Consider the following 72,089-nt stretch of genomic DNA (forward strand, 5'->3'; position numbering starts at 1 on the left):
GGACCCCATGTGCAGCTCCATCCCATAACCCCAGGATGACCCCAGCTGAAATCAAGAGTTGGGCACTCAACTTTTTTGGGGTGCCCCCAAAAACAAATTTTTAGAAAAGGAATACTCCCACAACCTATAGCATACAAGTACTATGTGGACTGATGGCATACAAGTAGAATTATCATCAAATGATTTTTTTTTCCCTCATGATAGGTTATCAGCACCCTAAAATCTCTTCCCCAGATTCTTTCCTACCTCCTTTGGGTCTTTGTTCCAATAGTACCCCTCCTAGGACTTCCCTATATGAAAGAGCACCCACCTCATCCTCACTTTCTGGTCCCTTTATTTTTTCTTCCTAGCACTCACCCTACTCCACATCATAGTGGACATTTGTTCACCCAGCTCCTCCGGTAGAATTTAAGGACACTTAATTTTCTTCTCTTTTCACTTCTATTCACCCCACAATGCCTGGCACACAGTGGGCACCTAGATGTTTTCTCAGTGGATTCTTAAAAACTAAACCAAAGATCATGGGGTTCCTGGCTGGCTGCTGGTAGAGTATGTGACTCTTTATCTTGGGGTTGTAAGTTCCAGCCCCATGTTGCGTGCAAAGATTACTTAAAAATAAAATCTTAAAAAAAAAAAAAAAAAAAAAAACTAAACCAAAGATTGTAACTATGTGTGGTGACGGATGTTAAGTAAACTTAACATAGTAATCATTTCACAATATACACATGTATCAAATCATTATGTTGTACACCTAAAACTAATAGAATGTTACATGTCAATTAAAACTCAATCATAAACAATAAACCAAAAAAATGCAAAAATTAAAGCAGGAAAATTGGAATTAAGGACCTGTGGAAATCAGATGGATTTTGATTTGAGATGAGAAAAGAAAGCCAAGGAGGTGGTGTTGGAGCATTGGCTAATGTTTTAAACATTCTAAAACTTTTCACTAGATGAGAATTAGGGCTGCCAAAGACTAAGCAGAGGAATTATTTGCTAACGAAAAGTAATGCCATATTTCTCTATATTGCCTTCCTTTCAGCTTCTAAGACTGACGAGATAGATGCAAGGGATACTTCATGGAATGAAAAATCTTGCAAATCCCAGTACCATATAATCTCTTTTATTTGTATGGCATCTTTTTCTTGATGCAATGATCATCTATATACATTTGGACTTGCTCAGGAAGCAATACACTGAAATGTTTGATGTTAAAAAAACATTTAGCTTAATTTCTGATTACCATGTAATACAAAATACTAGTGACTAATGTGTCTGATTTCACTAATAGATTAGCAAAAGCTTTCTTTTCCACATTCTCCTTCAACATTATTTAATGCTTAATCCAACACATATACAAACTCTGAATTTTGTAGTGGGTAGATTATGAGGAGTTGAAAATTATGAGATTAAGAAGTAGCTAAATGGAGAAGGGAATACATTCCCAAGTTCCAGACCAGTTGTCCCAGTTTCAATCTGGATAACAATGTAACTGGGACCAAAATCAAGAAGAACAGTGAGCACCACAGGTTTCTAACTTAAAAAATATATGTTTACTTATGAGAGTCTCTGGTAACAGTAAAATGCTCGATTTACTTTTATTAAAAATGGCTAACATTTTAAATCAAATCAGCTAAGTGCAACTATAAAATTATCAATACATTTCTTTTTATCTATTCCTAATGTAAAATACAGTGATGCTGTATTTAAGAGAAAAAATATGACTCAAACTCATTTATAAATGAATAAGTTAATAGGCTTCAACTAACCTGATGGTTTCATAGAACAAATGGCAGAAAGGAATAAGAGAATTTTGAAGATATCCATTTCCAAGGTATAAACTAAATTTATTCCTTCTATTCTAAGTACACTATCGTGACCATTTCTAAAGAATAATTTATTTCACATGTTCACAATGTAAATACTAAATATCTTTATGAATTATTTCATCTTACTTTTCAACAGACATTTCTAGATATGCATTGTAATCTTATCATGTGAAAAAAAATTCAGTGTTTTTCAAAAAGAGATCTTTGACGTACATTTTATAATACACCAGAACAACTGCTGCTCTCCAGCATTTGAAAGCCTCCTGAAAGATTTGAAGTGGCTGCTCTTAACACACAGGGAGAAACTGGATCTACCTTAAACCTTATATGTGTTCAGGGAAGTTCAATTCTCTAGCCCTGTTTCTGAGAAATGAGCTTTTTCAAATCCAGTCAAGTCAGGTTCAGGCAGTGGTTTGCTTCCTATTGATAGGCTAAACTTTTTTCCTTTCTCTTCACAATCTTAATAGCTCTAAACACATTAATCTTATTTATTGCTGAGCAATGTCCCTACCATCTGCTCTTGCTAGTATTCCATCTAAAAATACAATTCTTTTTTTAATATATTCAGCCCCAGTAATTTGTGTTCTGAATATTTTATTACAAAGCAAGTACATGGGGGGGGGGGGGTGTTAGAATAAACTTGATCATCTAAATAATTATTTATATGTGGTTTATAAACAAAATCACCAACTGAAGTCTGAAAAGCAATTCTACAAATATTTTGAATTTCTGCTCTGATATTCAGCTGCCAAAATTCCAACTGATATTCAGTACTGAATGTTTTTAACAAGCAGTACTTTCAGACTGTTCAAAATGTTTTTGTATTTTAGCTCCAGATGGAGTATTGGTCCGGTTGGGTGAGTGACTGATATAACCCAGAGTGATCATTTCTTATTAAATTAGAAAATGCATATTATTTATTTTGGGTTTGAAAATCAGACAAATAATTTCTATCATGAAATGCCATGGGAAGCCTTGAAATGATTCCATAATTATACATCCAATCTTATAAATTTTTACTTGCATGTTATGTAAGATTTCAATTACATACACAGATGAGCTGATGGGATTCAAAAGCAAAAAAGAAAAAAAAAGTTCCCCCTTATAATTCTTTCTTAGCTACCTAGTTTTTAGATAAGAATAAAAGTGTTCTTTTACCCTGTATTAACCAATTAGTTGTTTGTGAGAACATTATTTTTTATAAATTAAGATGTTCACCCATACTAAATTACAGTAATTCAAAATCTCAACAGTTACAAGGCAGGGAATTGAAATGTTCTTGTTAGAAATACATGATTATGCAAGATGCCCCCCTTTCTCCCAACTTTTCCTAAATACTACCTTTTCTCCTTTCATAGGTCATACACACTAGCATTATCAGCAAAAATAACATTGTATCTTTCACTAATATACCTTTTCTCTCCTTGTCAAATATCAATTTGCTTTAGAGGTTTAATAAAATTAAAGTATGAACAAAACGAAAACTGTAATTTTCTGTTCATTCCCCCAGCCTTCTCTAGAAATCTCCCCAAATCGTATTTTAATTGTGCTTCCATAATACATTCCTGTGATTCATCAGCAGTAACCCATATCAGCTTACTGTTATTACCAGTCTCCCAAATGCATCTCATTCAAATCTTTAAGATCTTTTACTATACGACTATGGTAAACACATCCACTAATATTAATCTCCTTACATCCCTTTACACTTTTCCTTTACACAATAATCCTTCCTTTTCAAAGACAAATCTGTCACAACGGTTTGAATGCTTTTGACACTATGTTCAACATTCTTAGGTATTTTATATTCAAATAAATCCTGAACTATGTTTAGTTATGATTTCTTCTTTACTAAAAATGAAACAATTAAAAAAGTTAAGAGTGTAATGATTTCAGATTACCCATATAAATTTTCTTCACCAAACTTTTAAGAGATTAGCTAAATTGCTAACATTAACACTCATAAAAACAGATACACAGCTGACTACTCCAAATGTGATCGAAACATATATGATATCTTAGTGGAAAAAATCACATTAAAAAAATAAACACTTCAGGCAGCTGGGTGGCTCAGTCAGTTAAGTGTCCAACTTCGGCTTAACTAAGTTAAGGTCATGATCTCGGCGGTTTGTGAGTTCGAGCCCTGCGTCGGGCTCTGTGCTGACTGGAGCCTGGAGCCTGCTTTGGGTTCTGTGTCTCCCTCGCTCTCTGTCCCTAACCAGCTCATGCTCTCTCTCTCTCTCTCTCTTCTCAAAAATAAACATTAAAAAAAAAAAAAAAATCTTGGGAACTTCTGCAGCATTGTCTCCCAAACTCAAAGGAATAAAATTCCACAGTAACTTAGAAACAACATAATTCTTAACAATATTAACACAATTTTAAGATGTTCATTGAAAGGCTAAACAAAAGGGGATCATACAGGACTAATTTTTAAAAATGTTTTAATGCACGTATGCAGTGCTATGAACCTCAATCAGTTTTCTAATATTGTGCTTAGGACAGTAAAATTTACATGTTGGGTCTATTAAAAGCAAATATTTTTCTAATAACTTTCATTCCTGTACTTCATCCATTTGCAAGAGGAAAACTCCAGGTCTCATCTCGGCCTGCTTTGTAATCTCTTACTGAACACTTTTGTTATTTGGGGCCACTAAGTAACAAAACTGCAGGCTCAGAGAGGATATTTCCAGGACCACTACTAAACTGATCAAGGTCATGGGTTGTCTATTCATGGAGACCCACAATGATACCCATTTACAGTTCTCATTATCCTCCAAAAAGAAGGAACTCTCTTTCAAATGTTTATACTTGGCTTCCTTGTAGGAAGAGCCTAGTTTATGTGCAACCAAACATAAAATAGTTACATTGCTGATCTTGTCATTCAATTTTGCAATCCACTGTTTAAAAAATTAATCTAAAAATGTCACTCCCAGATTTAAAAAGCTGTATTTATCTCAAAAATCAAGATTAAACTTTAGCTCCTTTTAATTTTCCAATAGATAATGCTTATAAAAACAAGATCTTGTATAAAGTAGAATGAACAAATGAGTCAGTCACAAGTTAAAATTAAACAACACTTTTCAAAGCAAAACCTAAAAAATAATAATTAGGGAGTTTCCAACATGTTACACTCACACTTTTTCTTTGTCAGAATACAATATGCCTTTATACACTGTACTTGTACATCTCTTTCTTGGTGGTTGGGGATGTTGATTCAGAGATTTTGTCTTAATTCCTCAATTCTGTGCATATTCAGTTCAACACATATAACAATAATTTTGACTGCAATTGTTTTGGTAAAAAAAGTTATTTGCAATTCTCACCAACCAATGGGAGCTGTGTGACTTTATGAGTTACTAAAGAAAAGATTTAATATATAAACACAAAGATTAGCCATCTTTTTCCTAGATTGGGAATGTAAACAGAAGTTCACCACAGTTGTCTGTTAAGAGTTATTTATTAATTGTTCCACAATAGTACTAAAGTTCATACCAAACCAAAGTACCTAAAGAAGTCTGAACTGAGAGAATGACAAAATACGAACAGTTTTTCAAAGATCTCCTTTACCTTTCTAGTTACTTAAATTCCCCAGGACCCTTATCAATATTGGAGTAAATTTTATATTCCCTATTTTCCTTCAAACCTATTCCTTTCCTTCTCCTATTCTAACATATTCCTTACCTCCCTTAACACACAACCTCTGCTCATTATTCTTTTACTCCCTACAAACACAGGAAACAAAATTTTCCCTTTGGAGTATAAGATCCAAATCATTACATTTTTCTCCAGCTGTTTATCTACATTTCCCAAGAGATACTTATCTCAACATGTAACAACATACTTCTCAAGACTTATCTTGCACAGTATATTTCAACCTAGCTAGTCACACTCAGGCTATATGAAGCAGAGTTTTCATGTTAAGAACTCAGTGTTATTCTTTAGGCAAAAAGACGTGGGGTGGCTGTGGGCTTTCATTTTTATCAATATACTTGCTTATGAGGGAAGCTACTCCTGTGCAACTGAAGCAGCACAATGGTTGACTGTAGTTATTATACACTGTTAACACATTTCTTTGTTGATTGAAAATACTGAACAATTGTCACGTTTAGCGTCTCTATGGTACTTATTATCAGATGGGAAACTGTGCAGAGAATTATATTCCACTAATTATCTGACCAGCTTTATCATAAAACTTTATGGCCTTATGTAACCTAAATGTGGTTCCATAAATGCTAACTAATTGCAGATAAAGAAACTTTTAAGTATGCCTAATATCTGACGCTTAATTTAGGTAATGACTATTTATAACACAAAATTTCAATATTTAGGCATTCTTCTAAGGCAGAGATTTTTTTTTAAGCTTATTTATTTTTTTAGTAATCTCTACACCCAATGTGGGGCTCGAACTCACGACCCCAAGATAAAGAGTTGCGTATTCTTGCCACTGAGCCTGCTAGGCACCCCAAGGCAGGGAATCTTTAAGGTCCACAGGTTAAGAATTTTTTATTGGAGTTTGTTCATTTTGAGGACGGGGGTGGTTATTGTGAACATACAAGTTGGCTTGTAAACTTTCATGTGCAAATATATTTCTGGTAACGAATGGGGGTGGGGAGATATCAATTCTCTCAACAGCTGCCCAGAGTTTGAGACACTAAAAATGTTACATATAGTTCTCCCTAGAGCAAAGGTTCATGAAAATCTTACAGTAGAATCTACTTACGTTGGTCACTCACATGCAGTCAATACTTTTTTAAAAAGCGAAACAGGTAAAAAGGAGAAATAATTTTAGAATTGTATGCCCTCTGTATGGTTTAAACTCACTATAATTTCAGAGGATTTATTTTCAAGTTTTTTGATCAAGGATAAGACAATAGAACTCCTAATGCTGTCTTTATGTTAATGTTCATTTTAAGTAATCAATGACTAAGGACATAAATAACAAGTGGAACTAACACATTTTCCCTCAAAATCTGCCAGGAACTCATTATCCTCTCATAGATGGTATGAGTATCATAGCACCAACAAAGGAATCTTGCATCACATTTTAAAAATTAAAACCTGTCATTATGGATCACAGAAAACATGAAGACCATAAAACTCAAAAAATCGTTAAGTCTTCAGATGTAGTTTACTCTAAAAACATAACTTTGAAGTTCAGAAGTTAATTTTCATTTGAAGAAAGTTCTTTAGTTTAACAAGACCTACGAATTTGTAAGCTAAGGACTGTGTATGTCCTATTGCTCAAACTGTCACCCAGTTCAGGCTTAAATGCTACTAATTACAAGAAACTACAAAATGCCAGATACCAGGAATGAACAGAAAGTTTTGCCTTTCTCACCTGATTAATGTAATACAGAAAACTAAATGTGAGGCAGAAATATTTGTATCACTGTTTGCAATTTTTTAGAAATATTAAAAATTTTAAGTACAGGGCCACCTGACTGACCCGGTCGTTAGAGCATGTGACTCTTGATCTACGGGTCGTGAGTTCGAACCCCACACTGGCGGTAGAGCCTACTAATAAAGAAAAAAGATTAAGCACAGATCTTTTTCCACGTATTTCTGTTCTCATTATTGAATTACCACACAAATTACTGACTAGCAACTGCTAAATTATGGTAAATTATGGTACATTCATCCTGAATGTACAGCAACACAACAGTTTTCTACTTCATACCCTAACATCTTGAAAGTAAAAACCTTAATTTTAAAATGACCATATTCAAATATGGCCCTTCCACAAACAGAAGAAAACGGCGGGGGGGGGGGGGGGGAGGGGGGGGAGGTGGGTAAAAAAAAAAAAAAAAAAAAAAAAAAAAAAAAGTTAAGGTTAACCTAGAATGGAGAAGTCCGTCATCTGTGCAGAAAAATTAAGAATTGGATTTGAATGCAGAATCAGGGAGATTCTGTTTAGCAGTCTTGTTCGAGAAAATACCAAAGCTAGGAAATGACTTTGGCAAAGAAAACTAATTTACTTTTCCCAATCATATGGGCCCAGCAGATTATTTCTCTAGAGACAAACCCATGTTTATGTCTAATATAATTTATCATTTCCCTGTAATAGTATCATATACCCAAAAAAAGCAAAGCTTCAAAGATCTATTCTATCCTTTAATATTTTTACTCCTTAATTCAACATTTGTAGCTACTGAATTTCAAAGCACAATTTTCTCATGATTTTACATAGCCACCCACAATTTTTTCTCCATCTTTAAAAGGTACTTACTTTCAAATATCTCTTCTGCATCTTCAATATTTAAATGTCTTACCTCTTTCCTTCTGATATCTATACTTTCAACTTTTTAAAACATTATTAGACTATGACTAATAGTTTTGCTACTAAAAATGCTCAAGGCCCTTTTTGTGTCCTACTGTTATTACAACCTTTTTGAGGCAAAAAAGATGCATCTAAAACCAAAAGATATTGGAATCTGATTTTAAGTGAGGCCTCAATAGTCTCTCTGATGTAATACTTAGGATACGTAACCCAATTTCAACAAAGCATGTTCTAATTTACATATTAACTTTCTACCCTTCCATATAGTGCACCTCAAACACAAAATGCTCAACCAGTTTTCAAATAAAATAAACCTAGAAACATGAAATACTTAAGTTAAAAAAAAAACAATAGAAATACAAGTCTCTAAACTGCAAGTTATACCACTGATGTGAATATTTTAGAAAATGTAGTTCATGAAAAAAACTGAAAAATGTTACTGGATATTAAGTGATATCTCCTTTCTTCAATTTTGTGATTAACAGGTCTTTTATTGGTAGTAAACTAGAGCAAACAATCAGAATAATACATATGCAGTATTCAGTACACACAATAAAAGTTAAAGAAATTCAAAACCTGTATAAAACAAACACTGGAGAAAAATCATACAGCTTAAGAGATACAGTGGTAAAGGTCCTCTCCATCCTTTGATTACAGCTTGTACTCTGTACCCAATAGAACTTACCGCACTTACCAAAATAAGAAATACAGACGTTTTAGTATTGATGTATTTAAGAGGATTAAACACATTTTCTAAGAATCTTGCAATGACAAATAGGTGACCCTTTAGCTGGTAAGCAGACTTAAGGGAGGAAAGTGGGGAAAGGAAATTAACTAATATTTTGTAACCATTTTTAATAATTTCTTATTTTCCAAACACTGCTTTCATAACAGAAGTGTTTTACACTTGCACAATATTAATTACTTTATTATACATGGAAGCCTGTGGTAGGCTGATTACACAATAAGACTGCAAACAACCAGTGGTACTTTTCTGACGTCAGAAGAGTACATAAGACTGAAACATCACCAAAAGTACATAAAAAACTCATCAGCATAAACATCAAAGTACATTAAAAAATATAATCAGGAAAAAAATACAATTGCTAAAAAGTGGTTTAGAGCAAAGCCACTGTCTTATCAGTAGCTTCAAATGGCAATTAGCGTTCATAGCAAGTTTTGATGACTTTACAAGACCCCTGTACAATACTGACTAATGCACCCTTTTAAAATGTACATTAAAGGCTGCAATTTCACAAAGAGGTTCTGATGTCACTACTAAATGCAGACACTTATTCCTCACATTAGCTAGGTCACCAGTTGGAATTACAACCTTATTAACAGTATCTGTAGCTCAGACTAGGTGGGGCTTTATTATACATGGAAATCTCTATGGTTGTTTTTTTTTTTTTTTTAAAAGATGGGGGGTTGTTTATCCTATTATTTAGTATTTGAATGCCACAAAGGCATATAAAATGCCTAATGAGTTACCTAATGGAATGTAAATCATTCTAAAATTGAAACTGTCCAGAGAGAAGAGGGAACAAGGCAGGCTCAGAACTTTAAGAAAGAGGGTAAGTCAAGAAAAGAACAAAAAAACAGAAGTGTGGGTGACACGTAATAACACAGACAAGAAAACGATGCTTTAAGCCATGTATAATAAATAATGCATACCCCAAATTTCAAAAAATTATGTAATTCCAACTTGGGTTCTAATACTGGATCCAACCAACCACTTGGGTGTCAACACTGTGCCAGATATCATAACTCCTAATGGAACTACAGCCCTGTTACAGTTGGGATAAGGAGAGGGTGCTATTTTTTCTTCTTCTTTTATTAAAGCTATCATTCCAGGCTTTGATCAAAGATCCAAGAATATTTGTTCTACCAGGCTGGAATGAATGGTTTGGAAGTTCAGAGTACATTTAAAAGCTGCAACAAAACATAGGTAGCCAACATCTCAGAATTTTGGATCAGCCTAGATGGAGACAGCAATTTGAAATGTTTTCGATCCCTTACTTAAAATGATGAAATGTATATCAGCCCAGATAGAGCAATTTGAAATGTTTTCGATCCCTTACTTAAATGATAAAATGTATTATCATACTATCTGTAAATTGGATATTCCATTACAGTGATAACGTACAGAATCCCCATGCGTTATTACACTTTCCTGAGAGTAAAGCAATTAGAATAACCTTAATCCTAGCAACAAAGTTTTTTTTTTTTTTGTGGGTTTTTTTTGTCTTTTTTGTAGGTTTTTTTTTGTTTTTGTTTTTGTTTTTTTTTTTTTGCTTTTTTTGTTTTTTTTTTTTTTGTATTTTTGTGGGTTTTTTGCATTTAAAACTTTTGGGCTATTCCCTGACAATCTATACATGTAAATTTGATTGCTAAACATTGTCACTTTGAATGTCAAACTATTTTTAATCTATTGATTTTGATTAAAAATCATAATACAAACAGAGCTAAAATCACACTAACAAAATAAACTAAATATGAAAAGTTGCATTGAAAGGGCATTACATTATTCTTAATAGGATCGTGTAGAAACATTCCAATGGCAGTGTTCTCAAAATAAAACAAAATTACATTAGACCTCCAGCCTGGTCACTTTGGGGACCTTACCTGTAACTTTGGCTGGTGGGTGTCTTTACTCTCGTACTACATGGCTCACTTACATCAGACATCATATTTGTATACCCTGAGAAATCTGACACTGAAGTCCTTACTCTATGGTCCACTTCTCCATTAGAGTTAGTGATGAAGGTCATTGGCACCCTGCTGCCCGACTTAAACTGAGAACCAAACGCTTGTGCAAAGTTCTCAATCTGGTACGTTGTTCTAGGCTCTATGTCTTTCTGAGGATCTATCTGGCTAGCTAACTCCTGAGATGGAATCTGAAAGCTTGTTGAGGACTCTAAATTTTTCTGTTGTTCCTTCTGGCTAGTCAATTTCTGAGATGAGGACTGGAAGGCTGATGAAGTCTCTAAATTCTTCTGAGAATCTATCAGATCATCCAGCTCCTGGGAAGGTGTCAACTGCTGATGTGTAGCATCCAAAGCAGATAAATAAAGACCTGGTTGAGATCCAAACAACATCCCAAAAGGAGGCTTTGGCAATGAAGATGGCAACACTGAGGTAACAGATTGGCCGAAACCACACTCCAAAGGAGATGTAGTGTATATTTGTTTTTCTGGAAATAAAGTGTGGTTGTGGAGAGGTGAAGACAAACTGACAAACTGGAAACCGTGTCCAAGAGTAAAACCTGCATTAGTGGATTTTTCAAAAGCCTGTTGGAGGTATTTGGAGTATTCTTGCAACATGCTTGCCTTATCACTTGAAGATGTTTGGGTGCCTGGGCTCAAATTTTCTTCTTGAACCAACTCTGAGTGTTCTCCTGAGGTGTGTAAATCCACTCGTGGTTCCGTTATGTTGAAAGGATCCTCTTTCTGGCTTTCTGATTTGTTGGAGTATTGATCCAAAATACTTTGTAAAACCTCATCAGGAATTCCAGACTTGTCATGACAAGACTTAATTTCAGCATTTAGAGCTGAGGAGTCAATAAGGGACAATGGAGTCTCATTGTCCAAAACACTGACACCTGCAGACTGAATGACGGACTGTTGGGAGACCATGTGTCCTACATTTATAGAAAAGGCACTGTTGCTGCTGGCAGTTGGTAAATATCTTCTTTTCTTTGAAAACTGCATGGCATCATCATAATTACTACTTATTTGACCTTGTTTACCACTGGTACTTTGGAGAAGACTAATAGTCTCCACACTATTATTCGAAACTATGCCAAGTGAGCCACCTGGTTTCCCAGACAAGGACTTCTGTCCAATGATGTCTGGTAATGGTGACACAAAATTAAGGTAGCTTTTCTCTGTATTCTTTCTGCTTCCTTTCTTAAAGATCAGTTTTGGCACCCTTTTCTGCAGTTCATCAATACCAGTGCCAATTATGCCTCCACTGGAAGACACAGTAGGCATTTCTACTGAGTAACTCTGCATGTTTATATTATTTGAAATTTGTGATTCACTTGTTTTACCAGTCTTATGTTCCTTATTTTCAACAGCTATACTTTTTGACTTCGTTTTTCTCCTTGAAGAACTTGTATTTCCCTGAGACAACACAGCCAGATTACCCATACTGCTATGGGCTGATGACCCAGGTTCTGCACCAGCGGCTCCTTTAGCTATGGCTTCACCACATGTGCGCCTGTGCTTCAACAGTCTATCAGTCCTTGAAAAATACTGTTGGCAAGTGTCACATTTATATGGCTTTTCTCCACTATGCGTCCTCTTGTGTCTCTCCATATGGTACTTCTGAATAAACTTCATGCTGCACTGATCACATCCAAATGGCTTCTCTCTACTATGAATTTTCTCATGTCTCTGTAGTAGGTATTTCTGAATGAAACCCATACTACACTGGCTGCACTGGAAAGGTCGTTCTCCAGTATGAATGAGGACATGTCTCCGCAGGTGATAGGAGCTTCTGAAAGCAGCACTACAGTGATCACAGATATGAGGTTTCTGACTTGGGGAGAGGATGGCACCTTCTCCATCTCCAACCAAAGAAGGTTTGGAAGATGCACTTGGCTTCCTCTTGGCTTTGATTCCCTGAGATTCTGGCTTTGGCCTCTTTGCCTTTTTGACATTAGTGTCCTGCTTTGGCTCCTCACTGCCATGGTGGTCATCAGTCCTGCTACTGCTGCTGAGCAATACGTCACGGTGGTGCTGGGCTGGTTGCTGCTGGGCATGCTGGTGGAGAATACTGAGGTCCTGGATGACGCCGTGGCTCCCCCCATCCCCGCCTCCTAGGCCAGGAGATCTCTCCTCAGCCCCAGCGAACAGCCCCCCATAGTGGTGGTGGTGATGGTGGTGGTGGGACTGCTGCTCCTCAGGATCTGCGGGTTTCTCCTGTTTGATGCTAACCAAAGACTGCAAGAATCCCCAGGAGGTCCTCTGCGAGGGGAAGGCCGCGGCTGACGCCGCCGGCTCCTTCTTGAAAGTCATGTCCGGGGCTGGCGGAGGGGGGGGCTCAGCGGCCGGGGCTGCGGAGGTAGAGGAGGATAACACGCACTGCGGGGGAGGGGCGGCCGACCCCGCCGGCCGGGTGAAGCTGGTGACCGGGGGAAGCCGGTGGTTGAACATAACCATACCCTGGGGAAAGGTGGGTTCCATCTCTGCCCTCCTGCTGCTGCCGCTGCCGCCGCTGCCGCCGCCGCTACTACCACCGCCGCCGGAGCCGCTACCACCGCTACTGCCGGTACCACCGCCGCCACTCAGGAACCCACTGCCGATTTTCATACCCCGAAGGAGGCCTGGCTGAGGAGAGGAGGAGGAAGAGGGAAGAGGGAGGAAAGGGGGTGGAACCGGGCCCCGGGCCGGGACCACCGCAGCGCCCAGGACCCCGCCGCGCCGCCGCCCAGACCGCAACGCGCCCAGCACTAATTCCCAGCCCGGTCGCCTCCGGCACCGGCACACATGGTCCTGGGACTCTTCCCTGGGCCTCGCCCTCTCCCTCTCAGACCCACCGGCAACACTTACGGGTACCGCCGCCGCCGCAGCCGCCGTCGCCTCCAGTTAATAAAAATAACGCCGTCCTCTCCACAATGGAATTAAAAGCCTCCCCTGTACTGCGCAGCCGCGGCGCGGTGTCTGCTGGGAACTCTTCAACCCAGCCAGAGGGGAGCTCTGCGGAGCCACGGCGCCTGCGCTGCAGCTTCCGCCCGGTCTGCCTGTCAATCACTGGGGCGGTTGGGCGGAGGGGAGGCCCAGGGCTCGAGGGGCGGGGATTTGGGTCCCCTGTAGAAAGAGGCTTCCAGGCGAACGGGCGTGATTGGTGGGCTGCACTGACGGAGTTGGACGTGGGTGAGGGCTTCTGGGGGAGGACGCTCAGGGGGTGGAACCCAAGGGGCGGAATTACGCGGGACCTTACTGCGGCGTGGCTCGGGGGCTGCAGAGAAAGAGGCTGGCAAGATGGGGGAAACTGAGGACTGAATGTTGGGGCTTTTTCTAGCTTACAATTTGTAGTCTAGGTATTGAATCACAATCCAAACCCAGAAATGGGTCACTTAGGGCACTTTTGGTTCTGCCTAAAAGCAGTAAACTTCAAATGCCCAACATTTATTAAAACAGATTTCTTCCGTTATCCCTCTTAGGTTGGAAATGTTTTAATAGTGGGCGTGTACCTTTGCATTTATAGGAGGAGCCTGCTTTGAAACCGTTGCAAAAAAAAAAAAAGTTGTTTTACTGCCAACCTACCTGAAGGCTACTGAAGAAGGAAACCGCGTGTAATCCGGGTGCTGCAGCCCTGTAAAACACGCCCACACTCATACTTCATCATCATCAGATGTTATTTAAATACCCACATACCTTTTCTGTCTGGCTAATGACTCTGTTTGCAATGTTACAATGTTGCCTTGCCCCTTATGTTACTTATTTAGGAAAAACTGACTACCAGGCCCTTCTAAGACGTGAACTAGGATTCACTCTGCCCTCCCCCAGTATAGACTGCTGAGAAACGCATGCAAAATTACAATTTTTTTCTTGAGGGAAAATTACAAAGTAAAATCTTGAAATCAGAGACTAACAAATACCACACAAGTCTCTACTCAGTGGCTAGTGTACACAAAGCACTCACTTTCATATTAGACGTGCCAAAATCTAAACCAGCTACTTGCCTAACAAAGCCTATATAAATCACAATTTTTTTCATAAAACGACTAGAACCATCACAATAATTCGTTTACATAGTATATTTTCTTCGTGAAATTTCAAGTCCATTTTTTCACAATATTTCTAACTAAATAACTGCTCATAACTAAATAGTAAATGACTTCTCTGAGAAACTTCACCATTGAAACCATAAGATTATTCATTATTCTTTATGGGCCTCTCTGAACCTGTGCAGAAACTTAAAAGGTAATATTTAATGAACATTTGGTGGTAAGAAATATTATTCTAATTCCATGAAGTTACCTATAAGCATTCTGCCACTTAAATTGTAAAACCTGAATACCGTCAAGGATAGCTAAGTGTTAAAAGAAAGACTGAAAATTCCAAAACTTAAGGCAGTAGTAAAATATTAGTCAATGCCTGTGAGAAATGAGGCTGTCCCTTTATTCAGGGCGTCAGTGTTTAATGGTAAGCTGGGATGCATATAAGCTAGTCCAAGCATGAAGGGCAGTAGGACACTCATATGAAAAGCCAACTTTGTTCCTCAGTTATCAAGATAAGAAACCTGTCATTTCTCTCATTCACTCTGTCAGCCTTGAGATACTCCAAGCAGACTTACCTCTGTGTTGTATACCCCATATATCAGGAAGATGAAGAGACCCTGTAAAATAAAATGGAGGGAAAAAGCTGTTAACGCTAATCATTTCAGCAGTAGAAATACCTGAAATAAACTTTCCTGGGAACAGACAAAAGAAGACACACTTCATCAAGGTCAATTTATTTTTCTATTTTTCAACATTAGAAGCTGTACCTTGAGCATTTATAAGGTAACATACCAGCACATCACTTACAGTGGTTGTGCTACGCAATTCTTCATAAATAGAAAATAAAAATACATTCCTGGTACATAGAATATTAATTATAAAAATCAAAATGCCAGTCTCTGAAAGATAGCTAGGTAATGAAAAAATTAAACTCAGAAAATGTCATCAAAGTAATCAATAGCACTCAGCATCAATATTTCTAAACACTGTTTTAGACTACGGAAAATGGAATATATTGGTTAAAGTCTTCACAGGAGTAAAAAAAAATTTTTTTAATGAAAAGAGCTAAAAGGATAAACTTAGGGTAATAAATAGTTTCTAAACAATATTTAAAACTCCAGTTCAGGTTAAGATAAAATTTCACATTATCACTTGTAAAACTACATACATTTTTATTGTAAACTTTTTATAAAGAAGTTTCAAAGATCTGTTTATTAGTCCTTAGTTTTAGAAAATACTTAATTGTAAAATATAAAATGGATCTCACTCTTAAATCTAAAATATTAAATTTTTTAAGAAAATAAAACTGATGTAGTTTAAACTTATTAGAGAAAATAGCAAGAAATTTTCCATGTATTTTGGCTTTGCAGGGGAAAGAAAAAATCTGTATTATCCTATTCTTGTTAGGTATGAGTAAACCAAATATGAGATAGATGCCTGGACTAAAGTCTGGAAATGGTTCAAATAGTTAAGAAATGTGACATTTCAAAAGGAAAATATTACAGGAATATTTTAATATTTGTTTTATATCTGCATACTTAACATCTTACAGATAACGGGAACAATCCTATAATAAAGAGATTGAATAAAACAGAACTAGGTTTTGCTCATTAGTTTCTTCTGTAACATATTTTATTTTTTAAGAACAATTTTACTTTCTTTATTATTTTCTTATGTAATCTTTACACCAACATGGGGCTCAAACTCACAACCCTTGAGATCAGGAGTTGCATGCAATACTGACTGAGCCAGGTGCCCCTCATCATTTTACTTTAGTATGGTATGTTCATTACAAGTAGTCTTACAAGTTTTCAATACTACTCTCTATATAGTATCAGAAACAAACTTTCATTACATGTATTTGTATTAGGAAGAAAGGTTGACAAAGAGTTTTGAACAACCAAAAATGTCTACTGGGTCATTGACTTTTAAAAATTCAAGTACAGTGAGAGTTTCTTCACTGTGTATACATCACGTCCCATAGCTCAATATCAATACTCAAATCCATCCAAGTAGCCTTTCTCAAGATCTACATAGTGTGAATTCAAGCGTCTTAGATGATACTCATTTTATAGGCTACTTGTTTGCCTATATTCTAGATAATTCAAGAAAAAAGTTCTCTGACTTATGACAAAACTATACAATAATTAATAGTGCTCCTTCCTTTCATAATTGCTAATTCTTTATTTCATATTGTGTTATGTAGATATAAAATTAAGAGTAGGTCACTCAAATCACTACTATGTATGAGACAGGAGTATTTTGCTTTGTGCAGTACCTAAGTTCTTCACCACAATGCCTTGTGTATGGAACAATAGGCACTGTGATTTCTATATGTTAAGAAATTCATCTGTTGGGGTGCCTGGGTGGCTCAGTCAGTTAAGCAGCTGACTTCAGCTCAGGTCATGATCTCATGGTTTGTGGGTTTGAGCCCCGTATCGGGCTTTCTGCCATCAGCCAGGAGCTCGCTTCAGAGCTTCTGTCCCCCTCTCTCTCTGCCCCTTCCGTATGCTCTCTCTCAAAAATAAATAAACATTAAAAAATGCACAAAAAAAGAAATTCGGCTGTTATCTATATATTTTGAGACATCTATAGAAGAGCCCTTCTATGATGTGTATAATCACTGCTGTAATTTATCTATTTTGTAAATTCAATTTTCTCTAAAAGAAAAGAAAATTTCAAAAATCACATTTATTCTCCATGTCTTGGTAAAGTAAAGAGGATATGGAGTATGTTCTAATATTTTTATTTACTCTATTTCCATGTTACTTGTTATACATTTTAAGTTCTCACATATTTAACTCTTTAAAGTAATATAAAATGATCCACAACAAAAGTCTGCCTTTTGAAAAAAAGATTTAGACTGAAAAACTGTTTTAAATAAAGGCAGCTTCAGTCTCAGAAGTTTTTTTCTCTTTCTCCTTTCTCTTCAACAGATGCACACTTAAAAAGCATGGTAAGCAATCCCCAAATTATTACTTCAAAGATCCTGAAAAAGCCTGAGACTTGAAATCACTCCAAGGAATCTCTGCTTTTTTCTCTCTTGGGTTGTCTACCTGATGTCACCACAACCAGCTGAAAAGTAAAACATTAATAATCATCATCATCATCATAATAACAACAATAATAATAAATTGTGTGTTTTATACATGGTGCCTTTTTTCCCCACTGATTTTACCAACTATTGACAGTTGTGATAATTTAGATCTAACTCTACAGAACTTCATAAGCCCTTCACTACTGGTTAAACATCTCATTTTCTCTTTTTTTCCCAAGGGAAGAATCAAAACAGAAATAGCTAAACATAAAAATCTTAAGCCATAACTAGGAGCCACTTTTAAATCCCCGCAGGGAGAATACCTTTAAGAACAGCTGGAAGGAACCAACTGCCAAATTTCAACTGGCACTGAGACTTCTGAGCTCCTTCAACCAACATTCTGTCCCACCAAAGAGTGAACACTGTAGGTATGCCTTATTTCTGAAACGAATGATCCTTCATGTCTGTTGGGGAGTTTCTGCTATTCCACCCATAGACCTATCCATTCAAAATATATATGGAGTATTAATCTATAATGGAACCAATTTCTCAATGTTTCAATCACAGTAAAAATAACAGTAATTGGACAGGAAACATCCCAAGCGTAGCTGGATTCCTATAGCATGTGTATATATTATGGGCAGGAGCCAGGACCAGGGAAAGAACACAAGGGTATTACGTCTGATGCTGTACAGGAGTTAAAAATAGAAACTTACAGGAAAGAAGGGGGGAAATCATGCTATATTATTTTATTTTCATTTATGTATGAAACATTAAAAACTGAGGCAGCTTTGTAAATATCTTCATTGTCCTAGAAGTTCATTGAACAACGTCGGCAGATAGATTCAATGGCTGACATCTAGTCTGTTATTTTTATATTGATTGTTCTGTACTTTCGTAGTGCACTTCATGACTGCTACAAAATCAATCTTTTCTGTGGTAATGTATTCTTTCCTGGCGATACAAAGAACAGGAAGGTGCCACTATACACAGTACATTGCCCACTCAGGAATCAGAAGAATATTAACAATGCTAATATATGTATAGCTCTCTCAAAGTACTTTCATTTGCATAATTCCATTTGTTCCTCACTACAATACTGCAAAGTAGGCAGCATGAGTGTTATTAGCTTTTTTTTTACATATGACGATTTTGAGGCTTGCTCAAAATGCCACCGTGCTGACAAGTGGGCAGAGGCAAGGATTAGTTTCTGACTCCTCATCTAATGTGCTTTCACATACAACTGCCTTAAATAGACACCTTCGTAACTCTGAAATCACCAGCTTCAAGGTAATACAATTGGTGAGCTCTTTAAAAGCTGAGGTTTTTTGAAAGCATATTATAGTTTGATTAGAACTGTAGAAGGTCAGGGACTCAGTATCCAGTAATAGAGCTGCTTAGACTAGTGCTCCACAGTGTAAGATGGCCTAGCAAATACAACAGGAAATACGCTTTGCAACAGTGGTTCCTAGTTGCTATGCACCAGGTTCTGTCTTTCGTGCTTCCTTACAAGTTCTCATTCAATGATGTATACTTGCTAGTTGCTGGGAAACATATCTTTTCCCATCAAAACGTTGCTAGGTAACCATATAGTCAAATATCCTTTATCATTATCATCATTTACTGACCTTCTTTGAATGTATGGTGCTATGCTGTGTGCTTTTATTTATTTACAAACCATGCTCCAACCTAGTTTCTATAAACAATTCCTGTTTGGGGGACGAAATCCCATGGAAACAAAAGCATTAGTGTGCAAGGATATGTGTATTTGCTTGTTGCAACACTGTGTGTAGTGGTAAAGAACTGGAAACAACCTGACTGCCCTTCAACACAGGATTGGCTGAGTCAATCGTGGTCTCTTCAGCCCTTAAGATACTAGGCAGCTGAAAGAATGAGTTAGAGCTATGTTTATTAGCCTGGAGTAATTTCATGAATTGTTAAAGGAGAAGAGCAAGAGGAAAAGACACGTGTGTTATATCGTCTCTGTTTTGTAAAACAAATGACGAAACCTCCCTTCCTCCTCCCCGAATACAACTGATTCAACAGGAGAACAGGGTGGAAAGGTGCACACCAAACTGTTGTCACTGGTTTTCCTAGTGGAAAAGACGTGAGGGAGAGGAAGCAAGTCAGAAACATGTTAGAAGCACACTAGAAAAACATGTATGACCTTATCAAAGGAGGTGGAATGTACAATTCTATGGAGGATATTAAATATAAATATAGAAAAGAGAATCTGCACGTGGATAAGGAGCTAAAGATAAGATGGACAAATAAAATACTGATTTGATTTGGGGTAAGATTGGGGTTTTTTCTTGACTCCTATTATTTTTTTAAAGCTTTTATTTTTTTTAATTTTTTTTTTCTTTCAACGTTTTTATTTATTTTTTTTGGGACAGAGAGAGACAGAGCGTGAACGGGGGAGGGGCAGAGAGAGAGGGAGACACAGAATCGGAAATAGGCTCCAGGCTCCGAGCCATCAGCCCAGAGCCTGACGCGGGGCTCGAACTCACGGACCGCGAGATAGTGACCTGGCTGAAGTCGGACGCTTAACCGACTGCGCCACCCAGGCGCCCCTAAAGCTTTTATTTTTAAGTAATCTCTACACTCAAAGTGGGGCTCGAACTCACAACCCTGAGATCAAGAGTCACATGACTGAGCCAGTCAGGCATCCCCACTGTTATTTTAATATAAAGAGTACCTGAGGTGCCTGAGTGGCTCAGTCAGTTAAATGTCTGACTCTTGATTTCAGCTCAGTCATGATCTCACGGTTGGTGAGTTCAAGCCCCATGGCAGGCTCTGTGCTGACCGAATGGAGCCTGCTTGGGATTCTCTGTCCCCCTCTCTCTCTGCTCCTCCAGCTTACATGCACACATGTGCTCTCGCTCTCTCTCTCTCTCTCTCTCAAAAATAAATAAATAAATATAAAAAAATAAAGAGTATAATACATTTGAACGAAAAAAGATGTAAGTGGGTTTATTTAAAATGAATTCATTGGGGCACCTGGGTGGTTCAGTCGGTTAAGTGTCAGAGCTCGGCTCAGGTCATGACCTTGTGTTCGTGAGTTCAAGCCCCCGCGTTGGGCTCTGTGCTGACAGCTCAGAGCCTGGAGCCTGCTTCAGATTGTGTGTCTCCCTCTCTTTCTGCCCCTCCCCCGCTTGCACTCACACACACTCTCTCTCTCTCTCAAAAATAAACATTAAAAAATAAGATGAATTTATTATTTTTTAAAAGTGGGGTATAATTTACCAATAACTGTATACTTGTGATTAGTAGACTAAAGAAAATAAGCAGTTTATACAGCAGAACACATCAATTTTGCCAGGGAAAGTGGGTGCATCATGAGAAGGGAGCTAAAATCTATCAAGCGATGGCCTCTTGTGGTATGTGTTTGGTTTGCTGCTCTTCTGAAGATCTGATTCTTGAAGGAGAAGGAAGCGTGGTCAGTGAGACAGCTGGGAAAGGGCATTTACGAGAGATCTTTGAGAAAGCACAGCTTCGTGAAAGCACAGAGATCTCCAGGGGACACGCAAGGAGCTCAGAATTGCTAGAGCAAGTTGCTTTCAAGCCAGAGAGGGGAAGCTGATGAAACCAGAAGCAGGGGCAGCACCAGACCGCGAAAGGCCTTGCATATCGTGTCAAGGAATCCAGTTATTCCTCTCTTAGCAAAGGGGGTCGTGACAAAGTTGTCATCAGGAAAGTGATGTCAGGAGCTTTGGGGGGTTCTGTTGTTGTAAAGTAACTCCTATAGCACTGAGAGAAATGGGTCAAAGAGGCATAGGGCAACCGGTTAGGAAGCTACAGTCAGGGTAAGAGAATCCAAAAAGGGAAATGTGTATGAGGATTCAGAGACGTTTAGGAGGTACAGTCAAATATCGAACGGAGGTGGATGCTGACTGGACGGGACAGGAGAAAGCAAGAGCTGGGTTACAGGTGATTGTCAGCTCACTGGCTTCAGTGATGGGTGATTTCCTAAGGCAGAGAATTAAATGGAAAAGAAGCATGTTTGCTGAGGAAAAGAATACATTTATTATATGTGTCAGATGGGCATGTGGTCCACTGAGCAATTGGACACACAAGTCTGAGCCTCAGGAAGGATCTCTGGGATGGAGATACAGGGCTGGGAATCATCCAAGGAGGGATGGCAGTGGATGCCCTCAACTAGGGAGCACGTAAAGTAAATGAAGGCAGTGGCTGTAGACAGATTTCTGGGAAATGTCATTCCTGCTTCAGAGCTAAGCAGAGAGAAAACCAATGAAGGAGGAGTCAGAGAGATGGTGCTTTCATGGAAGCCAATGGAAGAGAGTTTTATTTTTTCTTTATTTTGTTTTATTTATTTCTTTTAATGTTTATTTTTGAGAGAGAGAGAGAGAGAGAGAGAGAGAGAGAGAGAGAGAGAGAGAGAGAAGCAGCAGGGGAGGGGCAGAGAGAGGGGGGGAGACACAGAATCTGAAGCAGGCTCCAAGCCCCTAGCTGTCAGCACAGAGCCCAACACAGGGCTTGAACCCACGAACTGTGAGATCATGACTTGAGCCAAAGTGAGACACCCAGGCACCCCAGGAAGAGAGTTTTAAAGAAGAAATGAGTAGCGGCAAACATAAGTTAAAGGCATAAACTCTGAAACCATACTGCCTGGGTTCCATTCCTGGCTCTACCACTTACTAGCTGTGTGAGCTTGGGCAAATTACTAAGCATCTCTGTTCCTCACTTTCATCGTGTATAAAATGCTCACAGTAATGTGCCTGTCTCATAAGATTGTTATGGGAACTAAAAGAGTAAATAAGTGTAAAGTGCTTGGAACAGTGCCTGGCAGAGGTAATACTATCTGAGTATTTGACTGATGTCACATAAGATCAACTAAGAAAGGACCTGAAAATGCCATTAGATTTGGTAGTTACTGGATTTATTGCATTTACATTTGAGTAACTTCTATATGTCAGGCGCTGAGAACATAGTCATGAAGGAAACATTGAACTTGCTCTGAAGGAGCTTATATTCTGGCGAATAGCATTCATTGACTGTGTGTGCACTGTTCTCATCACCTGACAAGCATTATTACTTCGCTCATTCCTCACACTTACCCTGGATATAGGTGCCATAATTATCCTCATTTTACAGGTAGGAACATTGAGCAACACGGAGAGGTTCAGCAAAGAGCTGGAGCCAGGAGGTGGCAGAATCGGGATTTGAATTGAGCTGGACTGACTTCGGAGAACACCTCCTTAGCCTCGAAATCATATAGTCTCCAGTTGGCTGCTGGTGACCTCAGTAACAGTGCCTTTAGAAGTATGGTGGGGACAATACCCAGAAACTGAGCATGGAATGGGAGCTGGTTAATTGAGAGATTGAGAAGAGTTGAAAGCATTTCCACAGAGAATCACACTGACAAAGTCCAAGTATGTGGATTTGTGGGGGATTTATTCTATTTGGGTGATAGAGTAAGGAAAGCGAAAGGATTAAGTAGTAAGCATGTTCTTTGGTCATGTCTTTCTCAAATACTGTTTCAACTATTTCTTTGCAGTGATCTGGCTGGCGGTCAGTTCAAGATTAGGATCTCTGGTGAGTGCCTGAAGGGTATGTATTTGTTATTATTTATTGAAGCAAGATCAGTACAATTTATTTATTTATTTATTTATTTATTTATTCAATATATGAAATTTATTGTCAAATTGGTTTCCATACAACACCCAGTGCTCATCCCAAAAGGTGCCCTCCTCAATACCCATCACCCATCCTCCCCGCCCTCCCACCCCCCATCAACCCTCAGTTTGTTCTCAGTTTTTAAGAGTCTCTTATGCTTTGGCTCTCTTCCACTCTAACCTCTTTTTCTTTTTCTTTTTTTTTCTTCCCCTCCCCCATGGGTTTCTGTTAAGTTTCTCAGGATCCACATAAGAGTGAAAACATATGGTATCTGTCTTTCTCTGTATGGCTTATTTCACTTAGCATAACACTCTCCAGTTCCATCCACGTTGCTACAAAAGGCCATATTTCATTCTTTCTCATGGCCACGTAGTACTCCATTGTGTATATAAACCACAATTTCTTTATCCATTCATCAGTTGATGGACATTTAGGCTCTTTCCATAATTTGGCTATTGTTGAGAGTGCTGCTATAAACATTGGGGTACAAGTGCCCCTATGCATCAGTACTCCTGTATCCCTTGGGTAAATTCCTAGCAGTGCTATTGCTGGGTCATAGGGTAGGTCTATTTTTAATTTTCTGAGGAACCTCCACACTCTTTTCCAGAGTGGCTGTACCAATTTGCATTCCCACCAACAGTGCAAGAGGATTTCCATTTCTCCACATCCTCTCCAGCATCTATAGTCTCCTGATTTGTTCATTTTGGCCACTCTGACTGGTGTGAGGTGATATCTGAGTGTGGTTTTGATTTGTATTTCCCTGATGAGGAATGACGTTGAGCATCCTTTCATGTGCCTATTGGCCATCCGGATGTCTTCTTTAGAGAAGTGCCTATTCATGTTTTCTGCCCATTTTTTCACTGGGTTATTTGTTTTTCAGGTGTGGAGTTTGGTGAGCTCTTTATAGATTTTGGATACTAGCCCTTTGTCTGATATGTCATTTGCAAATATCTTTTCCCATTCTTTTGGTTGCCTTTTAGTTTTGTTGGTTGTTTCCTTTGCTGTGCAGAAGCTTTTTATCTTCATAAGGTCCCAGTAGTTCATTTTTGCTTTTAATTCCCTTGCCTTTGGGGATGTGTCAAGTAAGAGATTGCTATGGCTGAGGTCAGAGAGGTCTTTTTCTGCTTTCTCCTCTAGGGTTTTGATGGTTTCCTGTCTCACATTCAGGTCCTTTATCCATTTTGAGTTTATTTTTGTGAATGGTGTAAGAAAGTGGTCTAGTTTCAATCTTCTGCATGTTGCTGTCCAGTTCTCCCAGCACCATTTGTTAAAGAGACTGTCTTTTTTCCATTGGATGCTCTTTCCTGCTTTGTCAAAGATGAGTTGGCCATACATTTGTGGGTCTAGTTCTGGGGTTTCTATTCTATTCCATTGGTCTGTGTGTCTGTTTTTGTGCCAATACCATGCTGTCTTGATGATGACAGCTTTGTAGTAGAGGTTAAAGTCTGGGATTGTGATGCCTCCTGCTTTGGTCTTCTTCAAAATTACTTTGGCTATTCGGGACCTTTTGTGGTTCCATATAAATTTTAGGATTGCTTATTCTAGTTTCGAGAAGAATGCTGGTGCAATTTTGATTGGGATTGCATTGAATGTGTAGATAGCTTTGGGTAGTATTGACATTTTGACAATATTTATTCTTCCAGTCCATGAGCACAGAATGTTTTTCCATTTCTTTATATCTTCTTCAATTTCCTTCATAAGCTTTCTATAGTTTTCAGCATACAGAAGATCAGTACAGTTTAAATATCAGATCCACATGTGGCAGAATCTCATTCTATTACAAAAATCAAAAAAGATGAAATGTATTCTCAACCAAATTTAAGATAGCTGAAGGCTACAGATGAGAGAATTTTTTGGTAAATGTAAAAAAATCTAAAAAGTAGTCTTACCTTTTCTTGGTCTGATTCTGGATGAGTAGGTTCCAGGAATCTGCATTTTTAACACACACCTGAGTTGTTCTGATGCATAATAAAGTTTAAGAATTAATTCCAGCTCCACTATGTACTAACTCTGTGACCTAGGGCAAATTAGTCTCTCTGTGCCTCAGTTTTCTCATTGTAAACGGAGATAATAATAGTACCTACTTCAGAGGTGTGTTGGAGGATTGAAGAGGTAAATTTTTAGCACATCTGGCTCAAAATAAGCCTTCAGTATATCTTTGTTATGTAAAATAAACAAATCACAGTTTTAAGGGACAATCGATAAATGAGAGTCTGTAACTTTAGGGAGGTGGGAGTGTGCCTTATTAGAAGGCAAATTAAATTGTCATGCACTGATTTTCAGGTATTGTAACCAAAAAGCTTAGGGAGTAAATAAATTAGGAAGAATTTCAGGATAGAATTTAAAGAGTTTTGACAACAAAAGTTTTCTTCTATATTTGCAAACGACATATCAGATAAAGGGTTAGTATCCAAAATCTATAAAGAACTTATCAAACTCAACACCCCCCCAAAAAAAACCAATAATCCAGTGAAGAAATGGGCAAAAGACATGAATAGACACTTCTCCAAAGAAGACATCCAGATGGCTAACCGACACATGAAGAAATGCTCAACATCACTCATCACCAGGGAAATACAAATCAAAACCACAATGAGATATCACCTCACCCCTGTCAGAATGGCTAACATTAACAACTGAAGCAACAACAGATGTTGGCAAGGATGTGGAGAGATAGGATCTCTTTTGCACTGCTGGTGGGAATGCAAGCTGGTGCAGCCACTCTGGAAAATGGTATGGAGGTTCCTCAAAAAATTAAAAATAGAACCACCCTATAACCCAGCAATTGCACTACTAGGTATTTATCCGAAGGATACAGGTATGGTGTTTAGAAGGGACACATGCACCCCCATGTTTCTAGCGGCACTATCAACAATAGCCAAAGTATGGAAAGAGCCCTAATTTCCATCAACAGATGAATGAATGGATAAAGAAGATGTGGTATATTTATACAATGGAGTATTACTTGGCAATTAAAAAGAATGAAATCTTGCCATTTGCAACTACATGGGTGGAACTGAGGGTATTATGCTAAGTGAAATTAGTCATAGACAAACATCATATGACTTCACTCATATGAGGACTTTAAGAGACAAAACAGATGAACATAAGGGAAGGGAAGCAAAAATAATGTAAAAACAGGGAGGGGGACGAAACATAAGAGACTCTTAAATATGGGGAACAAACAGAGGGTTACCGGAGGGGGTTGTGGGAGGGGTATGAGCTAAGTGAGTAAGGGGTATTAAGGAATCTACTCCTGAAATCATTGTTGCATGATACGCTAACTAACTTGGATGTAAATTAAAAAAATAAATTTAAAATTAAAAAAAAATTTCTTCTGGAGCTCTTTTTTTTTTTTAAGTTAAGCTAATTGGTCAGATATGAGGCATATCATATATAGAGGTGCCCATTTTACAGATCAATTCTACAAGGATTTCAAAATATAGTTCAAATATTATATGAATGAGGACCTCCATGGTTGTAAATGACAAACTCAACTCAAACCAGATGAAACAAATAAAAGGACAGAGATTTATTGAGAACTAGCTCTAAGAATTGAATAAATAGTTAATTAAATCTCAGATTGGCAAGAAGAGGAATGAACAAAGAATTCTCTGTCTGCTTCTCAGCCGTTCTCCCAGGTCATTTTTCTCTGGTGGGACATGTACCACCCAAAGGGTCCAGGCTCTCGTTTTTTACAGCTTTTAATACAAGAGAAAAACTGGTTTTTCTCTCTCAACTCTTGAGATAGGATTCTGGCCCTATTTAGGTCACATGTCACTCTGAATCACTCACTGTGGTCCAGGGAATGAGCTGTTATGGTGACAAGTCTACACCTTAACCAATCCTATGATCAGAAGAGCAGGATCATAAAAGAAGATGACCATTTCCATTCAGACCACTTAGCTAGAGCTGGAGGAGGGAGAGGGGTAGAAGTAATCATGTGGGGAACGTCAGCTACCCCAGTTAGTGTTTACTGCAGACACGGTCACTATCCTCAGGACTCACGACTTAGTGAGGGAGCAAAATATAGAAATTTGTATGAGCGCCTGGGTGGCTCAGTCATTAAGCATCTGACTTCGACTCAGATCGTGATCTTACAGCTCATGAGTTCGAGTCCCACATCGGGTGAGCTCAAGACCCACTTTGGGTGAGCACGATCTCCGCTTTGGGTAAAACAGGAGCCCCAGGTGAGCCCCACTTCTCTCTTTCTCTTCCCCTTGTGGGATACTCTCTCTCTGCCTCTCACTCACTTGTATCTTCTATCTCTCTCTCAAAAGAAAGAAAGAAAGAAATTTGTATATATGAAATAAAGAAAGTCTTATACATGTGGACTATGGTATTATAAAAATACAAGTTAAATACTAAAAGATTTGTGGAGAATCAAGATTATGAATTTTAAAAGAGAAGAAATCATCATAGTGACCAATGAGAGGACTTATATCTGAGAGACAAAGATTATATGAAAAGAGAAAGTATATGAAATAAAACCTGCTTGGATGGAAAATCCTGATCAGAGTCTTGGTAGTTTTCCCACTAAGACCAAATTAGTCATTCACTCTGGAAAATGGCAGTGAATTCTAAGAATTAAATCACCATAGAAGCCAGTGATGTAAAGAGGTATGGAAATACTTAGAATGGAGTGTGGGAAATAAAGGCAGAGAACCCACATGAGGAAGATATGGGAGGATCCCGAATGAGAATTTACCACAAGTGAAGGCAAGGAATTGTCAGTGACAACAGAGGCAGATGAAAACAAGTTGTAGAATTTGATTGATTGGATACAAGAAACCAAAGAAAAATAAGTGCCAAGGAACGTGAATATGTTAAACTTGAATGTGAAACAGAAAAAGGAGATTTGCAATGACGATTGTGGAAGACAGGGGCAATAGGAAGAGATTCTGAAAGGAGAGCTTAGCCAGACTATTTTACAGGAAAAGAGCATGAGAGGGTGTAGGAAGAGAAAGAAATAGAGAGAGTCGGTCTTCTGACAAAGCATACAATTAAAAAAGACCATCCTTGGATGGAACAGATAGTGCAAAGCAACCGCTATTACAATTACAAAAGCGAGTGAGAAAACCACAGATGTTTCGATCAGTTTTCCACATTAACACGGTTACCATTCTCAGTTACGGTTGCTTCACAGATACTTTAGTCAATTCAATCCTATTAGGATTTTAATATTTCTTAATTCAGGATATTGATTTTAACATAATGGAATTTTACAGAAGGTGATATCTGGTGTCTAGATTAACCTAGAAGTCGAGATGTGCGTCAGCTGAGACATTCATGTCCCTGTTCATCCCTCTATTATACCGTTTCTGCAGTGGATTCCCCCCCACAGCTTCCATGCTTGTCTTCCTCCTGAGTATCTGTGCTCCTTAAGGACACAAACTTATTTACCCTTGTAATCCTAGTGGCACATAGGGAGCCCTTACAAATGAACATTAAATGACAGAAATAAAGGCCTTACCAATGGTTAAGCGATTTACCCAGTTGGCACTTCTGGTTAGTAGCAAAGCCAATCCTGGGATCCAGACCTCCTGTACCCTAGTCTCGGGCATAACCCACAGACCGTGCCCTCATCTTGCACTCTTTTATAAAGATTTCTCTTACGTTTCGATACCAGGTAGCTGCCCTTCGGTGCCCAACTTGGTTTTCATTCTAAGGAAATTGTCTTAAAATCAATTTCTTTGGCTGCTGGGTGCTCAGAATTAAATCTGTGGCTCGCCATTAGCCCCCTTTTTACTTTGTCCTAATTTCTGAGTATCTCTATACGCCATCCCAAACCCTCCTTGGAAAAGGTAAGAAAGCAAAGCCCGTGCAGCATGTATTTAGGGTCCAGCACTGTCCCTGTGACTACGAAGGACTGCCTCTTGACTTCATATGTATAATGTCCTGTTTTCCTCTTTCATACCTTATTGATATAAATTTCTCAACCTTTCTTATGAAATATTACAAATTAATATAAAATTCAAGACTTCTGGATCATTCTATGAAAGAATTAAACTGTTGGAAAAAGCCCTAAAGGAGAGTGCCTGGGTGACTCAGTCAGTTGATGGTCCGACTGTTGATTTCTGCTCAGGTCATGATGGGCTCTGCTCTGAACATGGAGCCTGATTAAGATTTTCTGTCTCTGTCTCTGTCTCTCTTTCTCTCCCCCTTTCCTTCCCTCTCTCTCTGCCTCTCTCCCTGGCTTGCTCTTGATCTCTCTCTAAAATAAAAAAATAGGGGCGCCTGGGTGGCACAGTCGGTTAAGCGTCCGACTTCAGCCAGGTCACGATCTCGCGGTCCGTGGGTTCGAGCCCCGCGTCGGGCTCTGGGCTGATGGCTCAGAGCCTGGAGCCTGTTTCCGATTCTGTGTCTCCCTCTCTCTCTGCCCCTCCCCCGTTCATGCTCTGTCTCTCTCTGTCCCAAAAATAAATAAACGTTGAAAAAAAAATTTTTTTTAATAAAAAAATAAAAAATTATTAAAAAATAAAAAGCCCCAAGAAGAGGAATGGTGAAGGAAATTATGTGTATTGATATAACATTGCACCGCAGACATTAAAAACAATCTTTTGGGAAAGATTTTAATCATGTGGGAAACTGCTTAAGATAAATGAGTGAAGGGGGGGTGCCTGGGTAGCTCGGTTGGTTAAGCGTCTGACTCTTGGTTTTGGCTCAGGTCATGATCTCACGGTTTCCAGGTCATGATCTCATGGTTTCCTGAGTTGCAGCCCCACATCGGGCACCAGGCTGACAGTGCGGAGCCTGCTTGGGGATTCTCTGTCTCCCTCTCTCTGCCCCTTCCCCACTTGCGCTATCTGGGTCTCTCTCAAAATAAATAAATAAACTTAAAAAAAAAGATAAATGAGTGAAGAAAACAGGATTTTACAAAAGGTATTACCCCAGCTGTGTAAAAGGAAATGCATTTAAAGAGAAAGGAACAGATACCTGAGTGGTTCAGTCAGTTAAGCACCTAACTTTGGCTCAGGTCACGATCTTGTGGTTCGTGAGTTTGAGCCCCACATTGGGCTCTGTGCTGATTACAGCTCGGAGCCTGGGGCCTGCTCTGGATTCTGTGCTTCCCTCTCTCTCTGCCTCTGCCCCTCCTGCACTCTCTCTCTCTCTCTCTCTCTCTCTCCCCTCTCTCAAAAAATGAATAAACATTTAAAATTAAAAAAAAAAAATAAAGAAAAAGGAAGGAAATATGCCAAAGTATTGATGATTACCTTTAGTTGTAAGATTGTGGGTAATTCTTTTTAAAGAATTTATTTTAGGGGGATGCCTGGGTAGTTCAGTCAGTTAAGTGACTCTTGATCTCTGCCCAGGTCATGATCTCACGGTTTGTGAGGTTGAGCCCCACATTGGGTTCTGCACTAAGCATGGAGCCTGCTTGGGATTCTCTCTCTTGGTCTCTCTCTGCCCCTCCCCTGCTCCCAAGCGCACGTGTACTTCCTCTCTCACAAAATAAGTAAACATTTTTTAAAAAGATTTTATTTTTATAAGTGTTCTCTACTCCCAACATGGGACTCCAACTCACGACCCCAAATCAAAAGTCACATGCTCTTCTGACTAAGCCAGCCAGGCACCCCAAGATTATGGATAAATTTTATTTCCCTTATACTATTATATATTTCTCAAACTTTGTATATTTCTTATTATCAGAAAAATATTTTCTAAAAGTCGATTTTAAAAGATTTTTAATGGCACGGGGCAATAAGTGTAAACTGTTAAATAAGAAAAATCTGCCTACAGAAGCACCTGGGTGGCTCAGTCAGTTAAGTGACCAACTCTTGATTTCTGCTCAGGTTGTGATCTCACGGTCGTGGGATCAAACCCTGCTTCTGTGTGGGGCCCACTTGTGATTCTCTCTCTGTCTCTCTCTGCCTCTCCCCCCATTAAATAAATAAACTTTAAAAAAAGAAAGAAAGAAAAATGCATAGGAATTTGTATCACAATATAATCACAACCATATAAGAAAACACATTTTAAAAAATGGACAAAATGCACCAAAATATTTTAAGTGTTGCTACTATGTGGTAAAACTCCAGAAAATGTCTTTTTCCTGCATTTTTATCCTTACTCTCTCCTGTTTCTCCAATGGGTTTGTGTTTCTTTTATAATCAGAACTGCCTCTCCAAATAATGTAAAAAGAGCTTCATAAGCATAAAAACCTAATAAATGTGAAATATCCAGAGCAGCTCTTCTGCTACTTATGTATGAATGGTATCTGCTAGAAATCTAGACTTCTACTTTCATTTTGAAAGGTCACTATACACTTCCAGGAAAGAGTTTTGCAAAACCATCTTAACATTTTAGCAGAAACTAACAACCTGTTAAGTTTCCTAGAACTTCCCAGAAGATCAGAGCTAACAACAACTTCCATACTTCCTGTTGTGTCTAGGAGATAATCACATGGAGTAGACATAATTACATAGGGGTATTATGCTACTTTGCCATCTGGTGACAGAACATAGGGACAAGTTGTTGCTATGAACCAAAAAGAGGCTACAGTAGCCTCTTCAGGGAATTTGGGCAAATTGTTCTAGGCCAACAAATTAACTAAGTAATTGACATGGTTTGTTGAAAATTTTGAAAAGCAAAAAAAGCATAAAAGTCTTGGCATGTTGAACCGAGCTGTATCTTTTGCCAAAGCCAACTGCAGTTCTTGGAATGCATACCATTTGGACTTCAGAGTGTAGTTCAATAGAATTCTCATCTTAAGGTGCTGTGTTGACCTTATGTGCCTTTCAAGTTGAACTTCATCAGGACCTACCTTCACTGAACATGTACTGTTGAGTGCGCACTAGGAACATGCGTTGCTGGGTGCTTGAATTGCCTGGATATTTAACTTCCAGAATCCTAGTCTCCAGACTTGTCATCAAATCCAAGGGCTTCTCTGTTATACATATACCAACTGGTGTCAAATTTGGTGTATTAAACATGGTAAAAACAAACAAAAAACAAAAAACAAAAACAAAAACAAACCAAAAAAACCTACTTTGAAATAAAGAACAAGTATGAAATTTAAAAAATCAACCATAAAATGGCCTAAGGCCAAAATGTTTGGAAATTTCCCCATAAGTCTAACCCTCGTCATAGTATTTGTAAGAGCCAGAACTCCTAAGGCTAGCCCTATGCAAGTTCCCTTTTCCAGTTCCTTGCATTTAATTTGTTCATTTTTAAACATTTGCACACTACTTTATGGGTTTTTTTAAGTTACTTTTATGGAACATGATTTCATTTTGGACTCAGTGAGTCCCATTTTAAAAAATGAGGAAAATAAATTACTTGCCCAATGTAACAAAATAAAGTAGCAGAGCAAAGATAGAACCTAGATTTTGTGGCTCTTGGCTTGGCATTTGTTCTACTATTGCACACTTCCATTTAACTAATAAAATGGCTTATTTGTGTCTGTTTCTCTTTCTTTTATACCGAGAGTTATCATCTTTGCTCTCTTCATATGGTAGACCAAAAATTAATTGGTGACTTTCTTATAGAAGATAGTATATAAATACAAATTCCTAAGAGGGATGCAAAATTTTATCTAACCCATTTTATTTATTCCTTCTTTCTTTCCTTCCTTCCTTCCTTCCTTCCTTCCTTCATTTAAAATTTAAAATTCCAACATAGTTACCATACAGTGTTAAATTAGTTTCACGTGTAGCCCATCTTTAAAAGGTGAAACTGAATCTACCATTTCTGCCAAATATCTTGAGTTTTTTACTCAACAAATTTTTGGACTCAAGCTGACATCTTCTGAGAAGATTAAGCAGCTTGCAAAAGCTATGGGTCCATTATAATTTACATCCTGTTTCACTTCACCATGAGTCGTTGAGGGTAATGTGGGTCTCTGCAACATAATCAGAGTCTCAGTTCTTGACACCATGAACAGTAACTAAATTGTCTCTAAATCCTAGACCGTTAGCCATTCTTTTTCAAAACGTGTAAAACATTACTGAGTAAATCATGGAAACTACTTTCAGTCCTAATGAGTATAAAATAAGGCGTTATTGTAGGCTCTTTATTATTTTACTTTATAGTTAAATAACAATTATTCCATGAACTGAGTAAGCACCAGCCTCTTAGCTGATGGTCTAGAGTGTTCTGTGTCACCTGAGTGTGACTTTGGAAGTAGCTAATCCAGTTATCTTATCGAAGTAGGAAGCAACAACATAGCATCAAATATATTGACAGTAAGAGCATCATAACAGAAGTCCTTTAACATTAAAATAACTGTGAGATGACTGTTCAATAGGATGATACTCAGATACTCGGGAATACCTTGGTGGCTGACATCTTGAGAGCTCTGTTAGGTTGCATTTTTCAGGTAAGAGTTCTTCAGGCCAAAATAACACCTTCTGTGTTACTGCAACAAATTTCTGGGCTTCTGTATGGCTCTAAAAGTGTTCAAAAGAATACTTGCGTGTGCCCCTCCTCCCACATCCATGTACAAGTATGCTAACCCGCAATCTGCAAGAGTACACAGAAGTTCTTAGTATGGTACGAGAAAAGGATAGTTCTGTCTTGTATATCCAGTTTCTAAGCTCATTGGAAGCCCTTCCATCAACAACATGGAATATCAGCTCTTCAGACACTTGACAGGGTTTCAAGCATCCATTGACTGCAACCCAGAACTTGCCAAAAGCTGTTTCTAGACACCTGATATTGGTGAGAAATGGCATCTAGGATATATGTCAACTATTCCTAGATTCTTTGAGTGCTATTTCTGTGTAAAGTCAGAAAACAATAATACAGTATTTGGATCATATCAACACTGCTCCCTTACACAAGTGCCTTCAGTGAGTAATGCCATTTCTACAGGAATTTTTTAAAGTTGTATTCTTATCAAGGTTATGGACATGATTTCTGGAATCAAATAGTTCTCTAAGACATGTAGTAAGAAACACTGACTTCTACCTCCAAATTCAAATTTCCTCCTCACAGAGGCCACTGATTTTCACTGATTGTTTTTTTACTTAACTCAATATGTCTAAATAATATGCTTCTATTGCTACCTCCTGGTTTTCAGTTTTTGTTCTTTTTTTCCATTAATTTTTTTTTTTTTTTAGTAATCTCTACACCCAATGTGGGGCTCAGACTTGTGACTCTGACTGAGCCATCCAGGTGCCCCTCATTTTCTATTCTATCTTTGACTCGCCACAATGGAAAATGTGAATTTGGCTCTTTAACCCCACTCTCTCATTGACAGTGTTTAATGCTGTCATTGGTATGGGTGAAATCTCATTCCTTGAGGAAGGCATTTGGAAAAGGGTCTGGGAAACTTTCTTAAGTTGTTTCTTCAATAGTTTCTTCTCTCTTCTCTTAACTTCTTTGTCCCCTCCCCCACCATTTGAAATACCCCATTATTTGAATGTTGGATTTCCTGAATAGAATCTCTAAATTTTCTTTATTTCCTTATATTCCCTCTCTATTATTTTATTCTGCTTTCTGGGATATTTCCTCAACTTTATGTTCCTTCCTTTTATTCCGTTTTTTTTTTCATCTGTCATATCATAATTTAATTTTCAAAAACTGTGTGTTTTTTCTTTGATTTTTTTTTTTCTTTTAACAGTGTCTGATTCTCATTTCAGGGATACTAATTATATTAATCATAGAATTTGGGATTAAAAAAAATTTTTCTTTTATGTCTATTTAAGAGTAGGACACAAAAAAGTTGCCTGGGGTTGGAGGTTTCACCAAATGCTTATCTGGTTATGGTGTTTTATTGGCTTAAAATATTATAGCATGAGCTATAAATAACATTAATGCAATTGTCCAACCAGTTTATCATTTTAAAAGTCAGATTTTTAAAAATTAAAATAACTTTTGAAGCTTTTTTATCTTATATTAGACAAGTGGCATATGCTCATTTTAGACTACCTGTCAATTGATTCATGAGTTAGAAACTAGAAAAAAAAATGTTTAAGTTATTTGTAATTTTGAAGTCTAGGGATAACCACTGTTATCACTTTGGTACATATCTTTCTGGACTTTTTTCATAACTAAATGCATTCTGTTTGAAAGGAAACTGAAATTCATCCTATACTTTGTTTCATAGCCTGTGGTTTTCACGAAACCTATTACAACCATATTGTCATTGTCATTAAATTTAAGTTCAATTGTTTTCCTTTTGGAGTTTTGTTTACATTGCACATAATGTATTAGTCAGCCTCGCTTTAATAGCTTGGAAAATTTTAGGGAAAAACCATCAAGAATGAACTTGAAAACATTTCTAAGGAAACTAATAAACTGATTTTGAAACAAAGAACTCTTATTAGACAAAACCTGGTCTTTCATAATTTTACTTGCTGAGAAATTGTAGCATTGGAGATTTACAGAGAACTTGGATTTCTACCAAAATTGATGATCCGTAAATTTTACTATTTGAGTTTGAAGGAATGCAGAATATGATTTTGACAAGTTTTTGAATTGTGTTCTGAATGACATCTATCAACATACATGACAAAAGCTGAATCAACATTGCAAGTCACATGGAGAATTTGATTCTCAGGAAATTGGCCACTGTCAACCCAAAGAAAAACACAATATCCAGTTCTGGGGCCCACAGTGAGCCACGGGGATCCCAATCCAGATGTAACCCAGGTTATTCTGCAATGTGACCACAGCTCCTGGAGTAAAGTACTCAGGGCTTTGGAAGCCAGAATTTTAAACCTATTGTCTTTTCCTTTTTAAAAAATTTACTTTTCTCTTGTTTGGGCTTAGTTTGGTTTGGTTTTATGAAGTGATCATTTCAGTATCTCACAGGAGCTAAAGAAGACAAACGAGGATCTAGAATATATCAGGTGTCTGTCATGCCTGCTAGACATGTTATCTACTTCATCACATATATTCCCAAAATAACCCTTTTGCAGTTAAGAAAAGAGGCTCAGAGAAGTCAACTAACTTCTGGGTCACACCTAAGATGGTAGGTTACAAAGCCAGGAATTAAAACCCAGCTCCAAGTGTGTTTTCTCCCTGAGACCAACGCAGCCTTCTTGTGGAATACTATGGAAGAACAGTGGGGGTTCTGTACAAACTGGTAACATCCATGGTATACTTTTTGAAGAGCAGAGCACATGCTTGACATTCAGAAGAATTATATGTGGGGAGAGGAGCATGAGACCCAATGATTCTATGTCCCAGTTATTTGTGACAGTCCCAATTTCTGTCTGTGAGTATTTCCTTATGCAATTGAACATGAGCTCTGATTTTTGGTTCATAACACCTTGGCGGCATCAGTATAGGCTATCCTGAAAAACAGACTTAATGATAACGACTCCTGTGTGAAATAATCAATCCTGTGTGAAAACACAAGGATTCCATTCCGTGGTACTCTGGGTGAAGGACAGGCATGTCCGGAAATGACCGAGCTGCAAGCTCTCCCCACAAAGAAGAACTATTTGGGATCTTAAAATGGAAGCAGAAACAATGCTGACATTTAAGAGAATGAAAATAACTGTTCTTTAAAGTAGAAAGGTTCCCTCTAAGTCTCTCTCCTATTGTGACTCAGCAAGTCTAAGAACCTTGGTATGTAGATTGTTTGGGGAGAGATATCATCTGAAAAAAGAGGTGACCCCAACACCAGGAAGAGGACGGCTTTGGCAACAGCAGACCACCGAGCCTTCATGGCAATTCACTCCTGGAGGTGTTTAGTGCACTAGGTACATGCCAGGAACTCTGACGGAGGCGAGGATACAGTAATGCTAAAATTCAGCCCCTCCTTTTGAAAATTAACTATCTGGAAAAGAAAACAGAAAGGCAAACAGTGAAGTACAAAAGTTGTCTGGGGGATTCTTCAAAATTCTTCAGCATCAGGGCAAGTCAAGGAGGGTCTACTAAATATGACACCAGACACTACTCTAAATATTTTACCTAAGTTTCAAAGGATGAATAGGAGTTTCCCAGGGAGCTACATTCTTTTTTTTTTTCTTTTTTTTTTTTTTTTAGTGTTTATTTTTGAGAGAGAGAGAGTGTGCATGAGAGTGAACGGGGGGTAGGGGGAAGACAGAGGATCTAAAGTGGGCTCTGTGCTGACAGCATCATGAGGCCATGGCCTGAGCCAAAATGAAGTTGGATGCTCAACCTACTAAGCCACCAAGGCACCCCAGGGAGCTACATTCTTAACAAACCCCCACCCCCTTCTTTAAGATTGGCTTTGGGGAAGATAATTCACTAGTAGAGATCACAGCTGGGCCATTATACTTCCCCAAGTGTGACCTTTTTATTTTGGGAGCATCAAGAATGGAGATCCCATCCAGTTTGGAGTGTGGGCATCTTGAAGGTAGGTCTGTATCTTGTTCCTTCTTGTGTTCCTGCTATTGAATGCAATGTTCAATAAATCTTTGATGGATCAGTGAATAAATGATTAAACAAATCAACAAATTAATAAATGGTTCGGTTATGATCATCAAGTGGAAATAAAACTTCTAAGAAAGACTAAATAAAGGCTTTAACATTATACAGTACAACAGGAAACAACAGAGATTAATAATAATAAATGATCTTGCTTAAAAATTAATCTTCCCCTCAGGAATGTAGCCCCATTCTAGCTGATGTTTTGCCTCCATATGGTGGGCACTATTTTAGCATCCTCCCTAATTCCCGCCTTCGTTAGACATCTTGACTTCCGGATGTTTGTATCTAAGAAAGTGGTTTCAGAGAGAAATGAGAAATTATTTCTCACACCTACCTCCTGCCTAAGGCCTTCTGAGTTCAGTTTCCCAAGGAACCATACCCTTTTCCTAGATGGGAGAGGGTGAGGATGAGCTCAGGATCTGTCATGGAGTAGGAATAAACAAATGGATAAGGTTGTGTGATGGGGCAATTTTCAGGGATGGAACAAAAAATTCAATAAGGATTGGAAATAGGTTCAGGGATGGCACTGAGAGCCTAGAATGTCTCTTGCACAGATTACTTTGTCAAAATGATCTTTTTATTTATTTATTTTTAAGTTTATTTATTTTGAGAGAAAGAGTGCATGCAAGTAGGGGAGGGACAAAGAGAGAGAGGGAGAGAGAATCCCAAGCAGGCTCCACACTGTCAGGGCAGAGCCTGATGTGGGGCTCAAACTCACACACCATGAGATCATGATCTGAGCTGAAATGAAGAGTCAGATGCTTAACTGACTGAGCCACTCAGGTGCCCCAAAATGATCATCTTTAAATAGCTATGTTAAAATAACCTTCTTAACAGCTTATTAACTGTTATTAACCTTATTGTAACTGTTGCCAACACCAGAAGTTCCTATAAAAGTACCTTGCCAAGAGAGGATGGGATAATCCATAGAAGACCTGCTATGAGTGATTTTGATGGGTCATTAAGGGAAGAGAATTGAATTATCATTACCAATTTCAAGTGGCACTGCATATCTTTTATTAATTAAAAACTTCCCTTTATTGAAACAAATGCTAGAAGTGAAAAGACATGAGATTTTTCAGCAAGATACATTTTCTAATTTGTTTTGGCATGAACTCATACCAAGAAATACCTTGTTAATAACCATCTGGCCTTTGGACCATAGGCTCTCCCAGCTAAGGATTATAAGACTATGATTTAAAATGACTGACAGGGGCACTTGGGTGGCTGAGTCTGTTAAGCATTGGACTCTTGATTTCGACTCAGGTCATGATTTCATGGTTGTGGGATCAAGCCCCAAGTCTTGCTCTGCGCTTCACATGGAGCCTGCTTAAGATTCTCTCTCTCCTTCTCCCTCCCCCTCGGCTCCTAAATAAATAAATAAAATGAAGATGTAGTCAGAAATGAACATATGAACATATGGGGCCAATGAGGATTCACATTTATGGAGGGAAAAAATAAGCCACTGAATCTTAAAAATAGAAGGGATCTAATTCATCTGTATGTTATTTGAAGCCATTTCCCAGCACTTATAACCTCCTTGTCAAATGGTTCCTACCGAGGCGCCTGGGTGGCTCAGTCGGTTAAGCATCTGACTTCGGTTCAGGTCATGATCTCACAGTTTGTGGGTTCAAACCTCGCATTGGGCTTGCTGCTGTCAGTACAGAGCCTGCTTCAGATTCTCTGTCCTACTCTCTCTCTGCCCCTCCCCAGCTCATGAGCGCATGCTCTCTCTCTCTCTCTCTCTCAAAATAAATAAATTAACAAACAAAACAAAACCCCCCCAATGATCTTTTACCTGCTTCCAACCCTTACTGCTTTGTGGGCAGCTAGATCTGTTCGGGGGCAGCTCTGATTTATATTTCGATATTGTGCTGAACCCTTCCTTGCTATAAATCCCATTCCTATGCCCAGTTTTGCTCTTTGGGACAACACAGAAGAACTCTATGCTGCTTTCCATTTTCAAAATATTTGAAGATATCGGACATGTGCCCTCTTGCATCTTCTCTTTTCCAAGCTAATTGTTATGAGTTTTCTCAACATTGATCTGTGACAGTGTTTTGATCTCTCTCTTCTGGCTGAACACACCCTAAATTATAATGTCTCTTACTATAGAGCAAAGTTGGAACTGAATCCGTATGTGGTTAAACAGGCTCACAGTCCAATGGTTGGCGTATTATAATTCTGTTAATGTAGCCTAAAATTGCATTCAAATTTTAATAACTACATCATACCATTGGGCTATGCATGGTGGGCATGTAATTATGTGAATAATTAAAACCCCAGATCTTATTCATATAAACTATCAAGTTGCCCCTCCCCTATTTTGTGTGCTTTATTTGGAGGATATAAAATATCCCTCTTTGTCTCAGCTTGTTTATTTTGATACGTAGCTAGCTTTTTATGATTAAAAGAGTAGATTGATGGTTTAAAACAATTATTTTTCCTTGTAAAAATTCAGATGGTAATAGTACAAAACAGAAAGTAAAAATCATCCCAAATTCTACACCTAGGAGTGATTGCATTTTTAAAAAAATCAACACACAAGTTTATTTTTATAATGGTATCAAAGAAAACATTATTTATAATAGTAAGTTTACCGTTGCTTTGTTAATTATGTTTTGTCTTTTTAAAAATATTTATTTATTTATTTACTTATTTACTTATTTATTTTTAGAGAGAGAGAGCACAAGCAGGGGAGTGGGGCAGAGGGAGAGAGAGAATCTTAAGCAGGCTCCACGCTCAGTGCAGAACCAAACATGGGGCTCAATCCCATGACCCCAGGATCATAAACTGAGCCAAAATTGAGAGTCAGACACACAAATGACTGAGCCACCCAGGCACCCATGTTCTGTCATTTTTAAGTTTAGAACGAGACCTGTGGCATAATACAGAAAAAATACAAGTTGCCAAACGGTGTAATTCCACTTTGGTTAATTAAAAAAGAAACTCCAGGGGCGCCTGGGTGGCACAGTCGGTTAAGCGTCCGACTTCAGCCAGCTCACGATCTCGCGGGCCGTGAGTTCGAGCCCCGAGTCAGGCTCTGGGCTGATGGCTCAGAGCCTGGAGCCTGCTTCCGATTCTGTGTCTCCCTCTCTCTCTGCCCCTCCCCCTGTTCATGCTCTGTCTCTCTCTGTCTCAAAAATAAACGTTAAAAAAATTAAAATTATAAAAAAAAAAAAGAAACTCCATGCATATTGATGTGAATGTGCAATGTTTACAATGGGATCACACTATATTCTGTCTTATAACATGCTCTTTTCTCTCAACATACACATCTTTTCAGGTAATAGAGAATAACAACATTATTTTTAATGGTTGTGTAGTGTTCTATTGCATTTGTGAAGTACAACTTAGACAAGTGATTTGCTTCCAAATTACACTTTTATAAGCAGAACTATGGTAAACAGTCTTTCTGCACTTGTGTGATAATCTCCTTGGTAGAAATTACTAGAAGCACTACTATCGTAATTTTTTTTTAAATTCCTAACTTTGTCATCTACTATGTCTCTCCTAGTTTTGTATTTTCGGTAAATGTGATAAGCACACCTTTTTTCTTAATCTGAATTTGATAAAATTTCCAAACACAGACTCACATCAAGGGTTACCTTCTGTATAAAGCCTTTCCAATGCCTCCCCTCCTCCCACCTCAGCTCAACTGCTCTTTTCTTTGTGTTTCCAGTTCACCCACTCACCTTCTGTAGCCAATCATTTTCATTCTCTATCATTGTTTTTTTATTATTATTATTTGCTTTCCCAGAGTCTACTAGACAGCAAAGACCAAGCCTTCTGAGTTTTACTCCTCTGCTCCCACCCGAGTGAACATAGTTCCTGGCACATAGAAGGACATTATGAATGAGAGAAGAAATGAAGGATTGAAGGGTTCAACATAGGATCAAGGACAAATTCCCACAGCATACTACTAAATCCTAGTTTTTAGGTTTATTTGAACTTTTAGGCAAAAGTCAGCACAGAACTTTCATTGTGGTTAAGTCAAGGGCTCATTCATTTTGTTCATTTATCACGTCATCTATTTTTTTCTACACAGATGTCATCGTTCATTTTTTCTTTTCACAAAATTTATGGAGTGTTTAATATGTTACAAAGTTACTGAGGTACGGACTATGGGAAAAAACAAAAAAGACCTTAACCTCAATAAGCCTACTGTTTGTAAGGAAACCAGCTATAAGTGCTATCATTATCATAATGAATAGGAACCACAAGAGAAGTCTAGTCAAAATGCTATTAGGATTCACGGAAGCAAAAAATAGTTTCCTTGCTGGGCAGAGATGATGGTGGTGGGAGTTCATAAGGATGAATTGAAAGGGAAGGCCAGAAATTCTTCTAGGATTTTGATGGATTCTTGTCTCACATTTAGGTCTTCCATTCATTTTGAATTTATTTTCGTGTATGATGTAAGAAAGTGGTCCAGTTTCATTCTTTTGCATGTTTTCCCTACACCATCTGTTGAAAAGGCTGTCTTTTTTCCATTGCATATTCTTTCTTGCTTTGTCAAAGATTAGTTGACCATATAGTTGTGGATCTATTTCTGGGTTTTCTATTCTGTTCCACTGATCCATGTGTCTGTTTTTTGGGGTTTTTTTGTTTTTTGTTTTTTGTTTTTTGTTTTTGTTTTTGTGGTTTGTGTGTGTGTGTGTGTGTGCCAGTACTGTCTTGATCACTACAGCTTTGTAATATAACTTGAAGTCTGGAATTATGATTCCTTCCGCTTTGCTTTTTCAAGATTGCTTTGGCTATTCAGGTCTTTTGTGATTCCATACAAATTTTAGTATTGTTTGTTCTAGCTCTGTGAACAACAGTTGCATTTTTATGCACCAGTAATGAAGCAGCAGGAAGAGAAATCAAGAAATCGAACCCATTAACAATTGCACCAAAAACCATAAGATACCTAGGAAAGAAGCTAACCAAAGACGTGAAAGATCTGTATTCCGAAAACTGTAAAACACTTATGAGAGAAATTGAAGAAGACACAAAGAAATGGAAAAACATTCCATGCTCATGGATTGAAAGAACAAATATTATTAGAATGTCTGTAGTACCCAAAGCAATCTACACACTTAAATGCAATCCCTATCAAAGTACCTAGGGAGCTTTTAAAATCCCAGGTGCCCTGGGGCACCTGGCTGGCTCAGTCAGTAGAGCATGCAACACCTGATTGAGTTTGTGAGTTTAGGCCCCATGTAGGGCATAGAGACTACTTAAAAAAAAAAAATCCGAATGCTCTGGTTGCATTATAAAGCACCCCAGGTGATTCCATTGTTCTGCAATGTTTGAAGACCACTGATATGACAGTACTCAAGATATGCAAAAGAAAGGTAATAGGGGGACTAGCTCTACCACATACTGAGATATAGTATAAAATTATGGCAATTGAAACAGTGGCACTGGCATGAATATACAACAGACGGATGAAATAGAGCTCAGAAAGAGATCAACGTGCATACTTGGGGATGTAGAATATAAATTAAAAGAGTTCAAAGAAAGAGAAGTTAATTAATACTATGGTACAACTGGCTAGCTATTTGAGGCAAAATTGAATGGAACTTCTTACTCTTTAGGATCAATCCTCAGTGACCCTCCTCTCCTTGCACCCCTACCCCCTACCCCCTCTCATTTATTTTCCACCCAAGAGCCAGACTGATCTTAAAACCCATGATCAGATCCTGCTTCTCTCCTCTTACAACCCGGACGGTTGTCAGGGCCCAGGCTCTCCCTTCAGCCTCCTGTCTGCCCCTCTACCTTTTTTTTTTTTTTAATGTTTTTATTTATGTAGTCTGAGAGGGAGTGAGAGAGAGTGCAAGCAGAGGAGGCGCAGAGAGAGAGAGAATCCCAAGCAGGCTACCCCTCTCTCTTTTGCTTCCTCTGCACCACCACCCTGCTCCGTGAGTCTGAAACACACTAAACTCTCTCCATATCAGAAATTTTGTGTCGGCTTTCCTTCTGCCTAGTCCTTGCAAGGCCAGCTTCCTCTTGCCTTGAGGTCTCAGGTTCAAAGTCTCCTCTACTGAGGGGCACTGCCTAACCTAACCTTCTGGGACATTCCCTATCCCATACCCATAATTCTCTATCATTGCATTCATGTAGACATCGTACTTACTTCTTTATTAGTTCTTGCCATATGAATAATTACCATATTTATGTGTTTATTTTTTGCCCACCTCCCCCAAGCTCCACGAAGGAAGACCTTGTCAATCTGGTCACTGCTAAGGTCTCAAGATCTAATACATAGTAGGTGCTCAATAAATATTTGCTACATGACAGAAACCTTGCATGGGGCAAAAGCTAGGCCTGAGATCCAGGACAGTGACCTGCTGCTCTTGTTCCATCGGCAAAACCCTGCAGCAGATAAGGACACCTGGAGTCTTCCCCTGGGAGAGAACTCATAAGTCTTAAAGGATCCTAGCCGGTCAGGATGGTTTCCTTTCCTTGTCAGGAGCTGTATCCTGAGGGGTAGAGTCAGGGTTCTAAGCTGAACCTTCTTCCAAAACTCTGACATCCAAATGGGGCATCAAATCCTTCTTAGTCACTCTTTCCAGTATAAAGGCCATAATCCTTGAGGGAAACAAAATAACAGGTTAGCAGCACAGTTTTGATTGATTTCTCTCTGCATCTGACGAGTAGGATCCATTAAAATAGTTATAAATGTTAGTGCTGGAAAATGCCTTAAATACCATCTCCTAATAACTATACAACAGCCCCACCTTTTTATTTTACAGATGAAGAAAATCAGGCCCAGGGAGATTCAGTGGCTGGCCCAGTAAATAGTAGTGATGGGGTCTAGCTCTCACCCCCTTCTTGATGTGCCGTTCAGAGCCTCTGCTATGATAAGATGATAATGTGACTCTCCATCTCATTCAGGAAAAATCATTTTGAAAACAAGTCATTTAGAAAACTTACATCCATTATTATTATCCATGAACTTTTGCACCTTCTGCAAGCAGTATGCAGTATAGTCTTATTTGCTTCCTCTAGAAGCCTTAAAAATAATTCGGGGGGAGGGCCCAAAGCCAAGATGGGAACTGTCGGCAGTATGTTGAGGCAGATAGATGGAGCTTCAAGGTGACAGAGTTGGACCTGAGTGGCCTCCTCTGGAGCTGTTGTGACACAACGAAGCCTTGTGTTAGAAAACATTCAAAGCAGGCAGCCTGTGAGGATGTCTCTAGGCCCCTGGGCTGGGCAAAGGCCTCTTCCTTGGAGACAGCAGTGATGGCTGCAAACATGGGCTTTCCAAATGGGTGAGACAGTCTTGTCTTCTTGCGCTCCTTCTAACCAAAAGAATGATTCAAGGAGAAGAGTTATCCAAGTTCGGGGTACCCAGAGCAAGATGATCTTTGGCTTTTATTCCCCTTTATATTGTAATTATTTTTGATAGAGGGAATATGAGCTTGTGCAAACTCCACAGACATCACACAACAAATTGACTAGAGAAGCTGATGAGCACCTGCTAACCGAGAGCTTATGTAAGACTGTTCTGGTTGACCACGAGTCTTTTAAAAAAATATACATTTTTTTTCACTTACCGTGGTTCTTAATGTAAGAATTTTGGGAAAACCACAAAAGATGCCACTATTTTTAGAAAATTATGTTGTTTCGGGGCACCTGGGTGGCTTCGTTGTTTGAGTGTCTGACTCTTGACTTCAGCTCAGGTCGTGATCTCACGTTCGTGAGTTCAAGCCCTGCATCAGGCTCTGTGTGGACAGCGTGGAGCCTGGAGCCTACTTCAGATTCTGTCTCCATCTCTCTGCCCCTCCCCTGCTCATGTTCTGTCTCTCTTTCTCTCTCAAATATAAAATAAAACAAAAAAATGTTTTTTAAAAAAGAAAATTATGTTGTTTTTAATTTGTTTTGGTACTTGGGACCACTGCTAGTTTAATTGTTAAAAGTACATTCTGCATTGAGAACAACTATTCTGACTATTGACTAAAATCACTATGACGTTTTATCTCTGTCTTCAGTACTGAGTGGTGCTTTAATCAAAAGACCTCAAAGCAGTTTCGAGAGAACATATCGAAAGTTTCAGGCCCTGTGAAAGAATTCTATTTCTTAAAATTTTATTTTAATTCCAGTATAATTAACATACAGTGTTATATTAGTTTCAGGTGTAGAAAGAACTGTATTTTTGGATTGCCAAAGTATGTGAATTTATCCTTAATCATCAAAAAATAATTATGTCTTGGAATCCTGCCAGAAAATGTAACTTGAACTCTCTGCTACCCTCTTCTTATCAAAGCCCACTGATGAGAAATGATATTAATGGACAATTTCCAGAAAGATATATAACCTGTCTATTCCTAGATATTCTCAATTTTGTCTGGGATCAAGCCAAACCATCAGACAGCCATATACTTGACTGCAACTTTTTGAAATCTCCTAGGATTTTTTCCCCCTTTGGTAACATCTTTACTGAGATATAAATGCTTCACTCATTTAAAGTGTAGAATTTAGTGGTTTTTAGAATACTCACAGAGTTGTATAACCATCAACACAATCAATTTTGGAACATTTTTATCATCTAATGACAATGATAACAAAAGTACCCATTAATCACCTCTCCACAGCCTATCTCCCCCAGTCTTAAGCAGCCACTACAGTGCTTTCCATCTCTATGGATTTGCCTATTCTGGACATTTCATAGAAATGGAATTATCTATATGTAGTCTTTTGTGACTGGCTTCCTTCATTACTTAATAATATTTTCAAAGTTCAACCATGTTGTAGCATGTGTTAGTACTTCATCCTTTTAATGACCAAATAATATTCCATTGTACGGATATGCCACGTTTTATTTATCCATTCATCAGTTGATAGACATTTGGGTTGTTTCCACCTTTTGAATATTATGAATAATGCAGCTATCAATATGTGCAGGTTTTGGGGTGGGTTTATGTTTTCATTTCTTCTGGGTATATGCCTAAGAGTAGAATTCCTGGGCCAAATGGGATCATTATGTTTAAATTTTTTTCATTTTTTAAAATGTTTATCTTTGAGAGAGAGAGAGAGAGAGAGAGAGAGAAACAGGGCACGAGCAGGAGAGGGGAAAAGAGACAGGGAAACAGAATCCAAAGCAGTCTCCAGGCTCCAAGCTCCAAGCTATCAACACAGAGCCTGATGTGGGGCTCAAATCCACAAACTGCAAGATCATGATGTGAGCCAAATTCAGACACTTAACCAACTGAGCTACCCAGGCCCCCCTCATTATGTTTAATTTAAATTTTTGAGGAAATGCCAGATTGGTTTCCACAGTAACTATAATATTCTCACCATGAGTCTATGAGGTTCTGATTTCTCCACATCGTCTCTAACACTTGCTATTAATTGACTTTTTTTCTTAAGTAAACTCTGTACCCAATGTAGGGTTCGAGATCAAGAGTCGCATGCTCTACCGACTGAGGCAGCCAGGTTCCCTATCTGAATTTTTGATTGCAGTCATCCTAGTCAGAGAGAAGTAGCATCTAGTTGTTTTGATTTTCATTTCCTTGATGACTAATGATGTTGAGCTTCTTTTCATGAGCTTATTGGCCTTTTGTGTATTTTCTTTGGAGAAATGTCTATTAAGATCCTTTGATCATTATTTAAATTGGGTTCTTTGTTGTTTTATTATCGAATTATAAAAGTTCTTGGTATAGTCAAGAAAGAAGTTCCTTATATTTGCAAATATTTTCTTTCATTCTATGGGTTGACTTTTCATTCTTTGTTGCTGATTTGAAGCACAAATCATTCGATGTTGATGAAATCCCATGTACTTGTTGTTTGTGCTTTTGTTGTCATATCAAAGAATCCATTGTCACAAAGATTTACCTTTACATTTTTCTAAGAGTTTTCTAACATTAGATTTTACTTTTAGGTCTTTGATTCATTTTGAGTTAATTTTTGTATATGGTGTGAGGTAAGGACCCAACTCATTCTTTTGCATGTAGCTGTCCTAGGTTCTTTTTACAAGGAGCATCTTAGCATTATAATAAACTGCTCTGTGAAACACAACTTTGTATTTTTTGAAGCAATGTGGTTGGTTGGTAACAGTGTCCACTATATCACACAGGTATCCCTGATGAAGACCAACAAAAGAGATTTTTCTCAAGCTTTAGTTCCAGGAGGATTTATATCTAAAGATATAGTGAATTTGCCACATATAAGCCAGTTCTTTGGCAGCCAAGAGAGTTCAGATCCAAATGTGCTGCCCATCTCTAGTAATACATATGCTTAAGATGGACATTTTGTGTATGGTATTGGCTCTGATTTCATCTTCTTTTCCTACCTTTATATTTTTTCTGACTTCTTCATCTGTTCTGTTTTCATTCAGTTGTGTGCTGTGTATCCTTAGGGCCACCTCACATCGTTTTTTGAAACCAAATAAGGTAAAAATAAGTCAACAAAAACTTATAAAAAATTAATATTATTTGGTATATCTTGAATTTTGTCTCATACCATGGTTCCTTGTTAACATATGCAAATTCCATAGTATAATTCATAGGCAAATATAAAGTCTTTTTCACCTTTTACTTTTCCACATCCCACCCCATCAATTCCCTAAAAGATCATGCATTTAAAATGTTTATTAAATAATTTTTTTAATTTGAGAGACAGACAGAGAGAGAACAAGCACAAGCGGGGGAGAGAGAGAACATTAAGCAGGCTCCATGGTCAGCATGGAGCCTGACACGGGGTGCAACCTAACCCCACAACCCTGGGACCATGACCTGAGCCAAAAATTAAGAGTCAGATATTCAACCAACTGAGCCATCCAGGCACCCCATAAAATACAATGTGTTAAATGATTGAATGAGTGAGTGAACGAATGAGTGAGTAAGTGAATGAACAGTTGAAGAATAGATTTCACCTAGCTGGAAGTAGGTTAAAAGCCTCTCCCTCGCTCAACAAAGGGGATAGAGATGGAACATACCTCAAAATAAAGGTCATATATAACAAGCCCACAACTAACATCATACTCAACAATGAAAAGCTTCAGCTTTTCATTTAAGATCAGGAACAAGACAAGGATGCCACTCTCACCAGTTGTATTCAACATAATACTGGAAGTCCTAGCCAGAAAAATTAGGTAGGAAAGATAAATAAATAAATAAATAAATGGCATCTAAAGTGGACAGAAAGAAGTAAAACTGTCACTATTTGTGTACAACGTGATTTTATACATTAAAAGACCCTTTTTTAAAAATATATGGAAGTCTCTACCAAAAAATTGTTAGAATTAATGAACAAATTCAGTACAGCTGCAGAGTATAAAATCAATATACAAGAATCTGTTCTGTTTTTATACACTAACAGTGAACATCAGAGAGAAATTAAGTAAGCAGTTCCACTTACAATGGCATCACAGAGAATGAAATACTTAGGACAAAATTTAACCAAGGAATTAAAAGACCCATACACTGAAAACTATAAGATACTGATGAAAGAAATTGAAGAAGAGGGGCGTCTGGGTGGCTCAATCAGTTAAACGTCTGACTCTTGATCTTGGCTCAGGTCATGATCTCATGGTTTGTGAGATTGAGCCCCACGTCAGTACACACTGACAGTACAGAGCCTGCTTAAAATTCTCTCTCTTTTGCTCTCTCTGTGCCTCCCCCCCCCCACTCTCTCTCTTTCCGTCTCTCTCTCTGTCAAAAACTAAATAAATATTTTTTAAATCCTTAAAAAAATAAAGAAGACATACATAAATGGAAAGATATGTTGTGCTCATGGATTGGAAGAATTCATATTATTAAAATGTGCATATTATTCGAAATAATCTAATGTCATCACTATCAAAATTCCAATGACATTTTTCACAGAATTAGAACAAACAATCCTAAAATTTGTTTGGAACCACAAAAAATAATCCTGAATAGTCAAAGCAATCTTGAGAAAGAAGAGCAAAGCTGGAGGCATCACGTTCCCTGATTTCAAACTATATTACAAAGCTTTAGTGATCAAAACAGTATGGTATCGGTATGAAAATAGACACATAGATCAGTGGAACAGAATAGAGAGCCCAGAAATAAACAACTCCTATATAGTCAATTAATTTATGATGAATGAGGCAAGAATTTGCAATGAGGAAAGGTCTGTCTCTTCAGTAAATGGTGTTGGAAAAACTGAACAGCCACATGCAAAAGAATGAAACTATCTGACACCATACACAAAAATAAACTCAAATTAAAGGCTTGAATGTTAGACCAGAAACCATAAAAGTCCTAGAAAGAAACAGAGGCAGTAAATTTCTTGACATTGGTCTTGGCAATGTTTTTCGGATCTTACTCCATAGGCAATGGCAACAAAAGCAAAAATTTAAAAATGGGACTACATCAAACTAAAAGGCTTCTGCACAGCAAACAAATGGTTTCAAAATGAAAAAGCAACCTACTGAATGGGAGAAGATATTTGCAAATCATATAGCTGATGAAGAGTTGATATCCAAAATATATAAAGAACTCATACAACTCAATAACAGCAACAACCAAAAAAATGCAATTTTAAAAATGGGCAGAGGATCTGAATGGACGTTTTTCCAAAGAAGACATATAGATGGCCAATAGGCACATGAAAAGGTGCTCAACATCACTAATTATCAGGGAAATGCAAATCAAAACTACAATGAGATGTAGCCTCACACCTGACAGAATGGCTTTTATCAAAAGAACAAGAAATAACGAATGGTGAAGATGTGGAGAAAAGGGACCCCTCAGGCACTGTTGATGGAAATGTAATTTGGAGCAGCCACTGTGGAAAACAGTGTGGATTTTCCTCAAAAAGTTACAAATAGGACTACCATAAGATCCAACTATTTCACTTCTGAGTATTTACCCAAAGAAAATGAAAACACTAATTTGAAAAGATATGTTTACCCCTATGTTTATTATAGCATTATTTACAATGGCCAAGATAGGAAAACAACCTAATTGTCCATCAGGGGATGAATGGCTAAAGAAAATGGATACAGATGATGGTGTACATACATGAGCATGCATGCACGTGTGCCCATGTGCACACACACGTGCGCGCACACACACACACACAGTGGAATACAATTCGGACATGAAAAAAGAATAAAATCTTATCCATTTTTATCAACATGGATGGACCTTGAGGGTGTTATGCTGAGTGAAATGTTAGAGAAAGACAGATATTGTGCCATTTCACATAAATGTAGAACCTAAAAAACAAAACAAAACTCATAAATTTGGAGAATAAACTGGCAGTTGCCTCAGGGGAGGGAGGTTGTGGGTGGGCAAAATGAGTGAAGGGGATTGAAAGGTATAAACTTCCAGTTATAAAATAAGTCATAGGGACATAATACACAGCAAGGTGACTATAATCAATAATGTATTGCAAATTTGAAAGATGCCAAGAAAGTAAATATTAAAGTTCCCATCACAAGAAGAAAGAATGTTGTAACTTTGTATGGTGATAGGCAGTAACTAGACTTATTGTGGTGATCATTTCACAACGTATACAAATGTCCAACCACCTTTATGTTTTACATCTGAAACTAATATAATGTTGCATGTCATATATACTTCAGTTTAAAAAAAAAAGAACATTTCCCTGCATCCATTTTAGGAACCACAGAAAAGAGTCCAATATTCAATATGATAATTCAGCTGCCCACTGGATAGCATTTATAATCCCAACCATCTGAGCTTTCTCCCCTTATATATGGGGTTCTCTATCACCTGCATCAGAGTAATCTGAGGTATTTATTAATAATTTAGATTCCTGGGCTTCACCCAGGAAGGTGGGGACAGGAACTGCAGTTTAGCAAGGACTTTTTTGCACTCTAAACTTTGAGAAATATTGCCTACAGGCGATAACATCTGGGAGGGGTAACATTTTATGTGATTTTTGGTGCTTTGTAACTTAGCGTGAATGGTTTGCAGATAGAAAAAAGGAAGAACGTGTAAGGACCCCAAAAACATCAGTGCAAGAATATCCAAAGAAACACTTTATCTTTTTCAAAAATATGCCGAGAGTTAGTTTTGTGGGGAAATGAACACAATCTAGTTAAAATTTTATAAGCCTGAAGATTCAGGTGAGATAGCTTATGTTTATTATAAATTGCATGAGTTTTGTTGGCTTATAATCAGGGATAGCCATACTATAAGAAATATGACACAAAAACAATAATTTCCATAAGCAAAAGTTAATTTTAGCAATCCCTCTCCATATAGATTTAATATGGCTGGTTTGCTTTGAAAAATGGGTGGAAAGGTTACTTTGGCAGCTTTGTTCTTTGGTACTGATCCTGAACGGTGTCTGCCCGGGGGCCATTCCAAAGTGTGAAATTGAAGAGAAATACCAGGCAGGTGGCCAAAGTTTTAGAGATTGGACAGAAAATAATTCTTTTTCTTTTGACTTGGGACAGTGAAACCCAATGATCTCTTCTGCATTTGAAGACATATTTTTGGCATACTTTTAGAGTACTAGTAAATAACACTTTTTCACTGGAAAACCCCCAAAACAATCATATAGAAACCAAACCTTGTAATCTTTATTCTTTCCTTATGTCAGCATAGGTCACTCATGTTTTGAAAGCAGCTTCAGCAAAATCCCCTGGTTTTGATTTTATTCAGATAACTATTTCATTCATTCATTCTTTCTAATAATGCGCTTCTAAGCCAAACTCATTACGCTACCCCTGTTTGTACCCAGAGACATCCATTCCCTTGGGCCCCAGCTAAATAGACATGCATCTCAGAATGCAAAAATACTAAAAAAATACCTGAAACACATATCTTTCAGAACCTTCCTTGAACTTTCTAACATATGAAAAAGATTAGTTAACTCAGTTAAAGCTGAATTTTAAATAATAAAAACGATATTGGAGATACTGACATAATGGGGGGGGGGGATGAAAGCAACTTAAATGTCCAGTGATGAAAAGATCATTGAATTGTTTCATTTTAATGATAAAATATTATGCAGTCAATTTTTCAAAGAATCTTTAGCAACTTGAAGATTTGCTCATGATAGATAAACGTTAGGAGAAGAGAGTATAAAGAGTGTAACCCCAATTACATAAATATATTGGGATTTGGATCCTGAAAAAGACTGACAGGAAATAGCAAGAATAGTAACGGGGATTTTCTCTAGTTGTGGGATTGTTTGTTATTTTTATTGTCTTCTTTATATTTTCCTAAATTTCCTAATTTTCTTGTAAAAATAATCCCACTAAACTATCAGTAAGTTTATTTCTCTGATTTTTTTTTTTTTTGCTTGTTAATTATTTTTGGTATATGTGCTGGCAAAGCAGGGACTGTAAGTCAATTTTGGAGAGCAAGCTGGAAATATTAAATTATATCATCTTTCCATCATGATTTCCTGTCCTAGCACCTTTCAGTCTCTTGGCTCTTACCCTAAATTAGGAGTTTCCCCATTGTGCCTAAGTGTCACCTGGCAAGCCCCCATCCCATCCGTTCCAAGATTCATTGAAGCAGGCCTGGAGCAAGTCCAGGAAACTGCATTTCTTTTTAAAGTTTATTTATTTATTTTGAGAGAGAGAGAGAGAGAGAGAGGAAAAAAAAGAGAGAGAAATCAAGCGGGCAAGGAGCAGAGAGAGTGCGAGAGTCAGAAGCCCAAGCAGGCTCCACACTGTCAGCATGGAGCCCGATACGGGGCTCGAACTCACCAACCACGAGATCACGACCTGAGCTGAAATCAAGAGTCAGAGGCTTAACCAGCTGAGCCACCCAGGAGCCCCTGGAACTGGCATTTTAACAAGCATGCCTGGTGATCTGATGCAGGTGATGAATGGTCTACTCGAAATACACCTCGCTGAAATCTCCTAATCCCATCCCCGCATCTCTGTTTTCCCTCCACTCATTATGCCAGTAGAAAATTTTTTCTGGGGTAGGGCATGACTTTATACTAGTTTCTTACCTCCATTTAGCAATGGTGCCAGAAATTCCTGGTGGGAATCTGGATCATAGCAGTCATGTGAGGAAGTCAGGAGTCAGGGAATCACTTACCCTGTCTATCCTCTTTGTCCAACCATTTTCTCCCCATTTCCACCACCCTCCACCCCATTTACAAAGTATGTTTCTCTTTGGAAGTTGTGTAGTTCCTTCTTTTATAATCGAGCCACTAGTTGAATAGCTATAAGCAAGTAATCTAACCTTGCTAACTCTCAATTTCTTCATCTGAACAAGGGGAATAATACCTTGTATGGATGTAGTGATGGTGAGGAATAATATAAGTCAAATACCGTCACAGAGTAAACCATCAATCAAGGACAATAATTATTATTATTCACTAGGATACAATTTGTCAAGATGCAAAACAGACTCAGATTAGCTTAATGTTGCTTCCTTGAGTCCACCTAAAAAAAGAGGGTCTGAAAGTGCAAACAAGAATTACCGTGAGTATCGGACTCAAAAACTTATCATAATTGTTACTTTATTTTTCGAAAGTACATGAATCCCATTGAGCTAAATCAAAATATATTTAAGAAATAATGCTCGTGGCAGTGGAGTATAAAACATAATGAGCCACTTTTGTGGGTGATTAAACATCCAAGGGAAGCTGATACAGCCACAAATGTCATGATTCCAATGCCAAAATCATTATTATGACTACACGACAAGGAAGGGTCAATAAACCACAAAAAGAGAAGTGGAAAATAGTGTTCTTTTATCTCTATTACAATAAGGATAGAGATTGTGAATGGAACATACATACACATTTACACAGTCACATGCACTTGTGCATACACTTGTACGCACACACACTGAAGTCACCTCAACTGACAAATTCTGAAGGACATCCAAGGATTTTGGCGTCACAGTGAGTCATCATTGTGCTGACTATACGTTATCAATCATAGCACTGACACTGTGGGGTCTTTACGACTGAAGAGGCTGTGTGACCTAATCCCCCCTGTTCAGCCAGACTGCAAAATTTAAAGGGATTAATACCAAAATACACTTGAAAGGGTAAAGAGAGAAATTGACCAATATAAAGAGAGAGAAGGAACAGGGGGAAAAAAAGAACCAAAATTAAAGAAAGCAAATAATGATTATTTTTGAGACATTATTAATTAAAGGCAAACTCAGCACTAAATGCAATTATCAAAATATGCACTTATTCCACAAATATCTATGAAGTATCTACTGCATGCCGGGCAATGTAAGAGGTGGAAGGGTGAACAGGATATGGCACCTGCCCTACATTTATTGCTGAATGGAGGAGACACATACGTGACATCTTACATGTATCATTGGGAAGCATTAATTTGTTTAATTGATAATCACTGACTGATAAGCCAGGCTCTGTGCTCAGCATTGATACATATGCATAAAAACATGTGAATACAAAAATTATATGAGTGCAGAAGAGACATGGAATTTATGGAACTTGATATTGGATAACAAGTTAATATCAATATAAATAAATATGAATGAATATTCTAATGATGTTCAATAGTGACCCAAGCCAACACTGTATCGCTCATGCAAGTATCTTCCTTATGTTAAAGACTTAACAGGTGTCAGACTGACTTAAGGGAGGGACAGATGAACTTTATTTAAAAATAGGAAGGGAAACTTGTTCTCTATCTATAAAAATCTAGTTTAATAAAGAAAGTAGAAATTTGCCAGACTTACTGCTGATTCAATTGTTTGTGATAATTATTTATTTTGAAACCGGAAGTCACAATCTAGTGTTCTCTCCTAATATAATGCTCTTGGTGGCTATCTTTGTGGCTGCCAACAAGTTTGACTTTTATTTGATATTACAAGTGTTCTAATGCATAATTATTCCTCATTTATAGATCTACCTTAAATACCACTACATACCTTGAATACTATAAAATAAGATACGGTTAGTTTTAGGACTCTACAGAATGCAAACATACCAGTCTGGGGCTTTCTTGGAGCACTAGCTCAAGCATTAAAATCAGGCAAATAGACAAATAAAATTGAATTTCACATTCAGGTAAGACACACATTCTTAAATTCTGCTGGATTAAAATAAAAATTTATCAATAATGATGCTGTTCGTAAATATGGTGAAGCTTCATTCTATCAACCTCCATGCATTTTAAGATATATCCTCTCACCAGGCCAAAAAAGATCTGTATGTTTTATATGTTACATCATAATCCATAGCCCACAGGATTTGGATTTGGATTTTAGCGCTCATTTACTAGAGATTTAAGAAATAGTAAGGCTTTTAACAATTCAGTTCAACACACATTTATTGAGTGGGTTTATTTTTTTTAGCAAAAATAATTAGGATAGAGTCTTTAACCTCCATGAACTCACAATCCAATGGGAGATTTTTTTTTTAATGTTTATTTATCTGAGAGAGAGAGAGAGTGCAGGTGTGCAAGTGGGGGAGGGGCAGAGAGTGAGGGAGAGAGAGAATCCTAAGCAGGCTCTGCACTGCCAGTGCAAAGCCCAAGGCAGGGCTCGATCCCACGAACCACAAGATCTTGACCTGAGCTGAAATTGAGTCCGAGGTTTAACCTACTGAGCCACCCAGGCGCCCCTAGTGGGAGAATTTTTTAGCCAGTTATAAAACTGCTTCATTTTCCTCATTTTCAAGATGAGAAGATGCAGTCCTTATTTCAAGAGCATCTTTGCCCATTTCATGAGTTCTCTTGCGTCTCCCTTCTGCTATGTAAGGCCAGTGCCCCAGGAGTTTGGATCCCAGTCTCTCCTTCTTTCTTAGGAATGTTACTTTCAATTCCTCTTAACTATCCCTCCTCTCTACAGGCGTATTCACCGCACTTTCTCAACTGGATCCTTGCCATAGAAATTCAAACACACTCAGGATTCTCCCATCTCAGTAAAAACAAAAAACAAAAAATAAAAACCTTCCTTAAACCTCACATCCTTCTCCGGCCTTATTGCTCTCTTCCTCTTTACAATCAAATTTCTAAAGAGACATCTGTACTTCCGATATATTTCTTCACTTCCCACTTAACTCCTCAACTCACTTTGAAACAGTGTCCATGCCTTCACCCCCAAACAGCTCCCATGAAAAATGATCTCCTCAGCTTTATGAGACATATCTGAGGCCATATCTTACTTGACCTTCTCCTTGAAATATCTTCCTTGACTTTGGTGACACCATGGTCTCCTCATTTTCTTCCCTCTTGGCGACGGCAGTACGGATATAAACCAGCAATAGCGACCCTGGGGTGTTTACTTCGCATACTCAGAAGAGGCAAGAGGTGATCACCCTCCCTCCCACGCTTCAACTTCAGATGTTCTCCCATCCTAAAAGGCCAGGGTTCAGGCTGTCCTTGCAGCTTGAATCTCTTCCCACGTGAGATGACAGGGTCTATTTCAAGAATTATTTTAGGTAAACCATGCCCCCAGGAGATGGGGGCAGAGGGAAGAGAGGTTTTGAGACTAAGATTAGTCCTGGAAACTTTCCTCTTGTCCTCCTCTCCACCTTTCCCCCATAAATTAAAAAAAAAAAAATTCTTTTTACATTTATTTATTTTTGAGAGACAGAGAGACAGAGGGAGGGGCAGAGAGAGAGGGAGACACAGAATCTGAAGCTGTCTCCAGGCTCTGAGCTATCAGCACCGAGCCCGACGTGGGGCTTGAACTCACAAACCTCGAGATCATGACCTGAGCCGAACTCAGAAGCTTAACCAACTGAGCCACCCAGGCGCCCCTCCCCCATAAATTTTTAAGGTGACTCCCATTTCCCTATTGATATAAGAAAAGGAAACAGTGCTCAGCCTCATTGTAACTCAAGAAATGGGAATTAAAATAGCAATATTTTAACCCTTGGACAGATTTTGAGCAGGAGAGAGATGTGACCTAAGTGCTTTGCTAATCAATGCATCTTTGTTCAGTTAAAGACTTTGGAACAGTACATAACCATCTAGGTTTGTCTCAAGACACAAATGACTCAGATCAGCATTTGTGGACTATGAGATAATGGTATGTTGTTTTCCATGAAGAGAGGGAAAAAAAAGTGCAATATACTGGAATACCAGAATTCAGAAAGCTGGAGTTGCAATCCAGACCCTATTTTCTGGCTCCTTCTCAGAAAATAGAGGGGGGCTCTTATTCCCCCCTCCCTAAACCCTAAAGGCTAGAACTTTTCAAGGCTAGTCCCAAAAGTTGTACTTTTCTTCCCCTAAATCCCTCTTAAGGCCATCTTAGTTGTGACCACAGCCCAATGCACTCACATTTTTAGCTCTAACCCTGATCACTTACTTGAGCTCCAAACACAAATATCCAGCTGCCTGCTCAACATCTCCACTTGCTTGTCTGCAAGGCACATCTGGTCCTTTTTCAGGCTTCCCTCTGTCAGGAAATGACCCTACCAGGAAATAACAGCGACTTCCGTGGACCAGAACTTTCTCCTAGTCCTGAAAACCTTGCCTCCTAAACATACGCCTGGTCTGTCTGCTTCTCTCCGTGTTCAGCAGCACCAGCCCCCGTCTAGCTCACACCTCCATGATCGCTCCATTAGGCTACAACAGCTGCATCCCAACCAGTCTTCCCGAATCCATTCAAGTCCTTTTCCGGTTCATGCTTCTCACGACAGTAACAATCTTATAAAACTCAGATTATAGCACTTGTTATTTAAAGCTCTTTAACACATCCCACTGCTCTTGGGGCAAATACTCAAATCCTAAATATGCTCTACTAAGCCCTGTCCAGCCTGACCCCTCTATTCTCCAGTCTCATTGTCTACACTCGTTTTTGCTTTTGGCTGTTATCATACTGAATGTCTTAGACTCCCCAACACATTACACTCTTTTCAGACACAGGGCCTCTGCACATGGTATTCCCTGTCCCTGGAACATTCCATTTCTACTAGTGAACCCTTATATTGCTTCTTCACCTTTCAAACCAGATATCACTGGCCTAATGCCCTTTGTCCTGGACCAGGTGGGGTTCCCCTGTGGCATGCTGTTGTAGAGTTGTGTCTTTCACAGCACTTAGCCAATGTAATCCAGCTGAATCCACTTCTAATTATACATCTCTCCCTACAATTTACTTTACTTTGTGATTTACTGGACTGCAAACTTCATGAAAACAGGAATAAGGTCTAGTTGTGTCCCCCCTTGTATTCCCAGCACCTACCACATTACCTAGCACATTTAAGGCACTCAGCTGAATATTCACCACAAAGGGACATAGTATGTTAACTTAAATAACCATAAGTTGTTTCATATTAGGTTGCAATGTTGTCGGACATTCCCCCTGTCTCCTTTCAGTTCTTGTTCAAATGTTCCTTAAATCTCTTGTTCATTTTCTCACTCCCTCAGCCTCTTTTAAACCTCCTTGCCTTTGCCACCTGCCCTCTGTTACCAGAGACCTTATTTGATAACATTTAAGGTAAGTCCAACAGCGGCTCCAAACCATTCTCTGAGTATTCCTGAGTCTATGGGAAAATCCCAGTTGTGACTTTCTCCTTTTGCGTTTCTCATAATGAATTTTTCTCTTGCTCCCTCTTCTGCCCTCCCTGCCAGTTGCAATTAGATCGACTATCAAACAGGGGTGACAATGGGCCTAGAGGACCCACCTTCACCATAGGCCATTTCCTCCTTCTTCAGGAAGGTGTTATACAAGTGTAGGAGAGGTTGGACACCATGATGAGTTCATGCTGTCTCAGTTGTGACCTCATCTCTAGAAAAGCCCACCAGCCAGCTTTCCATCTGGGACATCTAGCTTGTGCCCTCTTAGCCCCCTGTACTTCTTCTGTGACACACTCTGCACATTTGTAGTTAAATACTTATTTTGTAATTAGTTGTTGAATATCTCTCTCTCTGCCACAATTAAGCCCTACAGCTGGTTGTTGGCTATACCCACAGTGCCAGGCACAAAGTAGAAACTCAATAAATAGTATTGAATGAACAAATGAATGAATGAATATAACTAACTGGGGTACCAATTTGGCAGAATTAGCCACTTGGCTATGCTTTTCTCTAGGCAGCTAAATAATCTCATTAAATTTGATCATTGCTTTACATTAAATACTATCATTAAATATCAGTAATAGAAACACTGCATCTGAGTAATTATGTTAAGTAAGTTAAATAATTACAATTAAATTGAAACCATGTCATTTATTTTTTAAGTTTATTTATTTATTTAGTAATCTCTATGCCCAACGTGGGGCTTGAACCCACGACTGTGAGATTGAGAGTCATGTGCTCTTCCGATTCAGCCAGTCAGGTGCCCTGAAACTATATAATGTAAAGCAACATTTCAAGAAATGCAAAAATGTAAGTACACTTACTTTTCACCTTGATTTTCATGCCTACATATCTTTCCCGCTTTTTCCCTTAGGCTTGAGTAAAAAGCATCATACGTAGGATCTTCTCCATACCTGGAATTTCAAGTGGTTTCCAGAGTTATCACAAGCATCTTCCCTGAGCTTCAAATACAACAAGGATTTGGGTATTTTCTACATACCAGGCACAGTGACAAATATTTTCCCCTGCTCTATTTTATTTACTACCTATCATACCTCTCCAGAGTGGAGATTCTTTCTAAACCCAGCAAGATTTTCTTTTACTTGTTTTCTGTATTGTGCTAAAACGCCTTTCAAAAATTTCCAAGGGGCTCTTTACATCTGCAAGTTTCCTCTATTTTGTGTGTATCTGGAAAAATGAGGTTTAAAAGTGTCTTTGACTGAAGGAGTCAAATATTAATCATGAAAAGCTCATGTGTGTTTATCACTCCTTTGGAAGAATGATAGTGTCCCAAGATTTGGAAGAAAATAGAAAAAAAAAAAATCACAAAAGATAATAGGTTCCAGTCAAGAAGAATAGACATCTAAAGCACTTAAAAACAACTAAAAGGAAAGGTAATTGGGAAGATATGTCTCAAATATTATATGAGAGATCCTACTTCCTATTAGTGAATTCCCTTATAGATGCTGTGCAAACTGCATCATCTATGGTAAGCCATTTGCATTTAAGTGATCTACATCCTCCTCCCCAGCAGACTTCAAGTCCTGTTTATCTTTCTCTTCACAACATCCTCCAGAACATAGGCGCACATACGTGTGCACACACACACACGCATTCATACCCACGCATTTGTGTGCACACAAGCATATGCGCACCCCTAGCAAAGAACCTGGCACAGAGTAGACTTTCAAAAAAATTTTTAAGCCAAACTAAATTCTCTTAGTCTGTAATTGTAAAAGGTACAGTTAGACATTTCACACAAAATGTGTTATGAAAAAAATCAATGTTTTTATATAGAGAGATGTGAAGCTAGATACTCAGACAGGTGTTAGAGCTTATGTAATGCGCAGAACTTCCCAAACTGTGGTGGGGTTTTTGGGCACTAAATCATAATTCTCTATTATTACTAACACAAATATTTATCTCTTTACCCAATGGTGATAGAAAGATAAATTATTTAGAAAATGATCAAAAATTACCTCAAATAGGAAGGCATTGGGCATATTTTATTAATCCTATTTTGCTGTAGTTTTCTGTTCTCTTGTCCCTAACATAAGATGTTCAATATTCTAGAATGGAAATAATGTGCCTCAACCACAGTCAGGCTGGAAAAGCGGGATGTGTAAATTGTCTCAGTTTTCCCTCTTTGATATGCCATCCATATCAAATCAAATAGTACCTACACCTTCACAGGGATCATCACAGTGTTTCGCTTTGATAGAGGGGTGATCCCCCAATCTGTTATAACTCTTAATACGAGGAAGGTTCCTGGAAGGTACTTCATCTTCTCCTTTTCTTTTGTACCCATCACAGTGCTACAAACATAGGAGGACCATTCAGGCCAGAACTGTTGTTACTTTTTACTAAAGAGAATGTCATAATATGTTCCCTAAAACGGAGTTAAAATTAACTACAAAGGAGAAAGAATAAGGTGATGCCACATTTAAAGTATAAAATTTGGTGATGTTTAAAACGTAATTTTAATTTGGGACACCTGGGTGACTCAGTCAGTTAAACGTCTGACTTCGGCTCAGGGCATGATCTCACGGTTTGTGAGTTCGAGCCCCGCGTCGGGCTCTGTGCTGACAGCCCAGAGCCTGGAGCCTGCTTCAGATTCTGTGTCTCCCCCTCTCTCTGCCTCTCCCCTGCTCGTATTCTGTCTGTCTGTCTCTCTCAAAAATAAACATTAAAAAAATTTTTTTAACCATAATTTTCATTTAATATTAATTTTAAGAATTAATCTCATAAAAGAAAACAATGAAACCAATATATCACTGTCTTATCATACCTCACATAGCTTTAGCTCTTATTTTTGAAGTCACCACTATTTTAAAATCCTGATGTTATATACACACGCATATTAGATAATGTTTTTTAAAAATAGTGGTAATTAAATTCAACAACCATTTGGTTAGCTTCTTGTGCAAGGCATAACATCAGAAGCCCAAAGGAGCTCAGAGATGAAGATAACTTGCCCTTGCTTTTAAAAATTGAAAGTATAATACATAATGACACAGAAATAACGGTAATAGGAACAGAATGTTAGAATTATGAGATGTACTACAGTGGAGTACAAGGGGCAGACAGGAGAATTTTTACAAAGGAGGTAACCCTTCAACTGGACCTTGAAGAATTAGCAAGACTTTGACAGACAAAGGGAAGGGTATTCCAGGCACCATGAACTAAATAACATCGTGAAAAAAATCAATAAAACCCATGCCTGTGTTGACGTTTCTGTTCTCAACTGAATGGTCACTTCAGTTACCTGAAGACTGTTTCTCTTTCTTTGAGTTGTTAATCTAAGACTGTACTTTTGAACGGGGCTATTTTTATTGCCAGAAGTATCACCTCCCAAACTAGAAATCGGTCACTGTCACCGAATTACGGCCTAACGACTTCACATGGGACTAGCCTTATGTGAGCTGGAGGTCTACAGAAAATTTGAAAGTCTGTAAATTCCCAGAAATTAAAGAATTTAGAAGCTCTAATCAATCACACTGAAAAGCAGAGTGACATATAGTCTCAAGTGCAAAGGTTCTGGAAGAGATGATTGAGACTAGCTATATACTAACATTTAACCGAGTTTCAATTCATTATCCCTTTGGAAACTTTCATCAACTATTCTCAGTGCAATAGGCTCCATCAGTGTGACACATAGTAGGTGCTCAAAAATACTAGTTAGATGACAGACCTTTTTTTTCAGATGACTTTTGTGCCCACTTTGTAATAAAGGCTACAGAAATATTACATAAAAAGAATCTGCTCTGAACACTCAAATCTACATTCATTTCATGTCTTTTATGTCCAATGTACTGATAGTTTGTGTACCTGTTCAGTGTGCAGAATGATTTTTCATGCAATGTCCTATTTGGTCCTTACAACAATCCAAAGGGATTAGTAGGGCAAATCCCACTACTCCTATTTTATGGATGGGACTATGGAGATTCACCAAGGTCAGGAGACTTGTCCAAGGTCGGAGAATTAAACCTTGGCTTAATTTCCACAATGTGACACAGCTTACATCAGTGCCTTTCTTTGACTAGTCCTGATTAATACTCCTTGCCTAACACGGCTTGATTTATGTAACAAGTAATTATTACTATCTGTTCATATTCATTCATCTCTTTACGTATCAAAAGAGGCATATATATAAACAGAAAGAATAGAAGTAATTGCATTTTGTTTTCAAATGCAGAAACAAACTTTTTATTAAAAAGTGTAATGAGAGGGGCGCCTGGCTGGCTCAGTCGGTAAGCGTCCGACTTCAGCTCAGGTCACGATCTCACGGTTCATGAGTTCGAGCCCCGCATCGGGCTCTGTGCTGACAGCTTAGAGCCTGGAGCCTGCTTCAAATTCTGTGTCTCCCTGTCTCTCTGCTCCTCCCCCGCTCACGCTCTGTCTCTCTCTCCTTCAAAAATAAATAAAAACATTAAAAAAAAAAAGTCTAATGAGAAAGCATTTGTTTAAGTTTAATATTATGGTAATGTTCATGAATATATTACAGAACACTTATGAAGAATCTCTAGCTAAACACCGTAAGTTCAGAAATCACTTCCAATTATTGCTCGAATTGGACCAAGGACTTATTTCTGTGCGTCAACAACATGCAGGGCTAATTGTATTCATAAGATAAAATGTTCTCGAGTTGTCTTTAGCCAATGGACTGAGAACAAGAAGCCTGACTTACATTCCACAGATGTAAATAATAATTTGATGGTTAGCTCATTACAGGGAATGTGGTAGTGTAAAACAACCATAGTACATCTATTCTGGAATTTTAGGGTTTCTACAGAATCCATCCGTGATTTGTTTATGATGTAGAGATGATTGACTCTGTCAGTTACTAATAAATGGTAAATAAAAAAGTAACCTATGATATTAAAGTACTACATTAGCTACATTGTGATTAAATTACAGTAACACCACCAGCTATAAACCTTTATAGAATCTTCTCAACCATGCAGTAATTCTCCTAACTATACTATTATGTAGAGCACAAATATTTCTTTGTAAGTCCAAAGCAATACATCAGGGAAGCGTTTACTGCTGAAGCTAGATTGAGAGTAAATGCATCTTGGGTTGCTATGAATAAAAGCTCTAGCTTCTCATTACTTTATGACAAGACACAGAAATTCACTTTACTTTTCATTTAAGCTTTTCGGCTTCCGTTTATAGATGTATGCCTTCACGCTTTTATTCCCTTCTTGCTTCAGCCGTACGTAATAAATGATTATAAATTTTCACATTTGACCACCTCTCTGCTAGTCTCATGCTTAATGCACAAAGTTAGGAAGCCGCAGGTAAAATTTCACAAACACTTTTATTTATGATGTTGTCCTTGGTAACGGAAATTTCAATGTACTGAAATGAAAAGTATGATTAAAGGGATACGACATCCTGACAAGGATAGTAGAGGGCAGTCTTCTATTTCCCACTGAAAATATATAATACTTTTTTGACATCAATTTCATAGAGAATAGACATGGGTTAGTCATGGAAAAAAGACACAAACATGTTTCTAACTTCAGTATCCTCGAATTTTCACTTTTATAACTTACAGTAGAAATGCCTTATCTGCTGATGGGCTTACGATGTGAAAAATATTTTATTATTAAATTATTATTAAAATGTAATATCGAAGACTGAACAGAAATTGAGGAAAAATAAAATTTGGGATGAAAGAATCCTTTTTCTGGAAGGCAATATATGTAGAATAGTACTGACTTTTTCCTGTTTTAATTATTTCAGTAACTATTGAATAATAATAACTATTTTATTATTTTAAATCTCTATGTGGCAAAAAACGAGGCAGGACAAATTGGAAAAGTTAGAAACCCAGTTAGCCTCTTGTGCATTTCTCCAAAATTACCATTGTGCAAACAAGATACAAATGTGTCTACTTATTATAACGTCAAAAATATTTGAGGATTTGAGGCTATGAGTTACCCTTTTTCTATAACTTCGGGGAAGAAAGAAGCTAAATGATTGGTAGAACTTCCTCTTGTAAAGTCGCTTCTCAAATTAAATTCTGCTGCTAAAAAGTGCAGTTTCCGTGCCTGAAAATTAGAATTGCTTCAGACATGCTGGTTTCACCCACAGTCTTATTCTGGTCTCCAGCCAGTTAACAAAACGTGTTATCAGTAGATTTGAGTTCAAGGATCATTATAACTCCCTCAGCCTTGTACTGCCACAGCAGGGCATTGAGAGCTATTTCCTACTCATCGAAGGAAGATATAACATCTTGATTTCAAATCTCTGGCAATAAGATATTGTGGAAATCTTAAAATGTAGATCCTCTTGATTTCATTGCTATGAAACTAAGAAACTGGAAACTCACTTTGAACAGCTGAAGATTTAGCCAGGGATGTGGCCAATCTCTGGGCATTCATACCTGGATTGTCTTTAGGATATCCCAAGTCTGTAGCTTAAATGTCACCGATTCATTCACAGTGTGTGTCTGCGGAATTTCCACACTGTGCAGAGCGCCATACTAAGCCCGGGGGAGGAGGGAAGACGCACTAAAAGCACCAGGCATAGCTCTTGTCGTCTAGCAGCGTATAGTCTGGCAAGGAAGATAAGACTTGCACGCAAGTAACTAAAATTGCAAGTCAGCGAATAATCAGAGCCGTATGAGCAGAGAGGTAAATTTCACGAAATTACCTCGTGCTGGAAGGGCCGAGTGTGGCCGCCATCTGGCAGTTGCAGGGAGTTTGGGTGGTCTGTTCATCCGTCTCAGTTCATGGCTCGGGCAGAGGTCAGTAAATTCAGCAGACTTGAGTGCTGCCAGTTAAGGACCAAGAGCTAAAGACCCTGTGGTGTCCTTGAGCCACAGACAGATCCAAAGCCCAGACAGGAGAGGAAAGAGTGAGGAAGAGGGAGAGGGGTGATGGGTCCAGAGAATAGGAGGTGAGACAGCGTACACCTCCAGCATCAAATGCTCAATGATGTTGACGTTACGACACAGGACGTGTTGGGGGAAAAAAAAAATTCTTGAAAGATAACTTTGGGTTTTGCATTAATGAAAATAAAAGGATTTTAACAGCCTAGGCAGAGGGCTTGCTATACAACACATGTCCGCAGTCATTACACTATTAAGAAGGTATTCCACTGCTGTATGGGCTAAAAAAAAAAAAAATTAGTCTGTGTAGCATTTCAGCAACCTCACAGCGTTCTTCAATAACTGTTCCTACAAATACTTTCTGACAGCTTCCATTTGTTGCTCGGCTATCGCAGAACCCTGAAAAATATATTATGTCTCATGTCAGTTATAAAAATAACACCACAAATTATAACCAAAACAAAATTACCCAGTAATTATCATTTAGATGTCCGTTTGAATCCTTTTCAGAGTTACTGTTACTTTAGTCTGCCATTAGGAGCCAGACAATTTAATACAAGGCACACTGGAGGGGTTTATTTAAATCTTACTCCTATATACAATAATATCTGAAATCTACCTTTCTGAGCACTCTGCGAGTGTCTTAATCTCAAGAGCACTTCTAAATACATTCAATACTTACAGCCTTAGATTTGACAAAAATAGGCATAGTAAACATGTGGTGTCAATTATGGGAAAAAACCGAACAAAGGTTAGAGGAATAAGAACAGAGCTCACAACTTTTCTTTTAACTTGTTAATGTCTCTGACCCTTTTGTACCAAAAAAATCACTTTAATCAACATTATATGCATTTCGTTCTGGCCTTACCATTTAACAGCCTGTAAAAAATGTTTGGCTATCAATTATACACATCAAGTTGATACGCTGCAGGACTGGGGGTCATTTATGCTTGCAATTAAATCTGAGAGGGCTTGAGGAGACCCACATGGTTAGCAAGCTTTCCTCCCTCCACCCCACTCAGCCTTTTTGAAACTGCAAGAGATGAGGGAGCTTAATTAAACTTATCCAAGATCTGTTTTCTCATCCTAGGAATTGAAAAGCCACGGTCAGGAGTATAGTGAGTTTCAGATCTAGGGCCTTCTTTTCCAGCTCTGTACTATCCCCTCTCCCACTGTACTCACATAGTCATACCCATAGCTACACACACACACACACACACACACACACACACAGATTTTAGTCAAATAAATTTAAAAATTGATTCTTGACTTGCTTTGAGTCTCATCTGAAGCCAAAACAGTCATCCAAATCTGAGTATGGCCACAGATATCTGTAGTGTAGTGTAAGATATGGGTCAGCACACATAAGTGCCCCATTTATAATCACGAACCAGAGGATAATGCACCAGAGGCCACATCACTGCTTACATCCTCTTAATCTTATGGGGAAGTTGATGGGATGTGCAATCTAAAATGATAAGAAGAGATTCTCAATTAAGTGGTCTTAAACTGGTGTGGCTTCAGACCCAATTCAACAACTCAAAGTCTCCTTTAAAAATGCACATAGGGAAGGAAAACTGTCTTGTGTCCAGCAGTGTGCTGATAGATGTTTGTTTGTTTGTTTTAATGTTTATTTGTGAGAGAGAGACAGAGTGCAAGTCGGGGAGGAGCAGAGAGAGAGTGAGACACAGAACCCGAAGCAGGCTCCAGGCTCTGAGCTGTCAGTACAGAGCCCGACGCAGGGCTCGAACTCACGAGCCGTGAGATCATGACATGAGCCGAAGTCAGTAAGGAGCCGAAGTCGGATGCTTACCGACTGAGCCACCCAGGAGCCCCACTGATAGGTGTTTTGAATGGTGTTCTGTGTACATCTGAAGCCTAGGCTAGGGCTCCAAAGCAGATCAGTATTTGGCTTCTTGTATTTAGCTTCATGAATTCTTCCCTTCCTTTCCTTCCCTCCAACCTCAGACTCTCAGGTAAGAGGACCAGCCATTGGATTTCAAAGCAGATTTGAAAAGTCACTCCTTCAACATCCCTTCATTCATTCAACAAATGTTTACTGAGTGTCTACCATGTATCAAACATTGTGCTTGGTGCTGGCTTAGATTTATTACTGATACTTTTTGAATATATACAGTATGTTGCAGTCAAATTCATCTTGCTATGATATTGTACCTAACTCCAAAAGAACTCCCCTTTAGATTGAACAGTTCTGGGAATTAGGGAAGTATAACTCCAAGTGCCAACTAGAGGCAGCCATCCAATTTTCAACTTTACAGGAGGTGGGGAGGGTAGGGGTAGATTTGGATGTTCACAAGCATATTAAGGTGCAATTTTCAAATGTCATGGCTCAGCTGATGCACAGAACATTAAGAATATTTTGAGCCTTCTGTGTGCAGGTAGCATCTATTTTAATTGATGTATTTTTTACCATAATATTGTACTATGTGGTCTCTTCCTCTGTGTTAGCTTTTTATAATTAATAGTGGTATGTATAGCAAGGGAAGGAGAGAAAATATATAGAGATATACTCCTTAATATTGTAGTCTTTGGGGGCATATGGGTGGCTCAGTCGGTTAAGCGTCTGACTCTCGATCTCAGCTTAGGTCTTGATCTCGTGGTTAGTGAGTTCGAACCCCCCATCAGGCTTTGCATTGACAGTGTGGGGTCTGCTGGGGATTCTCTCTCTCTCTCTCTCTCTCTCTCCTCTCTCTCTCTCAATCTGCCCATCCCCTGTTTGTGTGCATGCTCTCTCTTTCTCAAATAAATAAACTTTATATATATATATATATACACACATATATATACATATATACAGATATATATATACATATATGTATATATAAAAGTATATATATAGTATATATAAGTATATATAAAAGTATAATATATATATTATATATAAATATATAATATATATATTTATATATATGTATGTGTATATACATATATACATATGTATATATGTATATATACATATGTGTATATATACATATATACACATACATGTATACGTATGTATATATGTATGTATATACACATACATATGTATGTATGTATATACACATATGTATATATGTATGTATATACACATACATACATATGTATGTATATACACATATATATATGTATTATATACACATACATATATACATATGTATATATGTATATACACATACATATATACACATACATATATGTATATTATACTTTTATGACATTAGCATCTTTGGCTCTGCTCCTGAAAGCGTATGTTCTTCTCATGCTTGTTTTCAACATATTAATCTAATAAATAAACCATTTTTATTAGAGGACTTTGTATTGATGAATTGGAAATACTACTTTCCAACTGTAAGCCTAATTGTGTATATCCTATGAAGGTAAATGCCCACAGAGATTGATTTTCTGTTAAAACGGATGTTCTGTTTGTTTTAAGGGAATTTAAAAAATAATTTCTTGTTATAAATCCAGTTGTTTTTAAATACTTTTTAAATGTCAACATAGAGGAATCTAATAGTCTCAGACAGTTATAATCTCCCAGTAATATCCTCATGGGCTTAAAATATGTCCATACATCGCCCCAAAATGTTTAAGTAAATCGGAGAAGCCAGCTGGCAAATAAATAAGCATGTCTGTTTTCCAATTTAATACATATTATTTTTTTTGATGTTCAATAAAGCTGAGATTCCATAGAAGTCTAACCTCCAAACAAAATGTAGCAGTCACATATTCATTGATTAGATTTTATTACAAACAGTACCCCCAAGGTTTTATGCAAAAAAAAAAAAAAATTATTACAAATTGCCTACAAATGAACTTGGAATATTTTATCTGGCTTAAAAAAAGAGCTAAAAGGAATGAAGTCTAGACTGGCTTAAAAAAAACCTGAAAATATGTGGGCATGGAAACAAGGAAGAAAAGGAAGTTTCTGGGTTCTTCTTTCCACTCCAGGAGAGATGAAACATATGCCTGAGTTATTACAATGCATTGATCTGACTCCAACCTGAAGTTGCTAAGGTTTTATAAAGCTGCAATAAAGCTTTCTTTGCATTAACCAGCCAAGCACATAAACATTTTAATGAACTGTTTTTACATGGTTCATTGGGCAGCTACCAGGCTACTATAATACAAATCACCACTCTGCCACATCCAGCTTTCTCATGATGGTTGTACTTTTTCAGTTTACTAAATGCAAATTGAATATCATGGCTATGGAGCTTAATCAAATACTTGACTATTCGAGCATGAGAAATTCTTAGCCTGGAATTTACTGTATTCTGGGATAGTCACTCAAAGGATGGAATCTCAGAGAATTTCAACTCTCAAGCTTCCAAACCCAAAGTGAAGTTTATCATGATAGTCATGGAGACCACTAAAAATTAAACCCCTCAAAAATCACCACTCCATCGAAATGGTTTAAGGCAATGAATGAATGACAGTGTTACCATGAGGAGTAAGTAGCTGAATCACCATTAATCATGAAGAGATGGGATCCCCAAACTGATAGTTCTCTTAGTGACCTGAAGCCTGGAATGAATTATTGAACTCAATACCAATGCAGATCAAATCTCCTTGGAATAATTAAGTATCATTACTGACAAACATTTGTGTGCATTCTAGTCAACACTTAAACTAACACTAAATTATTAAATATTTATTATGTCTTCTGAGAGCTTTATGACACTGTATGTATTTTTAAGATTAAAGATTAGCCCAACACAGAATTTAATAATGAATGCAAATTATAAATGAATATTTAACAAACCGTACCACATTTTATGTCTTAACATCTCTTCTGCCACTGATATGACTGAATGAGAAATGGCTTACATGATGAATTGGCCTGCCACCTAATGCCTCAGTGAAAACAAGGTGTTTTCACCTTGATGTGGCCTTTAAAATAAATTAATTTGTTAACATTTAAAAATGCAGTGTAACAGATGACATAAAACATTTATAAGACAGTTTATGACCCAACCAACCATGTGCTAATCCAATAATATTTATTAAAACATTTTATTTGGCTAATCATTTCATGGTCAAGATTTGGAAATGTTTGTTTTTCAAGTTGAGTCAAGGATTTAAATGCTACTAATGGTACCATAAAGATGTTATATGGTGTTAATATAACCCAAGTCTTAAAAACAAAATGAATTTGCTATTTATGAACCATTAAGTTTTACCTTACCCCCAGAATAAATTTTATATCATTACAGACCTATTAATACACCCTCTCTGTTTGTGCATCCTCCTAATCCCATCTGCTGCCTTCCCTAAGATATATTTACAAGCCAAATTTATAAATAGATGAGATAAATCAGATTTTTTTTTTTTACCCTGGAAAATATGTTTGTATTGAGCACAGAGTATGCAGTGGTTCTTTTTTCACTTTAAATTTTCTTTATGGTTGGGGTGCCTGGGTGGCTCAGTTGGTTAAGCATTCAACTCAAGTCATGATCTCACTGTTGTGAGCTCGAGCTCTGCACTGGGCATGGAACCTGCTTAAGATTCTCTCTCCCTCTGCCCCTCCCCCCCCCGTAAAAAAAAATATATATATATATTATTTTTTTAATGTTTATTTATTTTTGAGAGACAGAGCACGAGCAGGGGAGGGGCAGAGAGAGAGGGAGACAAGAATCTGAAGCAGGCTCCAGGCTCTGAGCTGTCAGCACAGAGCCCATCATGGGGCTCAAACTCACCAACTGTGAGATCATGACCTGAGCCAAAGTCAGACACTTAACCGATTGACCCACCCAGGCAGTGTTTCTGAATAAGCCAGGAACCATCCTGTGTATTAAGACGTGGGTCATATAAGCAAATTCCCTGTGGTAGAAGTTTCAGCTCCTCTGCTAAACTAAAACTTTGAAAGAGGGCATTCTTTCTGGTATTGAAAAAATTAAGGCATGCTTTCAAAAAGGGGGAAAAAGAAAAAAAATAAAGAACCTCAAATTTCTTCAACTATGCACACCTTTAACTCAGTCATGCTGGGACTATA

The 72,089-nt window shown here is 38.1% G+C and overlaps 1 protein-coding gene and 2 long non-coding RNA genes across 7 annotated transcripts; 1 reads left to right on the plus strand and 2 right to left on the minus strand.

Moving 5' to 3' along the window:
• Positions 1–8,576: 8,576 nt before the first annotated feature.
• On the minus strand, positions 8,577–17,927 carry ZNF281 (zinc finger protein 281). Of its 4 annotated transcripts, XM_023247447.2 has the most exons (5): positions 17,816–17,927; positions 15,412–15,453; positions 14,379–14,427; positions 13,662–14,070; positions 8,577–13,435 (listed from the first exon to the last, which is right to left on the minus strand). In XM_023247447.2, the coding sequence occupies exons 2-5, from the start codon at positions 15,429–15,431 to the stop codon at positions 10,728–10,730; spliced, it is 3,186 nt and encodes a 1,061-aa protein (XP_023103215.1). In that variant the 5' UTR covers positions 15,432–15,453; positions 17,816–17,927; the 3' UTR covers positions 8,577–10,727. The 4 variants fall into 4 exon arrangements, with proteins under 4 accessions (XP_023103215.1, XP_006942906.2, XP_023103216.1 ...); XM_006942844.4 differs by lacking the exon at positions 13,662–14,070 and having other exon boundaries at positions 8,577–13,439; positions 17,816–17,911; XM_023247448.2 differs by lacking the exons at positions 14,379–14,427; positions 15,412–15,453; positions 17,816–17,927 and having other exon boundaries at positions 8,577–13,439; positions 13,662–13,801.
• Positions 17,928–17,949: 22 nt separating this feature from the next.
• Positions 17,950–60,468, plus strand: LOC109495690. Of its 2 annotated transcripts, none has more exons than XR_006591632.1 (4): positions 17,950–18,301; positions 22,989–23,266; positions 23,392–23,444; positions 60,131–60,468. It is a non-coding gene; the product is annotated as an uncharacterized LOC109495690 (long non-coding RNA). The 2 variants fall into 2 exon arrangements; XR_002151298.3 differs by having other exon boundaries at positions 17,952–18,297.
• LOC123382753 lies at positions 25,132–28,074 on the minus strand. Its single transcript, XR_006591633.1, has 3 exons — positions 28,002–28,074; positions 25,400–25,468; positions 25,132–25,284 (listed from the first exon to the last, which is right to left on the minus strand). It is a non-coding gene; the product is annotated as an uncharacterized LOC123382753 (long non-coding RNA).
• Positions 60,469–72,089: the final 11,621 nt, after the last annotated feature.

This window comes from Felis catus, chromosome F1 (genome assembly GCF_018350175.1).
Source record: "Felis catus isolate Fca126 chromosome F1, F.catus_Fca126_mat1.0, whole genome shotgun sequence".
Taxonomy (NCBI): Eukaryota; Metazoa; Chordata; class Mammalia; order Carnivora; family Felidae; genus Felis; species Felis catus.

What these genes read in the sequence shown, in the direction of transcription:
- ZNF281 (XM_023247447.2), bottom strand. Translation starts at nt 15,431, where the DNA reads ATGGGGTATACAACACAGAG. An exon ending in CCTTCTTCAGTAGCCTTCAG is followed by an intron (nt 14,071 to 14,378) that starts GTAGGTTGGCAG and finishes CTTTCTCTGCAG; the next exon opens with CCCCCGAGCCACGCCGCAGT. An exon ending in CTGCGGCGGCGGCGGTACCC is followed by an intron (nt 13,436 to 13,661) that starts GTAAGTGTTGCC and finishes CTCCTCAGCCAG; the next exon opens with GCCTCCTTCGGGGTATGAAA.